The 72,089-nt window shown below is 42.0% G+C and overlaps 2 protein-coding genes and 1 long non-coding RNA gene across 3 annotated transcripts; all 3 read left to right on the top strand.

Annotated features, from left to right (window-relative positions):
- The first annotated feature begins 35,392 nt into the window (after positions 1 to 35,392).
- LOC110686557 lies at positions 35,393 to 36,871 on the top strand. The gene is made up of 2 exons (XM_021863173.1): positions 35,393 to 35,705; positions 36,279 to 36,871. The coding sequence occupies exon 2, from the start codon at positions 36,287 to 36,289 to the stop codon at positions 36,869 to 36,871; it is 585 nt and encodes a 194-aa protein (XP_021718865.1). The 5' UTR covers positions 35,393 to 35,705; positions 36,279 to 36,286.
- Positions 36,872 to 36,959: 88 nt separating this feature from the next.
- Positions 36,960 to 38,500, top strand: LOC110686556 (serine/threonine-protein phosphatase 7 long form homolog). Its single transcript, XM_021863172.1, has 3 exons — positions 36,960 to 37,861; positions 37,935 to 38,022; positions 38,113 to 38,500. The coding sequence occupies exons 1-3, from the start codon at positions 36,960 to 36,962 to the stop codon at positions 38,338 to 38,340; spliced, it is 1,218 nt and encodes a 405-aa protein (XP_021718864.1). The 3' UTR covers positions 38,341 to 38,500.
- On the top strand, positions 38,496 to 39,160 carry LOC110686568. The gene is made up of 2 exons (XR_002504243.1): positions 38,496 to 38,543; positions 38,625 to 39,160. It is a non-coding gene; the product is annotated as an uncharacterized LOC110686568 (long non-coding RNA).
- Positions 39,161 to 72,089: the final 32,929 nt, after the last annotated feature.

The raw sequence follows: 72,089 nt of genomic DNA, 5'->3' as shown, positions 1-72,089 counted from the left end.
CGCATGATGCGCAGCGTGCATTGGCCTCGCACCACACGCACGACCACGCATCATACAACAGTCTTGGTGCTTGGTGATGTTGGGCTGCTGTGCGTGGCCTAGCACTATGCTGGCGCCCAGGCCCTCGCATATAGTGCGATTCTTGGTGCTGCTATGCGAAGGCTAGCACACAAGCCAGCATACACATGGTGCGCCAATGCAAGCCAGACACCTATGCCAGCACATGGTGCCAGCGATGGTGCTGCCATGCCAGGCACCCACGCACGCTGCACCCAGTGCCTACGATGGTGCGCTTGGTGCGCTTATTGCCTGTGATGGGCAGGTAGGTGCCCCTGGTGCGCCTGGTGCCTGCGATGGCTTGCTAGGTGCGCCTGGTGCGCCTATTGCTTGCGGTAGGCTGCCAGGCCGCGCCTAGGCTGCGATAGTGCCTAGCAAACCATGGTGCGCCTAGCACACACATGGTGCACCTAGGCTTACGACGAGCTAGCCTAGCCTAGCTACGGCTACGCTCATACTTGTTGCCTGTGATTTTGCGACGCTCGGTCTCGACGCCCTAGGCTCGATTTCCGACGTGTGTATTCGTAAACCTCTGTCGACTCATTAAATCCTTTTGAATTAATTCGTCATCTCGGATCGGTGATTCGATTGGGTTCGACCCGAAGGGTTCAGTTAAGATCAAGCTGCAATATCAATTGTACCTCGATATTACTGATCGGAAGCGGCCTCCACCTAGGCATTCCGATCACTTGAACTTACTGAAGAATTAGCTCTGTAATAATTCTGAACCCTCTATCGGAAGAATACACTTGTTGGAAGGACACCATTCCTTTCAATCTCATTCTTGTCCTTCCGGACAAGTGTGCATACAGTGTATAGCTTATTTCCTATGTCACTTAATGTTTCTTCGTGAATTATAAGGTAAGATTCTTTGTCATCCTTATTACGTTTAGAAGTGTTTCTCGATCTCCAAGTTCTACTGTCAATAAGCAGATGATTTCTAAAATCCATCTGAGCACGACCATGCATTTTCACAGTCTCGCTCTTCGAGCGGCCTTTTAAACAACAAAACATTTTCCCTATTGTTAGTAGGGGGACAATCCCAGTCTTGTATTGTAAGTTCTTCTTACTAAGAGGACATAGTCTCCCGAGTGTTCCCGTTATGATCCCCAGTTATGGCAGACGTTTGGAAACATCAAAGAGTCTAGTACTCAAACAAGATAACTACACTGTACTCATGGTCGGAGGAAACAAGTTCCGATAGTCATAATGAGAAATGTACTTATGACAAAATTTAAATTTTTCTTAAAGTACTCTCATAGGTCTTATCCGGTACAGTTCCAAACTGTACCTGTGCAAATGATTTATGACCGTCACGTCCTCGCAGCACAAGAAACGGTGTTGTAAATCATACTACACGCTAATCTATTGCGGTCATCAATCGTCCATCTGGTAGAGGACCTCGATTAGGGACAATTTTCGATTTAATATTCAATGTTCACTTAACAGGTGTTTCTTTATGCATGACATGGTCTTGATACCCTGTTTTGAATATTTCCGTAAATCGAATGGACTCATTATTTAATTGTAAACCACAATTAAATAGTAATGGAGTGAATGATAAATTAATTACTCCATTAATAAATGGTTTTAATACAGTGTCTTACATTAAATCAACCCGTTTAATTAAAACACATGTAGAAGGAATTTTCGAAGCCAGTCTCCTACGAGCTTGATTCCCATTGCCTCAACGTGTTTTTTGTGCTTCACTTGAGGCAAAGGTTTAGTCATAGGATCGGCTACATTATCATCCGTGCCGATCTTACAAATTCTGATTTCACCTTCGGATTTCCATTCCCTTATCATGTGAAATCGCCTTTGCACGTGTTTGACCTTCTGGTGTTCTCTCGGCTCCTTGGCCTGAGCGATAGCTCCATTGTTATCACAATAGAGGTCTATCGGCCCCTTGATTGAGGGTACAACACCAAGTTCACTGATGAACTTCCGGATCCAAACAGCTTCCTTGGCTGCTTCTTAAGCAGCCAAGTACTCGACATACCATACATCTGGCCTTGTACATATCATGGCATACATGATCGATCCGATTAGCGAAGCATATGGGATCTGATTTATTATTTCTCGCTCAACAGGTGTATGTGGACACTGTTTCTTGCTGAGAGTTATGCCATGGGACATGGGTAAATGCCCTCTTTTGGCATTCTCCATGTTGAATCGAGCCAGTACCTTATCAATGTAAGTACTCTGGCTAAATCCAATCATCCTCTTAGATCTATCCATGTAGATCTTGATGCCCGATATGTACTGTGCCTCTCCTAAGTCCTTCATTGAAAAGCACTTTCCTAACCAGCCCTTTACGGACTCCAACAATTTTGTGTTGTTTCCAATGAGCAGTATGTCATCGACATACAGGACTAGGAATGCAATATCACTCGCACTGACCTTCTTGTATACACAAGACTCATCTGGATTCTTGATAAAACCAAATTTGCTAATAGCTTCATCAAATCGCAGATTCCAACTTCTGCTGGCTTGCTTTAGTCCATAAATGGACATCTTCAGCTTACAAACCTTTCCAGCGTTGCCTGGATCGACAAAACCTTCTGGATGTGTCATATACACAGTTTCTTCCAAAATTCCATTAAGGAAGGCGGTTTTGACATCCATTTGCCATATTTCGTAATCGTAATATGCAGTAATCGCTAGGATGATCCGGACGGATTTTAGCATTGCAACTGGTGAAAAAGTTTCATCATAGTCAATCCCGTGGACTTGTCTATAACCTTTTGCCACCAGTCTAGCTTTGTATAGTGATACATTTCCATCCTTGTCTGTGTTCACTTTGAAGATCCATTTGCAACTAATAGGTGTATAACCCTCGGGCAAATTCACCAAGTCCCAGACTTGATTTACAGACATGGAGTCCATCTCGGATTTCATGGCCTCTTGCCATTTTGCAGAGTCGGGGCTCGTCATAGCTTGCTTGTATGTCGCCGGCTCATCACCGTCCATGACTAGGATGTCCTGATCATCAGTTAAGACGATACCGAGGTATCTGTCTGGTTGAGATCTTTGCCGTTGCGACCTACGTAGGGTAATCGGTTGAGCATTTACATTGTCTGTTTGATTCTGACCAATCTTCTTAGATGCTTCCAAAGTATCTAGATTGTCAATTTTGTCAGGTTGACACTGTTGCTCGTCCTCTCGAACTTCTCCGAGTTCGATTTTCCTCCCACTTATCATTTTGGAAAGGTGGTCCTTCTCCAAAAAGACACCATCACGAGCAACAAATACTTTGTTCTCAGATTTATTGTAGAAGTAATACCCTTTGGTTTCTTTTGGATATCCCATAAAGAAACACTTATCCGATTTGGGGTGAAGTTTGTCCGAAATTAATCGCTTGACATATGCTTCGTATCCCCAAATCTTGAGAAAAGACAACCTAGGAGGTTTCTTAGTCCATAATTCATATGGAGTCTTTTCAACAGCTTTTGACGGAGCTCTATTCAGTGTTAGTGCCGCAGTTTGTAGCACATGTCCCCAGAAAGAGATAGGGAGTTCACTAAGACCCATCATTGATTGAACCATGTCTAACAAAGTTCGATTCCTCCGTTCGGACACTCCGTTCCATTGAGGAGTTCCGGGAGGTGTCAACTCTGAAAGAATGCCATTTTCTTTCAAGTGATCGTCGAATTCATGGCTCAAATATTCGCCACCTCGATCCAATTGAAGTGCTTTAATTTTCTTGCCAAGTTGATTTTCAACTTCTTTATGAAATTGTTTAAACTTCTCAAAGGATTCAGATTTATTCGACATTAAGTAGACATAGCCATATCCAATATAATCGTCGGTGAAAGTGATGAAATATCGGTAACCTTGTCTTTCGGGTGTGCTCATAGGTCCACATACATCCGTGTGTATAAGACCTAATAAGTCACTTGCTCTTTCTCCCAACTTGGAGAATGGTTGTTTTATCATCTTGCCTAATAAGCATCCTTCGCAATTTTCAAACGACTCTAAGTCGAATGAGTCAAGAACACCTTCTTGAAGAAGTTTCTTGATGCGTTTGATTCGACTCGATGGTCTTAGCTAGTGGTATCAACTTTTGTCTAATCTTATGTAAAAACATGTAATTTAATTTGAACATAAATTTTGTAAGACAAATTTGAAACAACTATTGTCAAAGTCTTACACTTGTAATTCCTAGGTGTCCAACACCATGATAATATGTTCAAAAGGCATGATGAAAAACTAGAAATAGTTTAATTACATGTCATAGACAAAATAGTGCATGCAAGCACGACTGAAAAACCATCTTCGTCGTTTTCTTGCTCTTGCACCAACACTTGATAAGCTTCTCACTTGGTTCCTGAAAAGGCAACGTTAAGTGAGTCATATTTGGTATTTAATACCTATGATAAGCTTATTTCACAAGTGTTAAGGAAGATACCTGAGGTAGTCGGAGTGATCCCCTCTTCCTTGACGAGCATGCATTCCCTCTTGTAGTGGCCTTGCATGCCACAATGGAAGCATCTCATCTTTTCCTTGACTTTCTTGAACTCCTTCTTCTTAGCTCTCAAGGGTCTTTTGGTCATTCCATAGGCGGTGGCTTGGCTAAGTAGTTGCACCACTTCCTTGAGGGAGTGTGTCTCCTTTCCCGCAGCGATGTGCACTCTAAGTGCATCATAGCCCGAGTGGAGTGAAGCAAGCAAGATATGCCCCGCCATCTCAGCTTCTATTGAGATTCCGAGAAGGTGCATGTGTTTGAAGAGCCTAGTCATACCAAGCACATGAGGTCGGAGGGGCATGTCGGGTCTCAATTTGACATTGTAGATCTTGATCCAAAGCTGTCGCCTTTCCTTAGCAAGGCATCCCACGTTTGGCGGTTTTATCCTCATGTTTGAGAGTGACCTAGTCAAGTCAAACACGAGTCCATCAAAATTGTCATTGTCACTCTTGGTGACTCTTACATTGACAACGTCCTCAAGTGCTTTAAGGAACATGTCCGGAAGGTAGGAGGAAAGAGTTTCATTCCAATCTTCCGGGATGGAATTTGCCATGAGTCGTGAGACCCTTTTGCAATTTGAAGACCATTCTTCATGAGCCTCGTCGGTCATGATTCCCTTGGCAAAGAAACTTGGAATGGGAGTATCAAGGGTATACTCCAAGGAACAATTTCGGAGAGTTCTCATGAGTTCCTCCTCCCATTCCTTGAAGTTGACCAAGTTTAAGGAAAAGGCCAACTTCTCGGGGAGTTCCGGGCACATATGGTTGTTGTTTGAGTTACTTGTAAACATGATTCTATAGTTGAAAGAATTTGAAGTGAAAAACCATTCATACATCAATAAGTTGAAATTTAAAACGTTCATGCATATATTCAAACTTATTGAGCATTTTATCCACGCATTTTAAAATATCCCTTATGGGCGAGAATAAAATGATTCCGAGATCCCAAAGATCACAAAATGGTTAAGCACGCTTTGGCTTGTCTTAATCATTTAATATCTTAAGGTAAGCAATCCAATTGCTAATAGCTCCAAGCTACTCTCGGTTTGATAAAATGTCGCATCTAATGCATTCTTGACATTTTATCTCTTTTGCCACGACATCTAAGGACTCCTTACTGATATCGTTGAGCTTAACCAAGAGAACTTGTATACCTAGTATACCTTACGTTCCTAGGGAAGTAGTGATGCCTCGCTTTGGCGTAATCCATCACGTACGCGCATTAGTTCGGTAAGTGTTGTTCTTGAAACGGCAAATTTTAGCTCAATATTATTAAGGGACCTAGGGTTTCTACGTTGGTTGATTTAAGTGAACTTAACTAATTTTCGCAACATAATAGAAATCCTAGACATGCATCTAGCAATCATATATAATAACAATATATATAAGGCATAAAATAGATGCATTTTGGCAACTAGCATGACCCCTTGAAATCTTCAATTTCCATGGGTCTTCATTTTGGCTCGTCTTCGTCGAAACGCCGTCTTGAGACATCTTTGCCAAAATGAAATAAAAGAAGCTAGCTAGAACGACTAAGATTAATCTAATAGTACAAAAATACTTAACGGTTCGCATACCGTATTTAGATTTACAAAAATACATAACGGAACGCAGTCCGTATTTTCTATCCTAGTCGGGCCCCACTAGTTGCCATTTTCAAAGAACCTGTTTTGAAATCAATCTTTTCCATTCACCCATTCACTGTTTGTGAATGGCCCATGCAATTTTACGAAATACATAATTAAACACGCAAAACTAGTAACTAACTTAGGTGGTTAATCCAATTAACGCGCCTAATTAAAACTAGTCAAAGTGGTTTAATCCATTATTTCTAAATGCAAAATGCTTATGCACTTAATAAGCTCCCACTAAAATCTGCATCCGTACTTAATTAATCCGAATAATTAAGTCGGCATAACCCATAATTTGTCAAAATTTTGCAAAATCGAAAATCGAGGTTTTAGCCTCGTTAAAATAATTACCAAAAATATTTTAAAGACGGGATAATGCAAAAATCATAGCTCAAACACTAAGCAAAACCACCCAAGAAAACCCTTGGTGGTTGCGCACCATGGCTGCTAGGCGTGGGTGAGGCTTGCTGTGCCTAGAAAGCACTACTGTAAGCGCCAGCTGCCTGCTAGCATGCTGCGCATGCTTGCTAGCATGGTGGTGCCTGCGAGCATCTGGCCTGCTGGGCAGGCGCCTCTTGATGCTCGTGGTGCGCTGGGCTGATGCTTGCTGCCCTGCTGCCCAGCAGCATCCCTCGCAAGCCAGCCCCAGCCACTGCCCACGCACATCAGCCATGCCTCCCCGCCACACAACAGCGCACAACAGCATCATGGCTCACCCTTGTGCGCACCACAGGCAGCCACATGTGGGCTGCTAGGCAGCCCGGCTAGCCTTAGTGGCACTTGGCTGTGTTGCCTTGATTGGTGTGCTATGACTCGGGATTTTAATCCCGATTTATGTGTGACATAAATTAATTCTAAATTACCTTTTAGAATCAATTTGAGGAACAATAAAATAAAATAAAATTAAGTCTAACTTAAATAAATTTATTTTATTGGTGCACAAGCCTAAATTTATCCAAAATTTCAATTTTGAACAAAAATTAGGTCAAACTTTATGCTTACAATAAAATGAGCTATGTCCAAAATTAATCTTGCCAATATGCAAATTAATAATGGATTTGACAAATGGGAGTTGGAAAAAAAAATTAACCATCCAATGATAAAATTTTCCAACTTGCATACTTGTGTAAAATACCAAGATTACATCTTCCAATATGAAGACTAATCAAACTTTACTCACAAGTAATTGAACTTGATGGATTTTAATCAACCAAACATGAAAAAATCAAAACTTTGTTCAACATGGAATTTAGGGTTAGAGTTCCAATCATTTAAACCTTTAAAGATTAGAACTTTAACATTATTTGGGAACTTAAAATACAAAATCACAAAATGTTTTCACACCTTTTTTCAATTTATTTGCAAAATTTGTGAAAAACAAGTTTATGTGATAAATTGGTATATCAATTGAAGCACTAATAAACACTCCATTATTATGCTTAAGGATATTTTAAAACCAGTAGATTAGTGATGCAAATGTGCATTTAATCTAACCTTGTAATGCTTGCATTAATCAAGGCTTAAAAAGAATTAAAATTTTCGTTGAAAAACGAAAAACCCCAGAAAAATTGGGTTTCTGGTTCGAATTTGGCTTCTGGACAACCCTGGTTCGAAAAGGTTGAAACAGTTCCAGAATGTCCCCATTCCACCCAAAAATCACTATTTTTGAGCCAAAATCTGGGTTCGACAGCCAAATCGAAAATAAAATCGAGTTTTAAAAAAATAATAAAACGAGCATCTAATCTAATTAAATGAACATGAACCAGAAAAATAAATTCTTATAAAACACCTTAATTAAACAATAATTGCAAAAATTAAAAGGAGCGTGGCTCCGATACCGCTGTAGGGTTTCGTAGTGACCCGACACTACACGGAAGGAAAAGCCCACCAAGACCCGCCCCTTAATTAAAGCAATTAACAAGCATAATAAACTTAACCAAACAAAATTAAGAACAAGAATTATACCTTTGACGCATGCTTCGCTCCCAAAGAGCTCTTACTTCAAAATCCCGAAAAGACGAGATCTCCGACGGATCGTACCCTCGACCCGACCCGAGCGTCCTATTTCTTGAAGGTTAGTCAAGACCCGAACAAAATAACTATGAGTTTTATGAATCAAAGGTTTAATCTTTCTTAGAGTTGCCTTTTTAATTCCACTCAAGGTTATATTCTCAAAATCCCAACCAAGTGGGTATTTATAGAGAATGGGGACTTGAAACCCCTTTTCATGATCAATGTGGGATCATGTGCAATTGCAATAATTTATTTAATTCCAAAATAAATAATTATGCAAAAGCAATCACAAGCCAACAAGTGGCAAAAGGAGAGAATGGGTTAGGTGAGGACCATATCCCATGGGGGGGACCATTGCCTTGCTCCCCAAGGGAAGCTTGGTGGCTTTGGTCCCTACCTCTCCTTAAATCGCCACTCACAAGGGGTGCTGGGCTGCTGCCAGCTAGCACGCCAGCTAGCATGTGCCTGCCCAGCAGCCTCGCATGCTTGGTGCTAGGCTGTGATAGGCGTTGGTGCTGGCCAGCAATAGGCTGCCTAGTACTCCCCAACACACGCACATGCCTCGCACTCCCAAAATGCATGCTGCTAGCGAGCCACGCATGCTAGGCCCCCTTAGCTTTGCACACCACGCACACACCTTCGAAGCACCTCTCGCACTAGCCACGCATGATGCGCAGCGTGCATTGCCCTCGCACCACACGCACGCCCACTCATCACACAGCAGTCTTGGTGCGTGGTGATGCTGGGCTGTTGTGCGTGGCCTAGCACTATGCTGGCGCCTAGGCCCTCGCATATAGTGCGATGCTTGGTGCAGCCATGCAAAGGCTAGCACACAAGCCAGCACACACATGGTGCGCCAATGCGAGGCATGCACCCATGCTAGCACATGGTGCCAGCGATGGTGCTGCCATGCCAGGCACCCACGCACACCTAGTGCCTGTGATGGTGCGCCTGGTGCCTGAGATGGGTTACTAGGTGCCCCTGGTGCGCCTGGTGCCTGCGATTGCTTGCTAGGTGCGCCTAGTGCGCCTATTGCTTGCGATAGGCTGCCAGGTGACAATCGCACTTTAGGGCGCGCTTTAGAGGATAATATTAGGATGATTTTGGATGTATTTGGGGCCGTTTTGGCCGATTATTACCTTGTTATGCTTATGTCCCCTATATTACGTGCTTCACGGGTTTTCGGTTTGTTTTTGATGTGTTTTCAAGTAATATCAACCGAGTTTAGTCGGATCCCGAGCCCTTGATGCGTAACCGAGCTAGCCTTGACCGAAGTCCGAGGAGTTAAGGAAGTTCAAGTGCCGTGCATTGATTAGATAGCACAGGCAGCACGGCCGTGTTGCCATAGGCACACCCGTGCTGGCCTATAAGAAAGCAGCCCCAGGCAAGGCAGCACGGCCGTGCAAGCCAATAGCACGGCCGTGTTAGTATCCACGCACCAGCACGGCCGTGCAGGCCATTAGCACGGTCGTGCCAGATGTTGCCCGTGCCCGTGTCTACTTCAATATGAGCCCCGTTCTAGAGAATATTCAGCACGGCCGTGTCATTTTTAGCACGGCCGTGCCAGGCAGCTGCACGGTCGTGCCAAATATAGCACGACCGTGCCAAATTGAAGAAGAAATCCGGTTTAGCTACTGACAAGCTTGCACGGCCGTGCCAAATATAGCACGGCCGTGCTGATCCAAGGTTGACTGCGTGCTTGACTTCTCCGAATTAGAAGACATATATAAGGCCCGACTTTAAGGGGCGTTTTTAGACAGTTTTAGAGATAGTTTTTGAGAGCTTTTGTAGAGAGGTAGAGAGCACTTCCGTAGTTGAGATTCCATAGATTTGATCTAGTTAATCATAGTTTTCCGGATTAATTCGAAGCAAGATTCGTTGGGATTCTTTGTATTATTCATTGACATCGGATATCAAAGTTCCAAACTTTGTCATTGATGCGTATCAATACAATTGGTATTATTCATTCTTGTTTATTAATCAAGCTTTATTATTCCTTAATTAGAACTCATGTTTATATCTATTATGCTTTTGGAATTCATTATTGCTTTTATTATGAATATGTGTGAGTAGTCTCCTAGCTAGGGTTTCGGGATGAAACCCGGCCTAGGTAATCTATGTAATTGAGGGTTGATTTTGATAAACGGATTGTGATTAAATTGATTATATGTGATTGCATGTTAATTCATTATAATAGGAGTAGCTAACCTAGAATCTTGAATTTGATTGCATGATATTCTTGATTTGAACAAGAGATTGTGAATTGAGTATTTCATTGTTGAATGTGGTTTGATTATGTATCGAGTAATGTTAAGTGCATGAGAAATCCAAGCTTAGTATTGCCCGTTGTCTTCCTATCGCACGATATTGATTAGACATATAGTCTTTGCATATCCCATTTGTCTCTATAATTCTTGTTGCGTAGTTACCGATGGTTTGGTGAATTCCCGTTCTCCCTAGTGTCTTAGTTTATTGATTTATTCCATCTTATTAGTAGTATTTTAGAACACCATTTTCCATTGATTTCGAACTAGCTTAGGTTTAAGATTGATTTGAAATTACTCTCGTTCCTCGTGGACCGAACCTTTATTTGCCATTGTACTTGGTTATAGGGTGTTCGTATAAGTATTGTTTGATTGAGAGTTAGATTGTAGCGACCGATTTAACGCTTGTCAAAATGGCGCCGTTGCCGGGGAACGGTGTTTGTTAATTGCTTTTTGATTTCTTGAGTCTAGTTCTTAAAACAAAAATAAAAATAGAGTTTTCTTTTTGGCTACACTTGTAGCCCTGCTATTTGTTTGGTTTGGTTAGTGTGTATGCGCAGGTCTAAACAGGGAGAGTTAATACCCTTCGATCCTAAAATCGAAAGGACTTTGAAAGGCAATCAAAAATCCCGATAGAAATCATCAAACTCTCAAGGAAAGGAAACCGGCCCAAGCACACAACCAGTTCCAATGACAGAAAATCAGCCACCACCACGACCTCTTAAGGAGTTGGGAACTCCCGGGGCATATAGAGCTTCTAGTGGGATTGCTCCACCCACCACTCAAGCCAATGACTTCGAGATCCGGCCGGCCATGATCACCCTTATCGAACGAAGGCAGTTTAGCGGTGCCAAGAATGAGAGCCCTTTGGCTCATCTGAACGAGTTTGAGAAGTACTGCAACACTATTAAAGTCAATGGGGTGACTCAGGAGTTCGTGAGATTAAAGCTTTTCCCATTTTCACTCATCGGGAGAGCTCTCGAATGGTTAGAGAAGGAGGTAAAACCAAATACTCTACACACTTGGGATGATGTCACCACAGTATTTTTGGGAAGATTCTATTCTCAAAAGAAGACGGCCGATGCTAGAGCCTTGATTCAAGGGTTTCGGCGAAGGAGTGGGGAGTCGATCTATGAAGCATGGGAAAGGTACAAGGAGTACCAGAGAGAGTGTCCGCATCACGGAATTCCAACATACCAGGTGCTGCAGATATTCTATGGAGGATTAAGCCTCAAGGGAAAACCAGTTTGGATGCGGGAGCAGGTGGCCCAATAATGAACAAAACTGAAGAGCAGGTCATAGATATTATCGAATATGTGGTACGAAACCACATGGATTGGTAAGACGGCGAGCGAGATGCTGTGAACAAGAGTGGAGGAGCAATCTATTCAGTGGACCACCTCAATGCCATTAGCAACCTGACATCATAAATTACGAACCTCAGGAAGGAGATGTCAGCGATTAAAGCCAAGATCGATTCCGTACCATTGCAAGATCTTCCCTCCCAATCTAAGGGGAGAGGTATGAATCTTAATCCTTCCATTTCTAATATGCCTGTAGGATGTAATTTCTGTGAAAACTGTGGGTCTTATGATCATTATACTAATGCCTGTAATTTTGATCCCTTATATGATCCTAATAATAATGATTGTAATAGATATAATAATGAACAGGTCAATTCTATGTCTTATGATAACGGACCTAGGAATGACAATAATAGATATATGCCACCTAATCAAAGAGGGAACAATTATAACCAGGGAGGTAATGATTTTGATTATCAAAACCAGTGGGGAAATAGGGGCCAAAGGGACCAAAATCCCCAAGGACCCTATAATCAACATGGTGGTTTTGGAAATCAAAACCAATACCAACAGGGTAATCAAATGAATCATAATTCCCAAGGGCAATTCAATCAAGGGGGAAACGGCATTAATAGCAGGGGAAACTGGAATAATAATAAGGGGTACTCTAATCAAAATCCCCAACAATCTAATGTGCCTGGTTCCCGAGCTAAAAATGATAATTATTATGCTCAAGGACCACCACAGAGATCTAACTTGGAGGAAATGATGGAGTCCCAGGCTAAAATGTTCAACACTTTTATGTCCACCACTGATAAAAAGTTTAATGAAGTGATGACTCACAATGAAATGTTGGAAACCCAAATTTCCCAGTTGGCCAGAGCAATAAAAGATGGAGTTGGTATTTCTAAACTCCCACCCTAGGGAATTGACCCTAAACACACAGTAAATGCTGTATCAACTAGAAGTGGAAAGTCTCTGATAGGGAACGAAAAAGTAAAAACTAATGAGAGTCAACCTGAGACTCCACCTATCATTGAAAAAGTAATCAAAGGTGAGGAAAAGAGGACCGAGGAAAAAGATAAAATTAATGAGGTCCCAGAGGAACAGGTGGGAGCACAAACCAATGAACCTGACCTATTACATAGACTCCCCTACCCCCAAAAACATGTGAGACATAAGCTAGATGCCCAATTCGGGAAGTTTTTGGAGACTTTGAGAGAAGTCCACCTTTCTACACCGTTCACTGATGCTATTAAGCAAATGCCTAACTATTCTAGGTTTTTAAAAGATATATTGAGTGGTAGAAGAAACTGTGAAGGGGTAGAAACTGTTAACCTCACTGAACACTGTAGTGCTATAATAATGAACAAAATGCCTCCTAAGTTAGGAGATCCGGGTAGTTTTCAATCCCTTGTGCTATAAACAAAATGAATATTGATAATGCTTTGTGTGATCTTGGAGCTAGTGTTAGTCTCATGACATATTCTGTTTATCAACGATTAAATATAGGAGAACTTCTTCCCACTAACATATCCCTTCAATTAGCCGATCGATCGATCAAATTTCCAAAGGGTAAGGTGGAAGATGTTCCCCTAAGGGTGGAGAAGTTTGTCATACCTGTTGACTTTGTGGTACTAGATATGGATGAGGATGTTCAGATACCTATAATTCTAGGACGTCCTTTCCTAGCTACTTCGGGTGCCCTTATTGATGTAAAGGGTGTCAAGATTTCATTGAAAGTAGGACAGGAGGTTTTAGATTTTGATTTCAATAAAACTATGAAATATCCTTGTTCTAATTCTGATAATTGCATGATAGTTGACACTGTTGATTCCATTGTCTCTGATATGCGTAAAGAATTATTCTATACTAATCATGATTTTGAGTTGAATGAGAATAAGGAAAACAGGGACATGGAGGAGCAATTTCTAGATGCATTAGATGTGTCCACTGCAAAGGAGGCTAATGAAGCACCAAAGGTAAAGCTTAAACCTCTTCCAACACATCAAGGAAGGGTTTCCCCTGTGTTTGTAGTACCCAAGAAAGGGGCGGTGACTATTGTCAAGAATAAGAATGGTGAGCTTATCTCCACTGCAATGGCAAGTATTGATTATGGGTAACCTGTAATTCTGATGCTGCGTCAAGCTAATGACGTTAAAGAAGCGCTTCCGGGAGGCAACCCGAGACCCAGTCAATGAGGTACTTTTCTCTTTCCCTTTTTGCCTTCTAGGTAGTCTCTCGATGCCTGACATTGAGGACAATGTCTATACTAGCTTGGGGGGGTGAATGGTTTCCTTGTTGATTTTCCCCTGTTTTTCTTCATATTCCTATAAAAAAAGAAAAAAACAAACGATTTTTTTTTTGTTTTGTTTTGGTTTGTTTTTATCTAACCTGTGCAGATATGAAGACTCATGGAGGTAGCATTTGGAGCTTCGCCGCATCTCATGTTGTCTTAGTGTGTTTTCAAGAAGCATCCGGTGAAATCTTTCCCTTTTTCCTTTAGTTTTTTTGTTTTTGTGTGCTTAGGATAGTTTAGTTTAGGAAGAAGTTGAATGGTTCGAGGATGTTTGATCGGTTCTAAAGAACCTGGGATCATTGATGTTGATATCAATTGATCACTTGTTTGTCGATTGGGATTATTATGTGATTTTCATGCCTCTTTATGAGCCATTTAGCTTGTTTAGATTACTTAGTTGTGTATATATGTGTGCAATATAGGAAAAGCTTCTGTTATGAGGATGTGTAGTCTATTTTATATGATTTGCCTCATAGTCTTTTCCTATATTTTTGGATCGTGATAAACTTGCCTATTTGCAAAAACTTTTGGAATAATGCCCATATTTGGATTTGAAATGTGAATGAATGTGTGTGGAATGTCTATTTCTATTTAAGCCAATAATGAATACACAATTTGAATCTATTGTTGATCATTGTAGACGAGTCTAGGCGAAGGTAGTTGGTTAGAACGTTTGTTATCATGTGAAACTGTAAGCCATTGAATTGTGGTAAGATGGAGTCGCTTCCCTTTGTGGATTTGATCCCCTTGATTGCTAGTTGCTTTGTTTTCAAATCCCGTGAGGTTTTATTGTTCTAGCCTTCATCATTCTTCTTGAGTGGCATATTTGGATCCTTGATTACGCATGTTTCGATCTTTGTGTTGACTTGTAGCTCCCGAGACCGACTTGACACTTTTAAAGGAGGAAGAGGGCACCTTTTTCATTTTTCTTATTCTTGTTCATTTTGTTTTGTTACAAATTAATTTTCTTTTTACATCATCTTACTTGCTAACCGTGTTGAGCCTTTAATTCCATTCTTGGTTACCCATGTTACAAACTCGATGGCCGATGTTTTACCAACCCTTAGTTGTGAAGCGTTTACCTCGCAAGGTTTGTTTGAGCTTATTGTGTATAAATCAAGAATAATGATCGATAGTTTGTTTCAGCAAGTTTGAAAGTGAGCTTAATTGTAAAGATGTAATATGAAAGTTTGTTTTTGAAAAAAAAAGAAGAAAAAAAAAATAAAAGGAAATCAAAATAAAAAAAAAAGAGAAAAAGAATTTAAAAAGAAAAAAAAGAAGAAGAGAAAAGCCGTCCGAATTGTGAAAAAGGCAAGGACACATAAATAAAGTTTTGAAGTTTGAAAAAGGTCATTTGAGTGTGTATTATATGGATAATTTGGGATGTGTAAGAATGTGAATCAATGAGATTGTGAAATGTGAATTACATCTTTTAAACTTTTGTTTTTGAGAATTTTGATTCTTGCGCTTCATTTAGGAATCAACCCCACATTTTAAATTGTTTTCACCTACCTTACCCATTGCCAATATATTACAACCCTTTAAGACCCTTAGACTTTAGAGGTGTTGGGTTTCAAACGGTGGAGGGAGATGCTTTTCAACCCTATGGAAAGATTATGCGTGATCGAGATGTCGGATACCTATTATTTCCTCAAAATATTACTTTTTCCGGTTCCTTCGAGGAATCATGAGGAGCCAATTAGGGTGGTGATTTGAAGCAAAAGGGGAGGACATGGTCGGTTTAGTTGGTTTTAGAGGGAAGCATGATTTCCTTGTTCTCTATGCTTGGTTTCGATCTTGTTTGCATTTTGATCAACGATACCTTGGATTGTGTGTCTCGTTGCCTGTTTGAGTGAGTTTTCATTCCGTGCATGGTTGTTCAAAGTAGGATCCATTGACTTCATTCCGTGCTTAATTTGATTTATATGCAATGGCATAGTTTATTTGATCTTGTGTGTGTTTCCCTTGGTTTTTGCTCGAGGACTAGCAAAAGGGTCGCTTGGGGGGTTTTGACAAGCGCACTTTAGGGCACACTTTAGAGCATAATATTAGGATGATTTTGGATGTATTTGAGGCCGTTTTGGCCGATTATTACCTTGTTATGCTTATGTCCCCTATATTACGTGCTTCACGGGTTTTCGGTTTGTTTTTGATCTGTTTTCAGATAATATCAACCGAGTTTAGTTGGATCCCGAGCCCTTGATGCGTAACCGAGCTAGCCTTGACCGAAGTCCGAGGAGTTAAGGAAGTTCAAGTGTCGTGCATTGATTACATAGCACAGGCAGCACAGCCGTATTGCCACAGGCACACCCGTGCTGGCCTATGAGCAAGCAGCCCCAGGCAAGGCAGCACGGCCGTGCAAGCCAATAGCATGGCCGTGTCAGTATCCACGCACCAGCACGGCCGTGCAGGCCATTAGCACGGCCGTGCAGGCCATTAGCACGGCCGTGCCAGATGTTACCCGTGCCCGTGTCAGCTTCAGTATGAGCCCCGTGCTAGAGCATATTCAGCACGGCCGTGCCAAATTGAAGAAGAAATCCGGTTTAGCTACTGACAAGCTAGCACGGCCGTGCTGATCCAGGGTTGACTGTGTGCTTGACTTCTCCGAATTAGAAGACGTATATAAGGCCCGACTTTAAGGGTTGTTTTTAGACAGTTTTAGAGATAGTTTTTGAGAGCTTTTGTAGAGAGGTAGAGAGCACTTCCGTAGTTGAGATTCCATAGATTTGATCTAGTTAATCATAGTTTTCCGGATTGATTTGAAGCAAGATTCGTTGGGATTCATTGTATTATTCATTGACATCGGATATCAAAGTTCCAAACTTTGTCATTGATTCGCATCAATACAATTGGTATTATTCATTCTTGTTTATTAATCAAGCTTTATTATTACTTAATCAGAATTCATGTTTATATCTATTATGCTTTTGGAATTCATTATTGCTTTGATTATGAATATATTTGAGTAGTCTCCTAGCTAGGGTTTCGGGATGAAACTCGGTCTAGGTAATCTATGTAATTGAGGGTTGATTTTGATAAACGGATTGTGATTAAATTGATTATATGCGATTGCATGTTAATTCATTATAATAGGAGTAGCTAACCTAGAATCTTGAATTTGATTGCATGATATTCTTGATTTGAACAAGAGATTGTGAATTGAGTATTTCATTGTTGAATGTGGTTTGATTATGTATCGAGTAATGTTAAGTGCATGAGAAATCCAAGCTTAGTATTGCCCGTTGTCTTCCTATCGCACGATATTGATTAGACATATAGTCTTTGCATATCCCATTTGTCTCTATAATTCTTTGTTGCGTAGTTACTGATGGTTTGGTGAATTCTCGATTCTCCCTAGTGTCTTAGTTTATTGTTTTATTCCATCTTATTAGTAGTATTTTAGAACACCATTTTCCATTGATTTCGAACTAGCTTAGGTTTAAGATTGATTTGCAATTACTCTCGTTCCTCGTGGACTGAACCTTTATTTTCCATTGTACTTGATTATAGGGTGTTCGTATAAGTATTGTTTGATTGAGAGTTAGATTGTAGCGACCGATTTAACCCTTGTCACCAGGCCGCGCCTAGGCTGTGATAGTGCCTAGCACACCATGGTGCGCCTAGCACACACATGGTGCACCTAGGCTTGCGACGAGCTAGCCTAGCCTAGCTACGGCTACGCTGAGACCTGTTGCTTGTGATTTTGCGACGCTCGGTCTCGACGCCCTAGGCTCGATTTCCGACGTCTGTATTCGTAAAACTCTGTCGACTCATTAAATCCATTTGGATTAATTCGTCATCTCGGATTGGTGATTCGATTGGGTTCGACCCGAAGGGTTCAGTTAAGATCAAGCTGTAATATCAATTGTACCTCGATATTACTGATCGGAAGCGGCCTCCACCTAGGCATTCCGATCACTTGAACTTACTGAATAATTAGCTCTATAATAATTCTGAACCCTCCATCGGAAGAATACACTTGTTGGAAGGACACCATTCCTTTCATGCCATGGTAGAGCCACATATTTCATGTAATTATGTTTTTTTTTTCATTTTGAATTTAAATGTAGGTTATTATTTTTTTTATTTGAAGAAATGATTTTTTCTAAATATGATTAATAATATAATTTTTATTTACGAATAGTAATAACTATTTAATTAATAATAATTATTAGTATAGCCCATCACACCTTCCTTGACTCTTGTTTAGGATATGGAGGCAGTTCTTCTTGGCGCAGTGTGTGGAGCTCGAAAGCACTCGTAAAGGAGGGTGTCTCGTGGAGGGTTGGGAACGGAAATAGCATTGACATATGGGATGATCCCTGGTTGATAGATGATAGCGGCAGATTTACCACGAGCCCGGTCACGGACAATGTATCTAAGGTGAGTGATTTGATTAATGTTGAGACGTTGTCATGGGATTTGGAACTTGTGTACTCAAATTTTAACGATCGGGATGCTCGATGTATTCTTGCAATACCTCTAAGTCTGAGGAAACCAAAGGATGATCTTAGGTGAGTTTTCTCAAAGGATGGGCTATACTCGGTTAAACTAGCTTATTTGATTGGCAAAGGGGGCAATATAGATGATTTTCATGCCGCTTAGGTAGAGATATGGAAGATGAACGTATGCCCAAAAGTAAGGAATTTTCTGTAGAGATTTTGCACTAAAACTCTGCTGGTTCGTGGGCTTCTAAAGCACAGGCACTTAATTGAGTTAGCAAGCTGCCCTTGGTGTGGTTGTGAGACGGGAATATGAAGACACGTCGTTTTTGAATGTGCAAGAGTGTAATGATTATGGGATGATGCAGATTGTGGTGTTTTGAGGAAGCCAAATGATTTTGATTCTGCCTGTGATCTGGCAGAATGCAGGAAAGCCCTTGCTTCCGAAATCAAGCAACGTGGCGGTTATCTTTGGGGAATTTAGATGGACCGTAACAAACAAGTGTTCCAGCAAAAAAGTTCCCCGGTATCGGTTCTGCTGAACAGAGTGTACAGATGGGCAGAGGAACATGACAGATACGCCACTGCTCTTTATGGTACCAAGACCCCTACCTCTCGTCCCTATACAAAGATGTGGCGCCCCTCCTCCTGGAGTAATTAAAATCAATTCTGATGCTTCAATCTCTAGCGATGGTTGGGTGGGATTGGGGGTGGTTGCTCACGATACTGAGGGAAAGGTGATTTTTGTGGGCTCAAAGAGGGTGAAGGCGTGGTGGCAGACCAAGGTAGATGAAGCTAAGGCTATGGTATGGGCTCTGAGGTTAGGGTAGGGATGGAAATTATAAATGGATATCCAAAAACTCGATATAAATTAAATGGGTTCAAATTTCTGATTTTTTTTTTTGGGTTTTCTTGCATTCTTTTTTTGTTCTGTTCTTACTCTTTTCTTTGAAATATTTTTACATGTATGATGAATTTCTGACATTTGATTAAGTATTTCGGATTATATGTTGTACATTTGAAGAAATTTGGTCAAATTTTGCTAAATTTGTCCTTGCCATTTGTTTGTCACCCAGTTTTGATTTTAATTATGTAAAATTCCTAGAATTGTTCTACATTATTTTGCTTTAACATTGATAATTTTGATATATTTGTTGAAAATATATAATATTACTCGTAAAAAACTATATTAACAAAAATAATTTTGATGTATATTCATAAAATAAGAAATTATGTTTATCACCCGTTAAGCATCTGATCCACCCATTTCACCTGCGGATGACGGATGGATCGGATGCGGTGATGGGTTTTGCGGGTGGCGGGTGGATCAGATAGAGCGGATGGAATTAGCGGGTGGATGGGAGTGAAGCTCCATCCGACTCAAATCTGATCCATTGTTATTCCTAGCTCGGGGTTAGATTTGGTTGCAACAAGGTAATTCTTGAAACGGACAATTAGGTTGTTGTGAACAAAATTTCAAGAGGTGCTTCACAGCTCATTGATCTTGATTATGTTCTCTTTGATGCAATTGCCTTGTGTACTTCATTTGAGATGCTGGTTTGGTCTCACGTGAAAAGAGAAGGCAATGAAGTGGCGCATAATTTAGCGAAGTTCATCATCCCTTTCAACTTAGAGCAAATTTGGCATAATGGTGTTCCACCTTCTATAGCTCCTTTTTTACTCATGGACTCTCTTATTATGAATGAGTAATCTTACACTTTCGTTCAATAAAATAAAATAAAATAATAAGTGTAATGTTAGTTATTTGTAAATCTTACACTTGCAACGCAATATATAATTTTTTTGTTCGGGCGTTGCGCAACACTAAGATCTCTATTTTTTCCTCTATCTCTAGTACCACAATTGCATCGCAAATACAACCATTTGTTATGGTTGTAGTCATGCACAATTTGAAACTTGAGTGTTATTGCAATGTCTTTCGCCCACCGTGACAATTCTTGGTACGTTGGAAATAATTGGTCGGTCAGAAAGTGTGGACAATAATTTACCCCATCGCCACCAAAATCTTCAATCGGATCCTATAAAAAAGAAAAAAATACAAAGTTAACAATTTTAATTTTTTTTTTTAATTTTTAATTTTAATTTTTTTTTACTTTTAAACTATTAAATACATGATATAACAAAAATTAAAATTAAAATTAACTTCAAATTAAATTAAATTAAATTCATTAGAAAAAAAATAAAATTAAAAGAATCATCGTAAATTTACTAATTAAATTAAAATGTATTTTGTTATTTTTAATTATTATTAAAACATAATTTAAAAATTTTAAACGGAAAAAACCGTAATGGTACATGACCGCCTGCAATATGAAACTATACCATGGTATAGGCGCTTGTAATAGGCAACAATATCATGGCATAGTCGCATGTAATACGCAACTATACCATGGTGCAGTTGCATATTACATGCAACTATACCATGATGCAGTTTCATATTACATGCATGTATACCATGATTTAGTTGCATATATATTACATGCGGTTATACCATGGTATAGTTGCGTATTACATGCGACCTGATACATCGGAATTTGAAAAAAAAGTTCGACATATACCTGACTCAACGGCGTCAAAGGTTCATCATTCCCACCAAGTTCCTATGATATGAACGCGGACTGTCGTCGGCTCATTTAAGTGGTCGGAAAGTACAATGCTGGTGGTCAATCGTCGTGAAATCTATAATGTTGGTGGTTAAGCTAGTTGTCAAGGTGGAGCCTTGTGGATGGTCAAGGTCAAGGTCAGTGGTGGTATGGGTGGTGGAGCTGATGGTATAGGTGGAATCATGGCATGGATAGTCAAGGTTAGTGTAGTGAGGTGAAGTTGACAATGATGTCAAGGTGGTAGGTCAAACTTAGTGGTGGTTGGATGAGTATGCCATTTTCAAATATAAAGGGGGCATGGAGGTCATTTAATACCATAGGTTGAGTAATTTTATTGTGGCAAATAGCAATTCCCTTGATTAATTATTCTTGTAAACACCGAGTCAAGCGTCGAGAGGTAAAAACACCGTGTTAGACTTGCGATAATAGGTAGAGTGAATCTAGTAAATTGTGAGAGCCTGCTAGAGGGATGATGTTCTATGGGAAGTATTGATTCGACAAAACTTATCGACCTGGATAGCGCAACCATATTCATGTTCATTTGATTCTTGTTTGAATCCTAATTTCTATTTATAGTGAACCTATGTCCTAGGCTTTTTATTATCCGATTACATTCATGTTTGATTGCTTTAGTTGTTTTAGATAATCAACACCATTCAACAAAGGCCCTTTACATATTCTAGATACTTTGAATTGGCAATTATAAAATAATTTTCTCCCTATGAAATCGACCATACTTTTCTATCTATCTTAGCTAGTGGATTTTAGGTTATCTTTTGATTAGGTAATATGTGATTAGTGACATTTATGTCTCTCTTATGGAGTAGATTCCGAGTCATTTTCATGCTTGTTTTGTCTTATTTTTCCCTTTTATTATCTTGTTTTCTCGTTAATAAAGTTTCTAGTTTATTTCGTAATTTTTGGCATGTTTTAGTTTATTTCGTAATTTTTGGCATGTTTTAGTTTAGTTTGTTTATTTAATTAGTTTTTAGTTTATTTTCTTATAATATTTTATTTTATTTACTTGTATAGTTTTACTTATTCTCAAGCTTTGGTTTTATTTCCTTATTTTATTTTATTTTAGTTTATTTTCATTTTATAATTTATTTAATTTCCCGACCCACTTCTTGGTTTTCTTATTGTGTAGGTACGAGTTTGAGGTTTCGGATCATGATTTATCACGCAAAGTAGGGTTCATAATCCTTTTTGTTAATGCTTTGCTGCTTCCCTTCTCTAATCCTACGCCCCACTATCTTTATCCTTCACCACTCCTTCCCCTGGTCCTCTCAATTACAATCTCAACACACCAGCCCCCTCACGACACCAACAACATTGTAGCAGCTCCCCTGCTCCTCCTACTGCCGCCAATAGCAGCAGCATCTCCTCCAACAACCCAATAATTCACCGCCTCACCTTAACCGCAAGCCACCTGCCTTACCACCAGTCGTCGCCCAACAATCCACACCAGCCCACACGCATTCACCCAGGAAAACCCACATCAATTAAAACCATTCACCAATCAACAAATCTAGTTCGCACCAGCGCCCAATCTCCAATTCCACCCTCCATTTCACCAGCCCCGTAAACCACAACCACCGACTCCAAACCACCAGCCGCTGCCGCAGCTCAGCCCGCATCCACCATTTACCTCACGCAAAATTCACTAACCGAAAGGCAACCTCCACAACCATTATTGCCACCAATCGCAAACCGCACCCAACACCTCCCATTCAACCATTGCAGCCTCAAAAGCAGAGCAAATCGCATGTCAATCGGGTCCGACCGAACTGCACAGAAGTTCGATTGAAAGCCAAAATACTCAGAAACGTTTGATGTTTTCGTTTTGTTAGAGGTTCGACCGAATACACCCATGGTCCGACCGAACTAACCCATAGTTCGGCTGAACCTACCCTCGGTTTGACCAAACCATTTCATGAGTTTCGCACGTGGTTGTTAATGAAGATCAAATGGTGGTGATTTGTTTATGCCGATTTTTGATGATGATCGGTGGTGATTCGACGATGAAGCTTGTGATTGGTTGTTGATGAGGTGTGATGCATGGGAATATTTACCCATTGAAGTAGCCAAAGAAACCAAAAAGAAGAGAAAAGGGGTCTGATTGGTTTAATTATTTTTCTTTTTCTTTTATTTTTATTCTTGTTTTCTTATTTCTTTTTTTTTTCTTTATTTTATTTCTCTTCTTTTATTTTCTATTTTCCTGGCTTAATATAAATACCCATATTGACATAATTAGAAGAAAGACTTAGTTTTACTCTCTTAATTAGTTTTACCGCTCTCTCTCTCTCTTAATTTTAGGGTTTTAGGGAGGATTAGTAACCATAGTTAGGGTTTTTAGAGAGAGAAAGTGAGGAATTTTCAATGAGAGATTGAAGATGATGAAGATGCAAGAGTGACAATTGTTTTGGAGGCTTCAAACATCAATCAATGAGAAATTCTTACCTTCTCTTCTCTACCTTTATTGCTTTATTTTAATTTTGCTTTATTGATTGCTTGCTAATCATGCATTTACTTGTTGATTTTTTGATTAGCTTGTTGATTGCCATGATTATGGAGTAGTCTCTTTTGCTAAGGTTTTGGGGATGGTATAATTGAAACTTGAGCTTGTTTTAGCTATAGGATTTGGTTTGATCATGATTAAAGTCTTTGTACGCTTGATGTTCTTCAATTTGCTTGCAAAATGCATGTTGTTTATGAATTGAAGGTGAATTGATGCTTAATGATGTGATAGCGGACCTAGCTAGATTCATTGTTATCGATTGTGCTTGATTGTACCTTTTAGTATACGGTTCTAGTGCGATAGCATAGAGGCTATGTTAGGAGAAACCTTTTGACCCCGATAGGTTGTTGGATTAGACTTTAATTCGACATTTAAATATAATTAGTTTGTGATCAATCCGATTCTATACCTATGCATGTTTGAGTGAAGCTTATTCCTACCTATCTCCTTAGTATTTTAGCTTTTTTCTTAGTTTAGTCTAGTCTTGTAGTGTTAGTTTTTGTTTCTTACCCAATGTCGGCCTACTTGGTTGTTGGTGATGTTGGTGGTGATTAGCCGTTCTCTGTGGATCGACCCTTGACTTGCCACTATACTTGAGTTTAGTGTTAGGTTTAGGTTTTATAAATTTTTGTTTGATTAAAGGTGTTCTAGAATTCAACGACCTGAAATACACTTTGTTAATATGACTTTAGCTTATCAAATTTTGGATTTATTGGCGGGGAGACTGTAGACATGTAAAAAATGTCTCCCCTAAACCAAACGCGATGATAAACAACCTTTGAGCACTATTATTGGTCGGTTTGAGTATTTAATCTTTAGAGCGCTTAAATCAAAATTCAATCAAATACATTTCATAAACAAACCCAATTCTTAGCCCATTTCCCCAAACCATAACTTATTTTACTCCTTTTCGTGTCCACATCACAAAATCGAGCTAAACTGATTTCTTGGACCTCTAATTATGATCCAAATTTTTTTTGGTTGGATAGGATTTTAAATAAGCTTTCCAACGATATATCATACGCTCAATTCCGATTTAAAACAAAGAAGACAAGAGCAAAACACAAAAACTCGGCCTAAAACCGACACCTTTGCACTTAAACGGCCATATCTTAAAATTTAAAAAAGATTTTGACCTGATTTAATTGGGTTGGAAAGTACTAGGATATCTTTCCAACGATATATTATATGCCTTATTCCGAGTTACGGATCAAAAGTTATCAAAGTTTTAAAAACGCATAAAACTGGAAAATATATCGCGCCACGATAGATATATCGTGCCATGACAATTTGTTTGTCCCGGTTTTATCTTTTAACGCGTTTTGACCTTTGGAAATGATAAAATTGTTTGCTGCGTTACGATACATATACAGTGCCACGACAGAAATGCCATGACACGACGCTTTATTCTGCTGCGGTGCCTCATTTTTAGGGTTCCAGAATGCATCCCTCACATTTCCACTATAAATATGAGGGTGGTTTCACAGTTTTAGGGAACCAAATAATTATCTCTTTCATTCTTATGCTCTAGCCTAAACACTTGTCTTCTCTACTCTCACAATTAAACCATTAAGTGAAAGGAATGATGTCCTTCCAACAAGTGTATTATTCCGATAGAGGGTTCGGAACTATTAGAAAGCTAATTCTTCAGTGAGGTCAAGTGATCGGAATGCCTAGGTGGAGGCCGCTTTCGATCAGTAATATTAATGTATAATTAATGTTACGGCTTAAACTTGACTGAACCCTTCGGGTTGCACCCCAATCGAATAACCGATCCGAGACGATGAATCAATCCGAAGGATTAGATGAGTCATTAGAGTATTACGAACAAAGACGTAGGATATCGAGCTTAGAGCGTCAAAACCAAGCTTCGCAAGTCAATTCCAATTTAGAATTTGACGAGACGTAGAACCCAGCAAGAGACAAGTACGAGACCAGCTGTAGCCTCGCATTGGCCTAGCCATGCGAGTCTTAGGCTACGCGAGGGCACCAACCGCATGCATGCTAGCGTGGTGGGCATCGCACCTAGCCACACACATAGCCGCAGCTAGGCTGCGCTTAGTGATTAGGGGATTTTTACCCCGCCACGTGAACCAATCAAAACCGTCCACGTGTCATCCACGTAGACCAACCAGATTCCACCATGTGTCACTCGGTGAAGAGTTCAAAGTGGACCAATTAGGGCATGACACGTGGAAGATAGAGATCTAACTAGGAATGGCTGCCTTCAAGGCCCAAACTCCTAGGCAACCCAATCAGTTCTAGGTTAGTAACCTAGGTCTGGGCACGTATTTCGAGACCCTATAAAAGGGAGATGTTCCCACCTAGGGAACACTCAAAAACATTCAGTGAGAGCATTAATTGCAGAATTAAACACACTTGAGAGTTTACACTCGAATATTTAGGCTGTTTGCTATAGCCGGATGATCATTCCTCTCCTAAGAGGAACCTGATTCTTTTACATTCCGCACTTTTTACGTCTGAACACGTTCTAATTTGATCGTCGGAAGCGGAACTCTTACCCAACCAGAGTCTCCGTTGTTTTGCAGGTACAGACGCATGGAATCCAGTCTTGAAATTGTAACTCTCCTGAAGGACACAAAAAACCCCAAAACATTTGGCGCCGTCTGTGGGGAGAGTACTTCTAAGATGGCTTCACAAGACCTGTACCGCCTCCTTATGAGAAATGGCCTATGGCCGACGCTTAGGTTTATACAGACCAAGACACTAATGACGACTTTGCAGTCGAAACATATGTGGCTGCCGACGGTTCACTCAGAACAAGACGCACTCGTCCCATAGAAAGAAGGGAACATGGCGATGTTCAAGCAGGTCCAAGTCAACCATCCGGACAGCCATCTGGGCAACCCCAGGCGGCCGAAGGCACAACCCCTATTACCCGAGACGAACTCATGAGATTCATGACAACTTTCAAGGGGGAGATAAAGGACCTCATCGAGAAAAAGTCGGCTGGCTCCAACAAGGAGCAGTTGGCCAAGAAGCCTTCCCATTCTAGGAGGAACAAGTCTATCAAGGACCGAGAACCCACTCCGCATCCTAAATCAAAGGAGGGAAGCGAGGATAACTTGAGACAGGGACGAGGAAGGTCATTCGGCACGTCCAGCTGGATGGCACAAAGAAGACTTATTTTGATGCCTGGATGTTAATCCAGTGAAAGAAGAGTCAACAGCTGTTTGAGTCAGCTTCAACGTCGAGTTATCTAGACAGCTTTCAGAATACATTAATAAGGTATTCACAATCAAACCGAGAGGGTCAGTCAGGCGGCCTATCCGTCCACTCTGGCCCTCAGATAATCCATTCGGCTCCATATGTGCCTCAGCAGCTATACATGTCGTATGGACAACCTTACATGCAGCCGACCCTCTTTGGGGTGCAGGCGGCACAAAACGTCCAACCTTTGGACTGGCAGCTCTGTTTGCTAAAACTTGGGGAACAACCTTCAGCGTTCTCCAAGGAAATAACCGAGGCGGCACAGCCGGCCAAAGTATTTATTCTGGTACCACTAACCCAGAAAATCACCTCATGGCCTACACCAATCTCATGTATTTACAAGGGTTGGATGATGCCGCTTGGTGTCTATGCATACCAGCCACATTTTTGGCAACTTGCCAACTGATTGCATGAACAGCTTCAATACGCTTGCATACTTGTTTGCATCCAAATTATCTATGAACATCCCTGCTAAGAAAACAAGTCTTAACTTGGGTGCCATTCAGCAGGGAGATAGAGAAGGGCTTTGGTCATATATCAGGTGGTTCAATCTGATGAGAATTCAGATTCAAGGGATGTCTGATGAAGTGGCCTATACAGACTTTTTCAAAGGTCCGAAAGACGTGTTGGCCTTTAAGTTAGACCTCGTCAGAGAGAGGATTGTTACCCTCCAAGAGGCACTGATGGAGGCGGACTCCTATATACAGGCGACCGAACTCTGTAACATCAGTAAGAAGTTTGACTCAAAGCGGTCTGACAAAAAAGAGAGTCGGCCATCACAGGTGGCTAAGAAAGAAGAAAATAAAAAGAGAAAAGAAGTCTGGGCGGCCGATAGCTCTTAGCAGTCGTCCTAAAAGAAAATGAAAGAATCTAGACCATACACCGCCAAGTATGAGTTTAGCAAAGATTGTTACTACATCCTCATGGAGATCAAAGACCGGGTGACCATTGAGAAGCCGACTGCTATGAAAGGCTCCGCTAAAAACTGGAACAAAAATAAATATTGTCATTTTCATGAGGACATTGGCCATGACACCAATGACTGCTATAGTCTCAAGCGGCTGTTGGACTGTCTGGCTGACAAAGGAGTGCTTAAGTCTTATATTCAGAGGTCTAAGGTTACTCTGCAAACTAACCATGGACAGTCGTCCAAAAAGAAGCCTGAATCTCCCAATAGTTCGGACACTGATGAAGAACTGATCTATACAATAGCAAGCGGTTTTGCTGTAGGCGGCCCAACCATCTGGAGTACCAAGGAATACATCAGACGGCTAGATGTCAGCTCAGTTGATGAGAGGCAAGCGTCCAAGGACACTTTCCCTGAAGTTATTATCTCTAAGAAGGATAGGGCAAGGTTAGGAGGCCGCATGATGACCCCATTGTCATTGAGTGCAAAGTGGCCAACCAAAAGGTAGGCTAAATCCTCATAGACACTGGCAGTTCCTCTGATCCCTTAGTTGGTTTTGGGGGTGGAGTGGTGCATCTGGTAGTTCGGATAGATTTACCCATCCGGCTAGAAGAAAAGGGAGAAGGACGCCATATAAATGTTATCTTTCTAATGTCAAGCCCACTCTGGATGTATCCGGCCAGGGTAACAAACCAAGGTCAAAGAAGTTGCGCCTACTCCCACAGTAAGCGGCAAAAAGAGAAAGGCCGACCAGTTTGTGGTCGTCAAAAAAGATAAAAAATAGCAATCACTGACCGGGGAACAGTCGGAGGAACTCCGTCCGCAACTGGCTGGTGAACACATTGATATTACTCTAGACGACACACGGTCAGAGCGAACTGTTAAGGTTGGGACGACTGATTTAGCAAATTTGGGTGCAGACTTGCACAATTTGTTAGATGAAGTCAAAGACATTTTTGCTTTTGAAGTAGAATTGATGTGTGAGTTTTATACCATGATTTATCCCAGTTTTACAATGTATATTTGCATGGTTTTGGGCTCTTTGGAGCCATTTCTTGCTATCAATCTCTTCTCTAGTGTATTCGATATATTTTTGTGAGTTTCATAGGAATACGGAGTTTCTTGGATGAATCGAACATGTATTGGATGTTTATAGAAGAGGTTAGTGCATGAAGATGAAGATTTCCCTCATGCCCTGTTGACCCTTGCTTGCCCGGTCAGACAGGGTAAAGAAGGACGAGTTAATTACGGAGTATGTGCTGTAGGTTCTAAGTGCCCAGTTGGACCGGGCACTGAAGAGTTACAATTTCAGCATCACAAGCAATTAATTTGGAGGCCGCCTTGCACGCCTGATCGGGTGTGGTCTGCCTGGTGGGACCGGGCATAAGGAGAAAGTAGAATAACGAAGAAGAGGCGATGTATCCCAGCCGCCCGATCGGGCACCCCTTGCCCGATTGGACCGGGCACTGCCTTGCGGAAGCCGTTTTGCTTAATTTCGAGATTTTATCTTTTTGAGGGTATAAATACCCATTGTATTCATCATTAGAAAACACTTAGTTAATTCCTTAAGCTTTATTTCTCTCTCTAAATCCCTAGTTACTTTTTTTCCAGCATTTTAATTACTCATTAGATTTAATTATTGTTCATCAACAATTTGAGTTATTTCAATTGAAGCATCATTGGTATTCATCTATTTCTCTTCTCTTTTAATTATTATTGTTTTTAATTATGTTTTCTCCATTGATTATTGTTTTAGGGGTTGCTAATATGTGTGAGTAGTTTTTATATTCCAAGATTTAGGGTAGCCCAATTGTGATTGATGCATGAATTGATTCTTTTAATTCTCTAATGACAATTGCAATTATTTATGCTAATTTGATTGTGATTATGCCAATACTAGATTAGAGATAATTAGTATTGTTATTATTCCATAATTTTAATCACAACGAGAGTTGGGTTCTAACGGATTTGAGTAGATCAATTTAGGGTTTGAGATTCATCACGAGAGTAGTTGAATTGTTAATCGGGAAGCGAAGTAAAGTGTTTAATGTCTCTAATTTGCATGATTCCATGAGAATAGGCTTGATTGTGGTTAGAGAACCATTGATGCTCGAGAGAGGTCCTTGGTATTGATTAGGGTTTGCTTTTCCCCATGTTGATTGGATTGTATGCTAGGGGTAGATAGATAATTGCATCGATCGTAATTGTGGTGATACTTGATCTTGGATGTTTTAGTTCATTGTTTTATCACATTCTTTAGATTTATTGAGTTCTTTATATATTAGTTCTTAGAATATTTCACCATTGATTTGATACTCGCTTAGTGATTATTTGAGTCTAATTAATTCGGTGAACCTTAGTCTTTTGGGATTCGATCCTTACTTGCCTGTCTACATAGTAGTGGTCTTGTTAGGTTTATTTTTGTTAGGTACGCGACACGCCTATCTAGAAGAGATGCCATGCATAAGTCCGAATCTTGCTATTCATATACTTGTTGTGGATCCCAAAAAGAAGCCGGTTAGGCAAAAGAAAAGGAACCATGGTGAAGAAAGATTCAGGGGGCATCCGTCGAGGTAAAAAAGCGGCAGGATGCTAGGTTCATTCGGCAATGTTACTTCCCAGATTGGGTTGCCAATGTTGTTCTTGTCAAGAAGCGGAATGGTACCTGGCGCATGTGTGTTGACTACACAGATTTAGAAAAGGCATGTCCCAAGGAAAATTATCCTCTACTAAAGATTGACAGTTTAGTCGATTCTACAGTCGGCCATGCCTTGATGAATTTCATGGACGCCTATTCAGGTTTCCATCAGAGACCCTTGTGGAAGAAAGATAAAGAGAAGACGAAGTTCGTCACTGATCAGGGGTTATTCTGCTATAATATGATGTCGTTTGGTTTGAAAAATGGCTTGCTCCTTTCCAACGAATGATTAATACAGTCTTTGTTAATCAAATTGGGAGGAATGTAGAGGCTTACATTGATGGCATGATAGTCAAATCTAAACTGAAAGCGGATCATCTTGCGGACCTTCGAGAAACATTCGTCACACTCAGGCGGCACAAGGTCATGCTTAATCCCAAAAAGTGTGTCTTTGGTGTTGAGTCTGGGATGTTTCTCTGATTTCTGATTGATCAAAGGGGGATAGAGGCAGTCATAGACATGTAGTCACTCTGCACTGTAAAAGAAGTTTAAAAGTTGACAGGTTGTTTGGCGGCATTGGGGAGATTACTCAGTCAGTCAGGCGACAAGTGCTCGATTTCTTCCAAGCCATAAAAAAGAAGACTATGTTTGAATGGGGGGCGGATGCCGAGGCGCCCTTTTAGATATTGAAAGAACACTTGCACTCTTTGTCAAGGCTTGTTAGCCCTTTGCCAAAGGAAGTGTTGTACATGTACTTAGCCGTCTCAAACTATGCGCTTAGTATTGTTCTCCTTGCTGAAAGAGGCGGCACCCAGATCCCGGTCTACTTCATCAGTCATGTTCTATGAAATGTATAACTACGGTACCCCATGGTTGAAAAGTTTAGACTTGCTCTCTTCAAGGCAATCAAAAAGTTAAAACCTTACTTCTTGGCGCATCCGGTTGTGGTCTACACAGACCAACCTATCAAGCGGCCTATGACAACCATGGAATCATCCGGCCGAATGATCAAATGGGTAATTGAAATTCAAAGCCTTGAACTCTCCTTCGAACCAAGGAAGTTAGTGAAGGGACATGCGTTTGCCGGCTTCATTGTCAAAATGACAAGGCCGACTGATCCTAAAAACCGTGATCAGGTTTGGAAGGTATATGTCGACGGGAGCTCTACCATGAACGGTTGTGGTGCAGGCGTCATATGTCAATCTCCTAAAGGGGATAAGTATGAATATGCACTACGACTCAAGTTCCAAGCCTCAAATAATGAGGCAGAATATGAAGCCTTACTAGCCGGCATCCGCATGTGCAAGGTGGCAGGGGCAAGAAAAGTTGACACCTGCTCTAATTCATAATTGATTGTTAGCCAATACCATGGTGACTATGAGGCCACCCATCCGGCCATGATCAAATATTTGCAGGCGATCAAGGAAGAAGCTGGGTCACTTGATGAATTACATCTAAGTCAAGTGCTCAGGTCAGAGAAAAATGAGGCGGATGCTCTCTCTAAGCTGGCATCATTTGCCTCCTATGATACACCTAGGTCAGTCTTTTGGGAAGTTATGGAAAAAAGATGTAATGAAGAAGATCCCATTGGAGTACTGGACCGAAGCTCAACCTGGATGGATGACAACCGGGCTTACTTAACAGACGACACTTTGCCAGATACTTATCTAGAGATAGTCACAATGAAAAAGCACGCGGAAAACTTTGAAATTCATAATGTAGAACTTTTCAAGAAGGGCTATCTTTAACCTTTGTTGAAATGTGTCACTCTAGAAAGGAGACAAGAGGTTCTAGAAGACTTGCATTCAGCCTTTGGCGCCTCCCACATAGGTAGCAGGACCCTTGCAAAAAGAACCAGGCGGCAAGGTTACTTTTGGCCTACCCTCGAAGCAGACGCCATGGAAATGGTGAAAAAATGCGACAGGTGTCAAAGTTTTGGCAAACTTATCCACCGTCCGGCCACTAATCTGATGGCCATCCATCGCCCAAAACCATTCGCCAAATCGGGCATGGACATACTAGGACCATATACACCTGCTATAGGTGGACGGAGGTATATTCTAGTTGCTGTTGACTACTTCACTAAATAGGTAGAGAGGTAGAGGCGGTCAAAGGCATCAAAGTAAAAGATGTTATCTCCTTCATCTGGAGAAATGTTATCACTCGGTTTTGGGTGCCCATATCTATGGTCTTTGACAATGGACATCAGTTTAAAACGCCTACTTCAAGAATTAGTTGGGAGACCAAGGGATCTTTCATTGTTTTGCATTAGTCGGCCGTCCCAAAGCAAACGACCAGGTTGAAGCCTTCAATAAATTAATTTCAGATGGCATTAAGAAGAAATTCGGAAGAGCTGGCGGCCTATGGGCGAATGAGTTGCCACATGTTCTATGGGCCACCAGAACGACTGAAAAAGGGGCGACTGGAGAAACCCCATTTATCTTGGTTTATGGTGCAGAAACTGTCTTACCTATTGAGCATTATGAGCCGACTCTTCGAGTCATGCTATATGACGAAGAGACAAATTGGGAGGCCATGCATCTAGCATTGGACTCACTCCTATAACGCAGGGACAATGCTGTCTTGTGCCATGAGATCTATTGTCTAAGAATGACGAGATCCTACAACAAAAGAGTACACAAGCGACCCTTGAAAGTGGGGGACTTTGTGTTACGAAAAATGGAGGCAACTAGTAGGGCCAATGAGCAGGGAAAGTTGACTCCCAATTGAGAAGGCCCTTATCGGATCTATGAAGAAAAAAAAGGCAGCACCTACCGCCTGGAAACACTAGATGACAGGCAGCTAGCCAGAACTTGGAATGTAGACAACTTAAAAAAGTACTACTTCTAAGACTTGTAATTTTTTGTACTTAAAAGTATTAATGAAAATTTGCATTTTTATGTACCGTCGACAAAATGTTTAGGCGGCGTTATTAACATGTTAAAAGTCTGCTCCAACATGAGTAGATGTAAGCTAAGTCTAGAAACTTAGCAGCTATACGTTGTTCCTTTTAAACCTGTTGAGGCCAATGACCAGATGTAAGGCTAATGGCCGAATAATATAAAAATACGTCTGTTCCTAAATGAGCAGGCGTCCGGCGACATCCATCCAGGTGAATTCATCGCAGAGAGCATCTCCCATGTGGGTGGCACATTGCTCTATAAACTAAAAAACAAACGGCCCTACCGATTGTCAAGTTCACAGCCGTTTAAGTTGATCAAAAGAGACTAGGATAAAAAAGACTACCGACTGTTCTAAAAAAAAGCGGCAATCTATAATGTCTAGGTCAAATACCGACTGTTGTTGCTCAGGTATTGGCTTACGATCAGTTGCGAGTCGGAACAAGCGGTTATCTTTCTTACCCCGGCCGCCTTGCACATGCGGATGCCAGCCAAAAGGGCTTCATATTCCGCCTCATTGTTCGAGGCTTGGAACTTAAACCGTAGGGCGTACTCGTACTTGTCCCATTCAGGGGATTGATATATAACGCCTGCTCCACACCCGTTCATTGTAGAGCTCCCATCTACATAGACTTTCCAGACTTGCTCAAAGTTCTCTTGATTAGTCAGCCTGGTTAGTTCTAATATGAAGTCAGCAAATGCTTGCCCCTTCACTGCTTTCCTTGGCTCAAAAGTGATCTCTAGACTTTGGATCTTGATGGCCCATTTGATTATCCGGCCTGACGACTTCATGGTTGTCAGTGGTCGCTTAATTGGCTGGTCAGTGTAAACCATAACCGGATGTGCCTGAAAATAAGGCTTCAATTTTTTAACTGCCATGAAGAGGGCAAGGCCAAACTTCTCCACCATAGGGTACTGTAACTCAGCATTCTTTAGGACATGACAGATGAAGTAGACAGGGAGGTGGCAGCCGTCCCTTTTAGCAAGGAGGACGACACTAAGGGCATGGTTAGAGACTGCTAAATACATGAATAACACTTCCTTGGGTAGGGGGCTTACCAACCTTGGAAAAGAGTGAAAATGTTGTTTCAATTTCTAGAAGGCCGCCTCTGCATTCGGCCCCCATTTAAACATGGTCTTCTTCTTGATAGCTTGAAAAAAATAAAGACACCTGTCGCCCGACCGGCTGAGGAATCTCCCCAATGCCGCCAAGCACCCCGTAAGCCTTTGAACTTCTCCGACAGTGCGGGGCGACTGCATATCTATGACCGCCTGTACCTTCTCGGGGTTAGCCTCTATCCCGCTTTGATTGATTAGAAATCCGAGGAACTTCCAAGACTCAACACCAAAAAAACATTTCTTTGGATTGAGCATGACCTGGTGCTGCCTGAGTGTGGTGAATGTTTCTCGGAGGTCAGCTAGGTGGTCCGTCCGGAGTTTAGAATTTACAATCATATCATCTATGTACGCCTCTACATTCCCTCCAATCTGGTTGAAGAAGACCGTATTTATCATTCTTTGGAAGGTTGCAGGCGCATTCTTTAGGCCGAACGACATGACAGTATAGCAAAATAACCCCTGATCTATGACAAAGGTCGTCTTCACTAGTAGAAAAAACTAAATGGGAAGTGGTTCAACCCCCCTAATTGGAAGCGGTTTTGAAATGCTTCCTTTTGGGGGGCTTGCCATTTTATAATTAAATTGGAAGCGGTTTTGGCCCAAACTGCTTCCAATTCCCATTTTTCACATGAAAAAAATGGAGAATTGGAAGCGGTTTTGGCGCCAAACCGCTTCCAATTCTCCATTTTTTTATTATTAATATTATAATATCATAAGTGACCTTTCACAATAATTTTAGTATTATTAATTAATAATAATTTTAATATTACAAACAATAATACAATGATATATATAAGAGCTCTTTCCCAAATTAAAGTCAAGAAGAACCGCAATTCCCAAATTGCAGCCAAAGTTTTAAGAATTCCCAAAGTACCGTCCACGTCACCGGTTCAGGGGGAAGAAATTTTAAATCCGGTCTACAGCAAAACCGCTACCTGAAGTAGCGGTTTATTAGTAAAAACCGCTACTTCAGGTAGCGGTTTCTTTTTAATAAACCGCTACTTCAAGTAGCGGTTTTTGTTTAATAAACCGCTACTTCAAGTAGCGGTTTTCTAGCAGGTATAATTTCCTGATTTCACTTTCCTCTTTCATTTTCGTCTTCTCACCAAAATCCCATCCAGGCCTTCCACCAAAATCACACCTCCTTCAACGGAAGCCGGCGCAGCCAAGGAATCCACCGACGCCGCCGGAGCATTCCTCAGCAACGAAGGCCGCCGCTGTTGACGCCGAGGGTTCGACTTTAGTGGTCGGCTTCGCTAATTTCAGAAGAAACGTGCTGATCTTCTTGTTTGTGGTAAGTGCCCTAATTATTTTTTGTATTCAGTTATTGGGTTTGTTGTTGTTATTGAGTTTGTTGTTGTTATTGAGTTTCGTAATCGTATGTATGTGTTGTTGTTGTTGGTTTTGGTTGTGTTGTTGTTGTTAGTGTTCTTGTTTATTGTTGTTGTTATTGAGTTTCGGTTTTGGTTGTGTTGTTGTTGTTAGTGTTCTTGTTTATTGTTGTTGTTATTGAGTTTCAGAATTGTATGTATGTTTGTGGTTGGTTTTGGTTGTTGTTGTTGATTTACTTACCTTACATATAACCCTTTTAGAATTATTAATGGTTTCGATCACATTACTCAGTTTAGGTTGCTATAATTGCTGATTTTGAAAGTGAAAATAGAGCTTCTATACACAAAGTACATGAGCTCAAAGTACATGTAGTCATGACTTATGCCCATGTTGAGCTTCAAGAGGTATTAAGACCTTCATAGCTCAGTTTAGGTTGCTATAATTGTGTAGTTTGCTTGCTTGATGTTAGGACATTGCCACACTGTTAATGAATTTTTGCAATCTAATATCTTTGATTAATAATGGTCTTTTCTAGAATGAAACATGGAGGTTCCGAACTACCCTCTATATTGCTATTGGGGTGGAGAAATTGTCCACAAAGATAGCGATATAACGTATAGGGGTGGGAATCAAAAATTTGTGTTTGTACATTCTGCGATGACATATTCACAAGTTCTGAACAAGCTATATGAAGAATTGAGTGTTGATCCTAGAGGTGTGGAGTTGAAGGTGGTTATGCGTTATCCTATGTCTGGGGCATATGTTGCAATTCCGTTAAATGACGACAACGCTGTTAGAGCTATGTGGATTGTTGTGACTCAGAGTTCTTCTGTTGCAATGCAATTGTTCATTGAACAAGTTCCAAAGGAGCCAGTTGTGCAAACTAACACTGGTTCCTTTCCGGGGATGGATTTTTTTGGTAGTGTGGATCAACCGTTTTCCACTGGTGTTCAAAGTGTGGGCATAGGGTCATTCACAAGAATGCTTGTTGATCCACATTATGTCAATGACCATCTCTCACAGTTTATGTCTCCGGCCTCATCGCCTAATGTTGGAACCTCGACAAGCACACAACCACAAGGCATTCGTGATTCTCTTGACCCAAACAATGTTGATGTATCTGGGTAACATGATTAATTATATATTCTTGTTTAATATTTATGTTTTTTCTCGAACGCTTAACATTAATTCAATTTTTTGTTATCGTGTAGGTCCCATGGAGCCGGTGATTCGTCCAGGCCTAGTTGATGCATCTGTTCTACGCTTGCAGACTTCCCATAGGAGCCACGATGTTTGGAGTGGCGTAGCTGATAGAGTTCTCTCAGTTAGGGAGCATATGGTCAGCGTGGGACGTGAGTGGAGGGTAGATGGCGGAGTACTAGAGTACGTTAGGCTTGCTGGGTTTTACGGTGTAGATAGGATTTTGGGAGGAGGGTTTTTGCTTGATCGATCTCTTCTTACGGCGTTGGTTGAGAGGTGGAGGCAGGAGACACATACTTTCCACCTAGTGGTAGGTGAGGCCACCATTACTTTACAGGATGTCTCCGTCCTGTTAGGTCTGAGAGTGCACGGCCCTCCTGTCATTGGACCTCCATTTGAGGGATGGCATGACCTAGTTGAGGAGTTGCTGGGAGTTCGACCTGGCCCTGATGATAACGGTAAGCCGTTTCTGGAGGGATCTACTTTGGAGTTGACGTGGCTCAGACGTCACTTCTCACAGATGCCAGAGGGAGCTGATGACTTGACAGTTCAGCGCCATAGCCGTGCTTACATTCTCACTCTCATGGGATCTATTCTGTTCGCCGACAAGAGTGGCGATGCTGTGTCACTCTACTACTTGCCGTTCCTTCGAGACTGGGAGACAGCTTCGACCTACAGCTGGGGGAGTGCGACTCTTGGTTTTTTGTATCGGCAGCTATGTCGAGCATGTCAGCGAGATTCAAGACAGATTGGAGGCCCGCTCATCCTACTACAGTTGTGGTCGTGGGAGCATATTACAATTGGCCGACCATACATTAGGAGGCCTCGAGATCCGCCACAGGAGGACCCTGAGGCTGAGGATGAGGATGACATTTTGGGGACTCAGCATCAGCGAGGTGTTGACCCTTTGGCGTGCAGGTACAATGTTTGCTTCAAGTTCATGTTCTTACAATTCTATCTTTCAAGAATTATTATTAACATGTCTTTACAGGTGGTTACGTGTCCATCTATCGTGTGCGCATACTGCTTCTGGACTACCATACTACAGAGATGCGTTTGACCATCAGCGCGAGGACCAGGTACAATCGGTGTTTCTTTTTTTTTTGTGCATTGTATTTCTTCCATTATGTTAGTCATATACATGTTGACATACTTGTTTTGGGAATTAGATGATTTGGCAGCCATATACTGAGGCGGTGATGGATCGACTTCCGGAGATTTGTCGCTCAGACATGCACATTTGGCGTTCACGGGCACCTCTGATATGCTTTGACGTCGTTGAGTTCCACCTCCCAGACCGAGTCCTTCGTCAGTTCGGGTTAGACCAGCCGATCCCACAGGATGTAGACACGGACGTTGCTCTACACAGGAAGGATCGAAGGGGACAGCGTAATTGAGAGATTCGGCATTCGGACCATGTACACGAGTGGAGTCGACGAGAGGCATTAGTCGTCCAGGGATACCCGTTCACTGGGACTTCTTCCCCGGCCATGACAGAGTACATGGCTTGGTACCGTCGCATCACGAGACTGGTCATTACTCCACCTTCGCAAGAGCGCCCCCGAGTCATTACCAGCCAGCTACCTCTGACCTCCTGCTTGTATGAACTTCACTTCATTTCAATCTAGTTCTTACGTTTTTGATTTCATTTTACTAACATTAAAACTACACTTAAATGTAGGCACATGCATTTGCTGATTTGCACGTCCAGCTATCGGGAGCTACTGAGACCATCTCCCACTTGCCACCAGAGACGGCTATACCATTTGCCATACAGACGATGCAGGGTTTTACATCATTTTGTGGCCAAACCTTGTCTAGGGTGGGGCAGTCACACCTTATTCAGCAGCCTCGACCGTCCACGTCTTCATCTTCTACTGTGCACACTATGCCGATCAGACCACCACCTCATCGTGGAGGCCATTCAGCACGTGCCTTCCGTCCACCGACTCCTTCTCAGCATACTATCATGACATCTCCTCCACTAGTGCATCGCCAGTATCAGAGAAACCGACGGCGTAGCAACACTACATCTGGGGTTGGAGTTGGCCTGGATGACATTCCAGAGGAGACAGCTGCATCATCTTCATCGTCACCTCATGGGAAGAAGCAACGCCCGAGCTAAGTGTATATTTTGGAACTAAACTAATTTTTTTGTAAATGCTTAGAATTGGATTTTGTTATATTTAATCAATTGAAAAATATTCGACTTTGCAATTTCGACTTCCTTAGATCTTCATAAACTTGTTATTTATGGTGGTTGTGTTGAAAATATGTTATATATCTCATGTTTTACAGGTACACAACTTGCAGGTTTTTTTTTGAGTGATTATGCAAGTTTGAAAAAAAAACCAGTCCAGGGTAAACCGCTACTTGAAGTAGCGGTTTTTCAAAGTAAACCGCTACTTGAAGTAGCGGTTTTCCAAAAGAAACCGCTACATAAAATAGCGGTTTTTTGTAAACAAACCGCTACTTCAAGTAGCGGTTTTAAACTAAGAAATCGCTACTTGAAGTGGCGGTTTATTGCAAAGAAACCGCTACTTCAAGTAGCGGTTTACCCTGGACCGGAAAAAAAAAAAACCGGTTTTTTAACCAGTGCTTACGTGGACGGTAGAATGGGAAAATAAAAAGATTTGGCAGCAATTTGGGAATTGCGGTTCTTCTTGACTTTAATTTGGGAAAGAGCTCTATATATAACAGGAAATAATTATATATATTAAAATTAACATCATTAATATATTTCATGAACAATAAAATTTAATTACACCAAAATATTAAGCACACTTTGTAAGAATGGCAAACGTCCATGTTATCCAAGGGCAAAAAAAAAAAAAAAAAAAAAAAACAAAAAAAAAAATACAAGAAGCCCAGGCAAGTTGCACAGCCAAGCCAGGCGGTTGCACAGCAGCCCAAGCAGGCTGCACAGCCAAGCCAGGCAGTTGCACAGCAGCCCAAGCAGGCTGCACAACAGCCAGCCTAGGTAGGCTTCACAGTAGCCCAGGCAGGCACAACCAGCCCAGTGGCCCTTGTTCTTGGTCGTGGTTCCTCTGGGTTATGAGGTTTTGGAGTTCCTCAAATAACTAAGCTTGGGTTGTGTTGTTCACCGTCATTTGTGCGTCTTTCTGTTGACAGAATAGCTCGAAAAAACCTTCGATTTTAAGCTTCAAAAACAAAGCTGCTGTGATGGAACCACCTTGATGACCCCTTGTGTTAACCATATCAGCAACTCCTGATTTCATTGAGTTAGATTATTCGGGTTGGGTAAGATATACATCACATAGAACTAAATTAAAGAGCATATAATCAACACAAACACAACTTGCATAGTTACGTTACATTACAAAATTCATGAAAATTAATGCATGATTATCAATCCTTAATATACATATTACAATAACAAGCAAATGCAACCGAAACACTCAGGTGATCCAAAGTAAATCAATAAGGAAGATGATACAACTAACGAAAAGCAGCACAGTTAAATTACCTTGCTAGTTAGAATGATAACACCAATTGAACTATCATCCCTTGCATCATCAAACGCTCGAATTAGCTCCTTGATTGTTTCTGGCCTAAAAGCATTCCTTCTTTCTAGCCTATTTATTGTAATCTAACACTAATAACATGTATTCTAGGACCAATCACTCAACTATCAAATTACACTAGTTAAATAGGATTGTGCCAAATAATGTTACTGATGTACATGTTATCATAATTTTTTTTTGGCTAGGATTTTGACTGATAATGTGCAAACTACAACATTTTTTAGTAGAGCAAACAATCTCTAATCCTTCTTAGAGTTATTAAGAGAAACTTGACCCGAACTCAACTCGAACAGACCCATTTACCCAAACATCTGCTTGGCATGTGCAGGCTTCCAAGGCTGCTGCTGCCTGCCTAGGCTGCTACAGTGGCCTGGGCAGCCTACCTTGGCTGCTGCAGTGGCCTGAGCAGCCTGCCTAGGCTGGTGAAGTGGCCTGGGAAGCCTGCCTTGGCTGCTGCAGTGACTTGGGCATAAAAATTGTTCAAATTTGATTTAACTTTATTCCGGGATAGGCATAGCAGTGGCTCATCTGGGCAATACCTAATTTGCACGTGTAAGTAGAAAAATTACAAACTTTTTGACTGTGAAGAGAAACTGAAAAGATTTAAGAGACCTTAGCATCACCAATCATCAACATTTCAAAACTATCAAAGTTTTTCCTTCCCTTAACACGTTTTCTTCTTTCTTTCAAAGCTAAAATTTGAAATTTGATATCCAAACAGGAAATTCAAACAAAAAACTAACGCGCTTTCTAGATAGATAAAATTTTTAGTTGAATCAATAGATTTCAAAGATCACATCAAACATTTTTTATCAGCCCCATTTTCAGCCACAAGGTCAAGTATATTAATAGCACATAGACTAAAGGAGAAAGCTAACACCCCCAAGCTAATAGAGATCAGGCTACTAGCTATATTGCCTAAATATTAGGCCAAAAGACAAAGACAAAGTTTAATATATTACAAGGCTGATCAAAATATTGTGCACGGCTTTTGTTTTAAATATACCTTAATATTAGGCCAAATTAGAAAATAACACCTGTAAAAAGACCCGATTTTGGTTATAACACCTTAACATTTCGAAATTTTATTATAACACCTACAAAAATCCCAAAATTTTGGTTTCACCACCCACTAACGGATTTTTGGATGGAAACCGTTAGTGGGACCCACTAGGGACACGTGTCAGCTGTGTATTGGCTTAAAAAAAAGCAAAAATAAAAAAAAAACCCTAACCCAGCCAGCCCCACCATCGGCACCACCTACCCAGCCGCCGGCATCACCTGCCCTCGCATAATCCGGCGATACCAGGCCCAGCCCAGCCCTGAAGTTGAGCAGCGAAAAACCTTCCGGATTAACGCTTGCAATTGACGGTTTCCTGAGTAGTGAAATCGCCGGAACTTCACCGACGAAACTCACCGGATTCTGCAGGATTTCAGCCCGTTTCTTGAGCCACGAAATCTTCCGAACAACAACCTGCGAATTGACGGAGAACCACCTGCTAACCTGCTGAATTTCGCAGCGATTTTAGCCGGTTTTTGCGAAGCAACACCACCGGAATTTGGCTAAGACAACTTCTCGTTTGACGCCTGAAATTGATGGAGAACCACTTGCGAAATTTCGATTGGTGCTTGTAGCGGTTGTTGACGGTGGTTTGGTTGTGGGTCTGAAAGAGGCGAAGGGGCTAGGTGGTTTTCGTGGAGGGTTGTGGTGGGTTGGGGTGATTTTTCGGGGAGAAGGAAGGGGGAAGGGGATTTACGGGGGGGCTGATGTTGGTGGGGGTGACGGCCGGTGGTTTCGCCGGAGAAGGAATGGAATCCAACGACAGTGGGGGGTCTCTGGCGGTGTAGTGACGGTCGGCGGTGGTGGGGCTGGTGGCTGGGTTAGAGTTTAGGGGTTTTTTTTTTTTTAATTTTAATTTTTATTAATTTTTATTTTTAAGCCAATAAACAACTGACACGTGTCCCTAGTGGGTCCCACTAACGATTTCCATCCAAAAATCCGTTAGTGGGTGGTGAAACCAAAATTTTGGGATTTTTGTAGGTGTTATAATAAAATTTCGAAATGTTAAGGTGTTATAACCAAAATCGGGTCTTTTTGCAGGTGTTATTTTCTAATTTGGCCTTAATATTATTAGTATTAAAGTTCAAACATGGTGATTATTTATGTCATTTAGATATTGCCTCACAAGCCTGATTAGGGATAAGGCAGCGAAAACTAGATACCCCAAACCTGTTAACAAGCTAGCTGAATTCTCAATTCTTATTGTACATACTATTGTTTGCTAATTAAAGAGTTTCAGAATCAATTTGTGCAGAAAATTGGAGATTGTTTTTCTCCACTAGCTATATAGCACGCATCATCATCACCTTCAATTGTCATTTTAAATTATATTTATAAAGGATAGCTCAACATCCCCAAACTTCTTAATTATTCAGGCACTTAGTTGTGAGCCTAAAACCCCAAACTCTAACACTAGATAGGGCCAAAGCCTAGACCTTAACTAAAACGTAATCAGAAAAATTCTATCTAAAACAATTATGTTGCATAGAAGACATAAATTTACACATAAACAGCAACTTTGGTTCAAGAATTTCTAAAATAGGAGTAGCACAACAATAAGATACCAGGGAAAACACCAGATATAGCAACACATAATTGTTTAATTTACTCATAATTCTAAAATAAACCACCAGAGTTACATGGCATATGTATCAAATAAAATAAACGAAACACAGTTACACAACTCCATCACTGACCCTACTCTGCTCCTCACACACAACAGCCTGTAATTTCAATTTAAGCAACAAGGCAACCTCCACACCAACACACAATCACACCACACATCACAGCAGCTCCAATTCACAAGCAAGTGCGTTGTAACCTCCTTAACCATATAAATTTACATCCAAAATTATTGATAGAATCACATTAGATACTACTATACTCACATAACCATTACAAACAAAATAAGGCACCAAATCCGCACAACAGAAACAAAATTCGCACACTTCAATATAAAAACCTAAAAATTAAACAGAAACAAGAATTAAACATAAAGGATTACCTCCTTTCAGTTGAGCCTCGATGATTCGTATTAAGGAGTACCTCACCCTTTAATCTCAATCCTCTACAAAGCACCACAAAAATAATCAAAAATTGAAAGTTAAACATCAAGTTACAGAATATGAAAAGGGAAGCAAGATTAATTGTGAAATATCACAAAAACTGAACGAAAAAGGAGATAAATTGCATAAATTGAATGAAAATTGTTTCAAAAAGCCGTAGCCATCGATGGCGCGCAACTAACCTAACAACACCTAAGTGAAGCTAAGGCAATGGTGTTGTTGTTGTGGTGGGGTTAAGTGAAGCTAACAGCAGCAATGGTGGTTGTGATGGAGTGACGGTGTGAGAGTGAAAGAGGAAGCGAAGGAGGTAGTCAGGGAGCGCAATTGTGAGAAATGAAGGAGGGGAAATGAGGGAGTTTAAATCCCGGTTTTTTTTTAAGATAGAGAAGCGGTTTGAACCGCTTCTAATTACTTTTTAGAAGCGGTTCAAACCAAACCGCTTCCAATTCTCCTCTTGTTTATTTTTTTCCCGGGTTTTTGTATGGAATTAGAAGCGGATTCCAATAACCGCTTCCAATTAGTGGCTTCCCATTACCTATTTTCTACTAGTGCTTCTCTTGATCTTTCTTCCACAAGAGTATTTGATGGAAGCCTGAATAGGCATCCATGAAGCTCATCAAGGCATGGCCGGCTGTAGAATCGATTAGATGGTTGATCTTTAGGAGCGGGTAACTGGCTTTGGGACATGCCTTGTTCAAGTCTGTGTAGTTTATACACATGCGCCAGGTCCCATTCGACTTTTTGACAAGTACTACATTCGCTACCCAGTCTGGGAAGTAACATTATCAAATGAATCCTGCGTCCAGCAATTTCTTAACCTCGACAGCTGCCGCCTAGCTTCATTCTTCACCATGGTTCCTCGTTTTTTGCCTGACCAACTTCTTTTTGGGATCCACAGCAAGCTTATGTACGGCCACGTCTAGGCTTATGCGTGACATCTCATGAACTTCAAATGCAAATACATCTTTGAATTCCCTTAGCAGTTGGTGTAGTTCAACACTAAGTTTGGCAAAAGGAGTCGTCCCAACCTTAATAATTCTCTAAGGGTGATAGTTGTCTAGGACGATGTCTACATGTTCACCAGCCGACTGAGGGCGGAATTCATCTGACCGCTCCTCGGCCAATGTTTGCTATTGTTTTTCTTTTCTCCCGGCCTCCAAATGGGTGGCCTTTCTTTTCTTGCCAGCTGCTATTGGGGCAGGCCCGACCCCCTTGACTTGATCAAGGTTTATAGTCTCTCCACTGGGGTCGGATGCTACCATAGTAGGCTTGATATCAGAGAGATAACATTCCCTGGACATCTTCTGGTCTCCCCTTGAGAAGCATGAGAGATGGAATGATAACAGCTTTTCAATTATTCAGGGTGGGTCGCCCTAAGATCTTATTGTAGGCTGAAAGTTCTTCGACCACCAAGAATCGCACCACCATGAGACGGCCCTCCCCTTTCTCACCAAGGTGGATAGGCAGATCCACCCGTCCAACTAGGTGTACGACTCCTCCTCCAAATCCCACTAAGGGATGGGAGACCGGGTGTATGCTGTTGGGCTTGTACTTGAGCTTTGCCAAGCACTTGTTGCTGATGAGATCAGATGAACTCCCGGTATCTGTGAGAATCCGGCCAACTCTCTGGTTGGCCACCTTGCATTCAATTACAATGGGGTTGTCATGCGGCCCCCTAATTCCCCCGAAGTCTTCCTCAATGATAACAACTTCTGGAAATAAACTTTTGGAGGTCTGTCCCTGGTCAACGAAGTTAAAATCTTGACGCCTGATGTTGTCCTTGTTGTCCCGGATAATTAGGCCTCCTCCTGCAAAGACGCCTGCTATTGTATAGATTAGCGCTTTGTTAGTATCGGAGCTTTCAACAGGTGTCGCCCTCTTCCGGTCTGCCTGTTTTCGCTTGGGGTGTTGGGTACCCTTTGATTATTTGACATAGGATTTGAGGTCTCCTTTGTCTGCCAGGCGGTACAAGAGGCCCTTGAGACTAATGCACTCATTGGTGTCATGACCAATGTCCTCATGGTAATAGCAATATTTATCTTTGTTCAAATTGTTGACAGAACTCTTCATGGCGGCCGACTTCTCAATTGAGAGTCGGTCCTTGATTTCTTTGAGGATAGCTATCCTTGTTAAATTCATACTTGGGGGAGTATGGTTTAAACTCCTTCTTCTTTTTCTAGGACGGCTGTTCAGAGGAGTCGGTCGCCTAGATTTCTTTTCTCTTTTTCTCTTCTTTATTGGCCGACTACTTCGGCCGGCTCTCTTTTTTGTCGGACTTTTTATGGTCCGACTGTTTTCCAACATTACAGAGGTCAGTCGCCTGAATGTAGGCGTCCGCCTCCATCATTACTTCTTGGAGGGTGGTCACCCTCTTTCTGACGAGGTCGAATTTGAAGTTCGACCCGTCCTTCAGACCTTTGAAAAAGTCTTTTTAAGCTACTTCATCAGGTATTCCTTGTATCTGAATTCTCATCAGATTGAACCTCTTGATGTAAGAGCATAGTCCCTCCTTTTCTCCTTGTTGTATGGCCCCCAGATCAAGGGTGGTCTTCTTAGCAGGAATTTTCATTGCGAAGTTTGATGTGAACAAGTAGGCGAGGGTCTTGAAATTGTTAATACACCCGGCCGGCAAGTTGCTAAACCATTGTTGGGCGACGCCTTTCAATTTGGCCGGGAAACACTTACACCATGTGGCGTCGTCAAACCCTTGGAGGTACATAAGGTTGGTGTACGACATCATGTGATCTTCTTGGTTGGTAGTGCCATCATATGCCCCTAACAACACATTTTTTACTTTGGCCGGCTGGGCGGCCTCTATTATTTCCTTAGAGAAGGCGGAGGGCTGTTCTCCAAGTTTGAGCAACCTAAGTTGCCAGTCTAAAGGCTGGACATTCCTTGCCGCATGTCCTCCAAAAGAGTAGGCTGCATGAAATATTGGGACTGCGGAACGTATGGTTGAGGAGGCACATACGGGGCCGCATGATGTTTCTGGGAATCAGAACGAGAGGAGGCTCCGGCCGTCTAGCTCTCATAATTTGATTTTGAATACCTTATGGAGGTATTATGTAGACTGTCTTGAAAATCAGATTTAGAGGCTAACTCTGACAGTCGGTCATTCTTCTTTTGCTCAAGCAACATTTGAGCATCAGAGTATGTTCTCTTTGACCCGTCCGGCTGAATATGACGGATGGGCTATCTCTTCCCCGGTGAGGGGAAGCGGTACTTAGTTTGGTCGATCACTGGCGCCTCCCTCTCCCTAGGCTTAGGGTAAAGAGTCGCCTCCCGATCCTTTACAAGCTTCTTCCTCCCAGATTGGGAGGGTCTTCCGGCCGATTGTTCCTTCGGTGGAACGGTCGCCCTTTTGTTGATAAGCTCCTGGATCTCCCCCTTGAAACTATTCATGAAGGTTATGAGTTCGTTTCTAGTGATGGGGGCAAATCCCTCGGCCGCCTGTTTATGATCAAGCGGCGGGCCGGCTGGTTTACTAGATCCAGCCAAGCAGTCCTCCTGTTCCCTCCTTTCGGTGGGACGGGTGCGTCAAGATTTTAAGGTCCCGTCAGAGGCCGTATGAGTCTCGACTTTAATTTCATTGTCAGTATCCTTGTCCGTCTGAACCAGGGGGTCGTCCATGGGACGCTTCTCACTTAGAATCGGTACAGACTGTAATTCCACTTGAAAGTACTCTCCCCACAGACGGAGCCAAAATGTTTCGGGGTTTTTTTATGTCCTGCGGGAGAGTTACAATTCCGGGACTGGATCCATGCGCCTGTACCTGCAAAACAACGGAGACTCCGGGTGGTGGGAGCTCCGCCTCCGACGATCAAGTTAGTGTGTGGAGTAAAAAGTGCGGAAAGTAAAGAGGGTGTTCTGGTTCCTCGGAAAGGAGGAGTGATCAGGGAGTACAAATAATGCTAAGTCTAGTCTAGCGATTAGTATGCACGTGTGTTTAGGCTTCTCTTGGTGAGAGTAATTAATTTTGTCTGTTTAATGAAGGCTAATTACTGTATTTATAGCCTCAAAGTACGTGCCCAATACTAGGTTAAATGGTAAACCTAGGACTGATTGGGCTTGCCTCAGGATTCAGGCCTCGGTGGCCGTTCTCCAGGTTGGCAATTAAGGTGCCAAGTGGCGTGGCATGGTTGGTCCATGTTGGACATCTTAAATATGACACGTGGCAGCCCGTGATTGGTCCACGTGGCAAGTGCTGATTGGTCCACGTGGCGCGGGAAAAATCCCCTAAACTGAAAGAATTTGAAATGACAACCTATTCATAAAACCAATAAGTCTGAAATTTAAAGCATACATGCAAATTTTCAATCTTATTGACCGTTTTATCCATACATTAAAATTTTGTCCCTTTTTGGCGAGAATAAAACGATTCCAAGGTCCCAAAAATCAAAAAGTGATTAAGCATGCTTTGGCTTGTCTTAACACTTAATATTTTAGGGTAAGCAATCCAATTGCTAATAGATCTAAGCTACTCTTGGTTTTATAAAACGTCGCATCTAATGCTTTCTTGACATTATATCTCCATCGCCACGACATCTAAGGACTCCTTACTGATATCGTTGATGAGCTTAACCAACATCAACTTGTATACCTAGTATACCTTACGTTCCTAGGGAGATAGTGATGCCTTGCTTTGGCTTAGCCAATCACTATTTACATTTTTTCAATATGTGTTATCTTGGAATGGAAAATTTGGCTCAATTTTATAGGGACCTAGGGTTTCTATGCTGGTTGATTTAAGTGAACTTAATTAATCATCGCAACATTCGAAATCCTAAACATGAATCTAACATATCATTCATGACATGAGTATAATCATATATAGAAAACATAAGTAAAAGATGCATTTGGCAACTAGCATGACCCCTTGAGTCTTCAAGTCTTCAAGGGTTTTCGTTGCATCCTCTTAGCTTGTCTTCTTAGAAACGCCGTCTTCGAGACATCTCCACCAATTATGCAACTACAATTAATTATGACTAGGACTAATCTAAATATTAAGGTACAAAAATACGCAACGGTACGCAGACCGTATTTACATTTACAAAAGTACATAACAGATCGCAGTCCGTATTTACTATCCTAATCAGGCACCACTAGTTGCCATTTTCATAAAACCTATGATAGAATAATCATTCCATTCATCCATTAACTATATATGAATGGCCGATGCATTTTACAGCGTAAAACAAGTAACAATGCATAACACGCACAAACTAGTAACTAACTTAGGTCGTTAATCCAATTAACGCGCCTAATTAAAACTAGTCAAAGGTGTCAATCGATTATATGATTTCAACGCAATAAATTTAGGTCAAGTAATTAACGAAGCTCCCACTAAACTCCGCATCAAACTTAAATAAAATTAATCTAATTAATTTAATTAAGCCGGTTTACACAAATTTTGCCAATATTATTTTGCAAGTTCCGGAAAAACCGAGGCCTAGCCTCGTTAAAATAATTAAATAAAATAATTATACGGAAAAATTGCAAAATTTTATAGGCCTTCGATGCTTGAGTGTCTAGCACCAAGCCACGAGGCTCGGTTTGCTAGGCCTGTGGCCTGGCTCCCTCGTGTGGTTGCTTACCCTCACACATCCACTTGCTGCGCCAGCACGTGCATGTGGCTGACAGCATCGCACCAACTGCGTTATTCTGGCTAAACCAGCTTGCTTGCGCGCACACAAATGAGGGCCTCAAAGGCCGGCTCATGTGCGAGGTGCGTGCTGCCTAGCAGCCGCAAGCCGCAGCCCATGCAATAACACTACTCTCGCACCAAGCAGCACACCATGGCTGCTCACACACATGCACTAGCACCGCATCAACGATGCACCACCCCGCATCCTCGGCTGCCACGGCCGAGAGAGATGCTTGGGGTTTCGTGCCTCGTTTTGCGCACTTGTGCCTCGGGATTTTATCCCGATTTTTTTGTGACATAAATAATTAATTCTAAATTAATTTTAGAACCAACATCTAAGCAAAATGAAAATAAAATAAGTCCAACTTAAATATATTAAATTTTTTTGGAGCATAAACAAAAATTAATTCAAGAACCATTCTTTAAATTATTTTGGCTCAACTTGATGCTACAAAAATTGATGGCTATTCTCACAATTAATTTAACTAAACATAAATTAATAATGAGATTTGACAAAACAAAAGGAGTTCGAAAAATAACCACAATCATCCAATTAAAAATTTTCAACACTAACTTGTGTAAACATGAAAAATTACATCTTCCAATATGAAGATTAATTAAATTTCAATCACAAGTTTTGAACTTTTAAGACTTTAATCAACATAAAAATGATTAAATCTAAAAATTAGTTCAACATGGAATTTAGAAAGTAATAATGTTCCAACCAAATAAACAATTATAGATTGGATCTTTAACATTTTTAGGGACTTCAAAATTACAAATTCAGCACAAACATTAACACTTGAAGCAATTAATTTGCAATAGTGTGAAATTGCAAGTTTATGTTAAAAATGAACTCTAAGCACCAAATATGACTTCAAAAACATGCTTAATAAGGGTTATTATTGCAGTAGATTAATGATGTAACCTTACACATAATCTAACATTAACATGCCATAATTAATCAAGGTTTAAAGATTTAAAATTTTTCGTCAAAAACAAAAAAGACCTCGAAAAGCATGTTTCTTGGTGGATTTTGGCTTCTAGACAACCCTATTAGAGTGTCAAAACTGATTTAGAACATCAATTCCAACAAAAATTCACTACTTTTGGGTCGAAATATGGGTTCTTGAGTTAAAATTAGCTTAAAATACGAGATTAAAACTAATTAAAACGAGCTTTTAATCTAATTAGAAAGGAAAACTAGAATTTTTAAATCCATTTAAATTGCCTTAAATAATTATTAGTTACAATAATTAAATGAGCGCGGCTCTGATACTGCTGTTGGGTTTTGTAATGTCCAACACTACGCGAAATGAAACCCTCCCAAAATCCGCACACAAATAAAAGTAACTAAACATGCATATTGATTAATTAACAATCACATAATTAATTAACAAGGAGAGAGAAAAAAGAAAAGGCGATCTTAACCTTGATGTGTGATTTTCTCTTTCTAAGAGCTCGTACTTGAAAGCTTAAAGCATCGCAAATGCGCAAGCCTTCAACAACTCTCACCCTCGAGACCCGACCCGAACGGTCCTTACCCCGAAGCTTAGTCGGGGCTAGACCAAAAGAACTAAAATTATTAGAACCAAGATATTCTCTTTTTTGAAATCCCTTAAAGTTCACAACTCAAGTGTCCCTGCCCAATGCCAATTGATTGGTATTGTGGGAGCCCTTGAATTCATTTTATTCAATTTAATTTAATTCAAAAATCAAAATGAAATGCAAGTGAATCAACAAACGACAAGTGTCAAGTGGTGAGAAAGGGGTTAGGTGAGGACCACAAGGGGGGACCACCCCTCCCTTGCTCCCCAAGCAAACCCTCACACAAGCTCCACACGCACATGCTCCCACACGCCAAGCTGGCACACGCACATGCTGGCGGGCAACCTACCTTGGCTACCAAGGCAATCTTGCTGGCACCATGGTTGGGCCTGCCAGCCAGCCCGCATATGCCTACGCACAGCTAGCAAGCCACACACGCTATGTAGACTGCTGCTGCTGCTGCTTTGCTTATGCTAAGCAGTGCATAGCTGCTGCTACGCTTGCTGTTGAGTGTGAGGCCCAGCACGCTAGCACGCATGGCGCGCCAGCTGCTAACTTGCGTGCAACTAGGTGCACAAGCCCCGTAAGCATGCTCGGCCAACAAGACTAGCACGCACATGCATGCTTGGCTTGCGGCACAGCCATGCGATGTGGTTGGTGCCCTATGTTAGCCTAGCCTTCGCATGGCTAGGCCAACGAGAAGCTTAAACTTGTCGTTTGCTTGATTTCTCGTCTCGTCAAATTCTAAATTCGACTTACGACGCTCGTGTTCGACGCTCTATGCTCGATATTCGACGTCTTTGTTTGTAATACTCTAATGACTCATGAAATCCGTCAGATTAATTCATCGTTTCGGTTCGGTTACTCGATTGGGTGTGACCTGAAGGGTTCAGTCAAGATTAAGCTGTAATATTAATTATGCATTAATATTACTGATCGGAAGCGACCTCTAGCTAGGCATTTTGATCACTTGACCTCACTGAATAATTAGCTTTCTAATCATTCCGAATCGTCTATCGGTTAATACACTTGTTCGAAGGACACCATTCCTTTCACTTCATGCCCGAGCTGCTCTGCTTCTCCTTTTTATGCCTTCTTTCTTTTTCTTATAAATAGCTCGGGGCTTCCCTTTGAAATCTAACTAGAGACTTCACTTTATTTTCTCTCTCATAATTAGGCTTAGGTTGAGAGATTCTCTCTCTAGATTAGGCTAGCTTAGGAGTAGGTTTAGAGAGAGAAAGTGAGAGATTACATTGGCGATTCGAGAGATTTAAGATTCAAGATTAACAATTGTATTGAACATCTTCCCAATTATCAATGAGCATTTCTTACTCTCTCAGCTCCTCTTTATTTCTTTCTTTAATTTCATGAATTTTTGATTCTTAATTAGATTAGTTGATTTTCATGTTGATTAATTATTGATTTCATTCACTTGCTTCTTTGATTAGATGATGATTTTTAGTGAGTAGTTGCTTGCTAGGGTTTTGGTAAAACTTGTACGATTGATTGATTGTGATTAAAGGTGATCATTTACGGGCTTAGGCGGGAAACGGGCTAGACTTATAGCTCTAATTTTGTCAAACGAGCTTAATTTAGCAAACCCAAGCCCTTTTATGCGAGTTTGGCAATTTTTCCATACCCGCCCTAATAAATGGGCGGGGCTTGTCCGCGGGCTAATGGGCTTAAATTTTTGTCCTTTTTTTTTATTATTTTTAGGACTTTGTTTTAATTATATTAATTTTTTATTATTTATTCATGTTACCGTTATTTTGATCAAGTTATCTTCAAAATGTTTTGATCACAAATGATAAAGAAATTGAAAATAAAAATTGAAATCGTGACATATGTTAGTGAAAATAATGAAAGAACTTATATAATAAGTCTCCAATGATAAAATATAGAAAAAAAATAGTTATTGTAGCTAATAAAAACTTAGAGTCAAATTTACTTTCTTTGTATTTTTTTCTATAATATATGTATATAATCTAACTAAATAACAGAATTTATTAAATTATTTTTAATTAAATGGGCCAAACGGGCTAGCCCGCGATACAAATTGTCTTGTCCATGTGCGCCCAATTATGTTAGCTAGTGGGGCTTAGCCCGTCGAAATATTTAATATTTTAAAAAAATTGTTGTCCAAGCCCAACTATTTTGCGGGTCGGGTAGAACGGACTTAGCAGGCCATCTCGTCCATGAAACAGCTCTAATTGTGATTAATTTGGGAATTACGTTGATTGATTGTTGAGATTAAATTGATTAATGGAAGTTCGCATGTCCTTAGTTTGATTAGGCCTGGAGAACTATGCTAGATTATATTATAATTCCTAATGACATGACCACTCGACTTATGATTTGCAATCGTTTATTGGTTTAAATTGTGACTCTCCTAGTTTGTTATTCATAGTGTACCCTAGCTTAACGATTGGGTGATAAATCTTTATTCCGATTAATAGCTCTTGCCATTAATATTGAACAACCTGAAAGAGGTGAGGGCACTAACAGAGGGAGAGGGAGAGGGACAGGGAAAGGGAGAGGGACATAGATAGGGAAAGGGAGAGGGAGAGGTGCTTCTATAGGAAGAGGTGAGAGAGGTTTTGGGAGAGGCATGGGGATAGGGAGAGGAAGAGGGAAAGCATGGAGAACTGGTTCAACATTTCCCCCACTCCTTGGCAACTAATGCAACCTAATCATCCTCACACTAGTCTTTCCCCTATCACTAAGTACTAAGTGCAACGTGAGATCATTACTCAAGACACACAACCCTAACCATCTACCCAGTCAATCTTACCACCCTTAAAGAACATTGGAGAGTTTGGTGCAGGAGCTAGTTTAGGGCAAAATGAATCTTTTAAGTCTTTTAGGGTGTCAGCTTTTTTCCAAAGAAGAATATTTGAAACCACTGCTAAAAGCAATGGCATTGTGATTAGTTAAAGTACAAGTGGTGGAGGTGAGAGTGATGTGAGCAATGTTCATGTTGGTAGTGAAATTAGTTTAGGGGATGATTTTGTTGACAATACTATGGTTGTGTATGATGCTGGAGTGGATGGTTATGAAGAGGATGAAGGATACAATCCAGGTGAGAGTTATGATGAAGAGATGGGTGAAGATACTAAAGATGAGACTCTAGAATCAGAACATGAGATTGATAAGGATTAATATGGGCCTATGATTGAAGATTCATATGACCCATTTGAGGGACCACATTTTAAGTGTGAGAATGAAGAATACTGTTTTGGGGTTTTTTGATGTCCTGCAGGAGAGTTACAATTCCAAGACTGGGATCCTTATGCCTGTACCTGCAAAACAACGGAGACTCCTTATGGTGGAAGCTCCGCCTCCAAAGGTCAAGTTAGTACTTGTTTGAGGAGTAATAAGTGCGGAAAAGTTTATGTGGGAGATCTGGACTCTCAAGGTGAAGAGTGATCAATGTGTTTTGGCTTCCCTAGGTGAGAGTAATTAATTGCTGAATCCTCTTCTAATGAGGATTAATGAGTGTATTTATATGCCTTAGGAAGCGTGCCAGTCCTAGGTTTAGGTCAACGTAGGGCTGATTGGGCTTCTTCCGAAAACTGGGCCTAGGTGGCCGTTTTTCCCATTTGGCATAGGGGAGGCCACGTGACGTGGCACAACTTGTCCAAGGTGGACTAATCAGCACTTGACACGTGGCAGGATTTTACTGGTCCATGTGGCGGACACATGGTAGGGCCTGAATGGTCCACTTGTCAAATGATGACTGGTTGGGGAAAATCCCCTAATTATTTTCCCCTCACAAGTGGCACGTGACTGGTCACATGTCACCTGTGACAGGTGTCGGCCTGTAACAGGCAACGACTTACTACAAGTGTTGCCCTATGATTGGCCGAGCGTTTTTCCCGCTCATTTTTTGAATTTGGAAGCGACTCTTCAACTTCCACAAATTCTCTATATAAGGGCCTTGACCGAAAGTCTTTTGTTCACAATTTACATTTTCTGAAAGAGGAACACTCGGACCCTTGCACTTGAGATCTGACACTTTGCAACTTTTGACCTGCCGATTATTTCTGACAAGCCGACTACTTTCATTGGAAGACTGCTTTTTCCTTCTATCCAGCACTCATATTACTCAGATAACCGTCTACTCTCTTGTGTTTTCTTTACTTTCTTTTCTACGAAATATGGTACCTTAAAAGCAGTCGGCACGACCTAGGTTAGTGATTAGTCGGTCATCGGGGACGGCTGAAACTAGGACTAGGATTGCCGCTTGCCCCTTTCTTGACCAATCTTTGCCCTTTGTACATAGCCCGACTATCTCTGTGTCTGTGTAGATCACAATGGCCCGAACTAATAGGACGGCCATATACACCAGCTCGGATGGTTCCTCTTTCTATGTACTAGTGAGCGAGACATCAGACAAGACGCCTGATGCTGAAGGTACCCAAAGCGGCTCTGTTGCCGTGAGCTTTGAGGAGGGGGCTAAGGTGGCCCCTTCCCACTTTACTGTTGACCTGGCCAATCAGCAGTCGGCCCCTGAAGAAGAAGAGGGGTCGGCCCCCTCAGGCAGAGAGGAGGAGTCGGACTCTTCTGATAGGGAGTTTGACTCTAGCTCTTCAAGCCGCCTCTCTCTAAACTCAGAAGAAAGGCATTCTCGTTTGCATGAGGTGAGACTTTCTCATGTGGCTGATAAGGGGGACGACTGGTTAGAACCATCCGCCTCCCATAGAGAGTTGAATACTCCATACTACCGTCATGTCCCAAAGGGCCGAATCAAGGCCATGAAAGAACGAATAAACTATTTTCTATCGGACCATGTGATGGGTCCTGATTTTCAATTATTTGTGCCGGATGCTGAAGATGAAGTCGTGTGGCCCGCGGGGGCTAGCTACGGGGACGCCTGTTTTGGCTGCTACGAGGCGGCAATTAAGGCTAGTCTTTGATTTCCCTGGCATCCGGCCGTTCAACAAATCCTCGATGGATACGAGGTGGGGATATGGTAGTAGCCCCGAATTCCTGGTTCAACATCCTTAGCTATGTAGCGGGATGTGAAATGCATGGGGTGGAGCCGATTTTGAGGCGTTCACCCATATGAATTATCTTAGCCGAACCCCCAAAGCAAGCGGTACCGGCTGGTACCAAATAACAAGCCACAAGGGCTATTTGATGACGAGGGGGAAGGAAAATAAATGGAATGATTGGAGAAACACCTTCCTCATAATTGCCAGTCCTGACAAGCTGCTGAACAACCGCTACAATAGGTGGAATAAGGATCCGCCTCTTCTAGCAGGCGGCCGTAGCATGCCGCTTGTCCCTCACCGGGCTAGGGAGGAGATCCTTAACCGAGGACTTTTTAAAGTAGAGATAAGGGCAAACTCTACTACTGGGGTACGAGAGCAGGTGCCCTTAAACTATGTCCCCAAATTTCAATGGCTCTATGATGAGTATTTTTTTGCCGCTTTTGGCCTTAGCAGTCGGACCTCCAGAGGTAGCCGGCCTCTTGAGCATCTATATACATCTTTTGTTTCTTGCCTTCAAATTTTTTCTAACTCTTTATGGTGCTTATTTTCAGTTGAAGCTATGGACCACATCTCTGCGTCCAAGAAGGCGGCCGCCTTATTGCGGACCTCAATCATGCACCAGAAGCGGACCTCCACTGATTCCGCCAAGGAGGGGCACCAAGTGAGTTCTGCGCCTTCAAACCTTGTCTTGAAAGCCTTCTTTTATTAGTATTGACCATTCATATTTTTCGCAGGCGGGCACGTCTAAACCTTCTTCTTCTCAGCAGCTGGATGCGAAGGTTCGCAAGCTGGCTATTGGGAGCTCGCTTGGCTCCTTCAAGAAACAGGCGGCTGATAAGTAGCCGCAGATCCAACAAAATGTGGGTAAACAAATTCAAGTCCTTAGGGACACTCGGCCACCAAGAGGTATAATCCGGCTCTGCTAGACTTAACTTTTTTCTTCATTGCTTTCTTCATGTTTTGATGTTTCTCTTTTTGGGATGCAGGCGGCCCTCAAGAACCAGACTTGGTCCAAATGGCCAAGTCTATGATTAAGGCCATCCCACTAGAGGAGAGGGATGCGGTCAAGGGAGTCGACACCCTTAACCTAGACGACATCATGGGTCTCCTCTCCGAGGTAGACTTAGAGGTTTTATAAAATGTTGACTTTGCCTGCCGCCTGCTATTTTCAAATCTGACGCCTATTTTCCCTTTTTCAGACTCTGCTACGAGTACACGGCCTTCGTAGGACAATCAGCACCAAGAACAAAGAGGTAAAGGCTGCTAAAGCTATGACTGCCTCTAACGTTGATAAGGCAATGTTTCAAATTGCCAAAAATGAAATTTTAACAACTGATATTCTTTATTATCAGGCGCAGGCCACTTCGTTTGTCCGCACCGAGTTGGAGGCGGCCAAAAAGAAGAACAATGAGCCGGAGGCGACTGCCAAAGCTCTACAAGAGGAGCTGAAGCCGCTTAAGCATATTGGGCACCAATTTGAGTTCTTGTAGAAATCCTTGGAGAGTGTCAAGGATCGCCTACAAAAGCAGGAAGCGGCCATCACTGAATAGCTCAAAGCTAAGGCCGAGTCTAAAAAAATGGCTTTAGCTGAAGCCATGATGGAGGACTCGGCTCAAATCATGAAGATGACCTAGAGAGCCCTCTTCCCAAAAGCCAGCTATGCCGCCTGGGATAAAAAGTTCAACGCTTGTACTGAAAAGTACAATCGAAGGATCATGTAGCAGGTGGTTGAAGAGGATGAGATGGCCGATTCCAGCTCTGAGGAGGAAGAAGAGGTGGTGGCCCTGTAGTTGATTGAGGTGGATGCGCATAAAGCTCCTGCCCCTGAAGACAAGACAACGAAAGAGGATGCTTCGAAGAATCAAGCGTCCATCGTTGAGCTTGATCAGGCGGCAGTTAACACCGAAGCCCCTCCCAATGCTTAAAGCCTTCATTTTTTCAAACTTTTCTCTGGCCTGCGTGCCGTTTGTTCTTGTATCTCTTTACCCGGACAAGGGGCCGGGGTTTATGAATATTTTGCCGGTCTCTATGGCCGGCTGTTTATATATGAATGTGGCGACCATCTTTCAGTCGTCTTTGCTCTCTGAATATTGTTTATGCTTTATTTTTGCCAAGTGTAGAGGATCCTTGATATAAGCTTGCATACCATACCGACGGTTTCGGCTAAAATGCTTTAAAATTTGTAACTTATCGTAAGCCAAAGATTACGAACAGGCACTGGGTACCGACTGCCTATGCCCCTGGACGACTGGTTGTCTTGGCTCCAGATTGGCGATCAATCGAACATTTGCCCAGTCGGATCCCCAACGTATTTTGGGAAACACGTTAGGTTTGTTTAACTTTTTCAAGTTAGAAAGGAACAAGCCGCTTATAACCAGCCCGCCTGTTTGTTTAAATAGGAATAGTTCTTGAGTCCCTGTTTGCCAAAAAACAATCGACCTACGAACTAGATTTTCAAACATGTTTGGTTTGGAAAGAAATCATCTTAGTAGGGGTCGTGGTACGAGAGCTTTTGTTTTCCTTTGGACCGGCGGACTCGACATACCTTTTTAGATCCTTACTAAGTATGAGAGAGTGACTTATGAGTAATCTTTGAGATTACTCATTCGTCAGCTTCTGAGTTTGAGTAGTAGAGGTACCAGGCGGCGGAGGCCGGCTGATCCCCTTGATTCGCCAATTTTTGTTGGCTATTTACTCAAGAGGTACCGGTTGTACTTATCCCAAGTAATACAAATGGCCATCCGACGCTGATGTTAACTGCTAACACTTGTTTGGTTTAGTGTTAGAGTTATCCTTGTCTCAAAAACGCCTACGTGGTTTCCCTTGGGGACAGTCGTCTAGGTGTCGTGTAATTAGTTTATAGAGCAATGTTCCACCCAAAAAGGAGCTGCTCTCTGCGACGAATTACATCCGGAGGTATGCCGCCGGACGCCTGCTATGATGTTGGGACAGGTCGTATTAGTTTAAAGATTGGATTAGTTGGCTAGGCGCCTGGTCTGATCATTCGGCCATAGGCCTTAGGTAGTTCATGGAAAACTAAGTATAGGAGAGTAGCCGACTGTATAGCTACAGGCGGCGTGCCCCTCTTAATTAAATGCATATTTGAGTAAAATGGAGAGTAACCGACTGTTTTACCAATTGGCATGCCCCTCAATTGATGAGAAAATGGAGACTAGCCGGCTGCTAATGGAGTAGGCGGCATGCCTCTCTGTGTACAATATAGATGAAGCAAAATAGCAAACTTTATTAGTAGCTCTCGGCTATTTACATCATTCAAAAATAATACTTCTTTAAATTATCTACATTCCAGGTTCGAGGCAAGGGTTGGCCGTCTAGTGTTTCCAGGCGGTAGGTGTCGTCCATGACCTCTTCATAGATTCGGTAGGGTCCTTTCCAATTAGGAGTTAAATTGCCTGACTCATTAGCCCTACCAGCTGCTTCCATCTTTCTTAGTACAAAGTCCCCCACTTTGAGTGGACGCCTGTGCACTCTTTTGTTATATGACCTTGTCCTTCTCAGGCGGTAGATTTCATGGTGCAGGGCTGTATTGCCTCTTCGTTCTGGGAGTGAATCCAATGCCAGGCGCATGGATTCCCAATTCACCTATTCGTCATACAACATTATCCGAAGAGTCGGCTCGTAGTGTTCAATTGGTAGAACAACTTCTGCCCCAGAAGTTAGGAGGAATGGAGTTTCTCTAGTCGCCCCTTTTTCAGTCGTTCTAATGGCCCAGAGAACATGTGGTAGTTCATCTGCCCATAGGTCGTTTGCTTGTGGTCGGCCGACTGATGCAAAGCAGTGTGAGATGCCTTGGTCTCCAAGGTAATTTTTGAGAACAGGCGTCTAAAATTGGGGACCATTATCAAAAACCATAAACATGGGCACCCCAAACCGAGTGATGACATTTTTTCCATATGAATGAGATCACATCCTTTGTCTTGATCCCCTTAACAGCCTCTACCTCTACCCACTTGGTGAAGTAGTCGACTGCAACAAGTATGTACTTCCTGCCGCCTGTAGCAGGCATATAGGGACCTAGGATATCCATCCCCCATTTAGAAAATGGTAGTGGGCTATGGGTGGCTGGAGATAAGTAGCTGGACGGTGGATTAACTTGTCAAACCTTTGGCACTTGTCACATTTTTTCACCATCTCCATGGCGTCTGCTTCTAGAGTAGGCCAAAAGTAACCTTGCTGCCTTCCCGTTGAGCAAGCGACGTGTCGCCTACGTGTGAGGTACAATACCCTGAATATAGATCTTCTAGGACCTCTCGTCCTCTTTCCGGGGTCACACACTTTAAGAGGGGCTGAAGGTAACCCTTCTGAAAGAGCTCTCCCTTGCAGATTTTTAAGTTGGACGCCCGTTTTTTCAGCAGGGCTGCCTGGGATTGATCATCCAGCAAGGTGCCGTCTGTTAAATATGCCTTGATTGGGTCCATCCAGGTTGAACTTCGGTCTAGAATTCCAATAGGATCTTCTTCAATACATCTCTTTTCCATAACTTCCCAGAAGACGGTTCTTGGAGTGTCACAAGAGGCCGAGGATGCCAACTTTGAGAAAGCATCTGCCTGGTTGTTCTCGGACCTGGGTACTTGAGTTAAATGAAACTCCTCAAGTGACCCAGCTGCTTGTTGTACCGCCTGTAAATATTTAATCATGGCCGGATGGGTTGCTTCGTATTCGCCGTTGTACTAACTTACTATCAACTATGAGTCGGAGTAGGCGTCTCGTTGTTCGAGTAAAGCTTCATATTCCGCCTCGTTGTTTGAGGCTTGGAAGTTAAAACGTAGAGCATACTCGTACCTTTCGCCTTCTGGCGACTAACATATGACGCCTGCCCCACAACCATTCGAAGTGGAGCTCCCGTCCACATAGACCTTCCAGACTTGGTCTGGAATTTGAGAATCAGAGGGCCGAGTCATCTATACAATAAAATCAGCAAATGCTTGCCCCTTTAATGCTTTTCTTGGCTCAAATGTGATTTCAAGGCTCTGAATTTCTATCGCCCATTTGATCATTCGTCTTGACGAATCCATGGTTGTCAGTGGCTTCTTGATTGGCTGATCTGTGTATTCGACGACTAAATGTGCCAAGAAGTAGGGCTTCGATTTTCTAACTGCCATGAAGAGGGCAAGGCCAAAATTTTCCACTAGGGGATACCTCAACTCGGCATTCTTCAACACATGACTGACAAAATAGACCAGGAGCTGACAGCCGTCTCTTTCAGCAAGGAGGACGACACTTAGAGCATGGTCAGACACTGCTAGATACATGTAGAGCACTTCTTTGGGCAAGGGACTGACCAGCCTTGGTAATGAGTGCAAATGGTCTTTCAGTTTTTGGAAGGCCGCCTCAGCATCTAGCCCCCATTCGAACATAGCTCTTTTCTTGATTGCCTGAAAGAAGTAAAGGCATTTATCGCCTGCTCGCCCGAGAAATCTTCCCAAGGCCACCAGGCAACCTTTTAACTTTTGAACCTCTCGGACTGTGCGGGGCGACTGCATGTCTATGACCGCCTGCACTTTCTTGGGGTTTGCCTCTATACCTCTCTAAATGATGAGAAATCTGAGAAAATTACCAGACTCAACCCCAAAGACACATTTCTTGAAATTGAGCATGACACGGTGCCGCCTGAGTGTGGTGAAGGTTTCTCAGAGGTCGGCCAGATGGTCCGTCTGAAGCTTGGATTTCACAATCATATCATCTATGTATGCCTCGACATTCCTTCCAATTTGGTCAAAGAAGACCGTGTTTATCATTATTTGGAAGGTGGTCGGGGCGTTCTTCAAACCAAACGGCATGATCGTGTAGCAATACAACCCTTGATCAGTGATGTAGGCCGTGTTCTCCTGATCCTTCTTCCATAAGGGGATCTGATGAAAGCCAGAGTAGGAATCCATGAAGCTCATTAAGGCGTGGCCGACTGTTGAGTCAACCAGACTATCAATCTTAGGCAATGGATAGATATCTTTGGGGCACGCCTTTTTCAAATCAGTGTAGTCCACACACATTTGCCAGGTACCATTCGGCTTCTTTACTAGTACAACGTTTGCAACCCAGTCAGGGAAATAACATTGCCAAATGAACCCTGCATCAAGTAATTTTTTAACCTCGGCGGCAGCCGCCAGGCTTCTTTCTTCACCATGGTTCCGTTTCTTTTGCCTAACCGGCTTTTTTTTCAGATCCACGGCTAACTTATGCACTGCCAAGTCTGGACTGATACCTGGCATCTCATGTACCTCAAATGCAAAAATCTCCTTAAATTCTTTCAAGAGTTGGTGAAAATTATAACCAAGTGCCGCAAGAAAAGTCGTCCCAACCTTAACTGTTCGGTCTGGGCGTGAGTCGTCCAGGGGGACGTCCACATGCTCACCAGTCGGCTGAGGGCGGAACTCGTTTGACCGGTCCTCGTCTAGTGATTTCTATCGCTTTTCTTTTCTCTCGGCCCCCAGTTGGGCAACCTTTCTTTTCTTGCCGGCTACTGCAGGCGCATTCTCCTTGATCTGTTCAAGGTCATTGTTCTCTCCACTTGGGCCAGTAGCCGCTGCAGTGGGTTTAATATCGAAGAGATAACTCTCTCGTGCCATCTTCTGATCTCCCCTTAGGGAGCCGACTGTCCTATCATCCTTCTCAAACTTGAGTAGCATGAGAGATGGAATGATGACAGCTTTGGAATTGTTCAGGGTGGGTCGCCCTAGGATCATGTTGTAGGCTGAGAGCTCTTCCACAACTAAGCACCGGACCACCATGTGACGGCCCTCCCCTTTCTCACCAACGCGAATGGGTATATCCACCCGCCCCACTGGGTGTACGGCACTTCCTCCAAACCCTACTAAAGGGTGAGATACCGGATGTATGCAGTAAGGTTTGTACTTGAGCTTTGCTAAGAACTTGTTGCTGATGAGATCAGAGGAACTTCCGGTATCTATGAGGATCTGGCCAACTCTTTGGTTGGCCACTTTACATTCAATGACAATGGGGTCGTCACGCGGCCCCCTAACACCTCCCAGGTCTTCCTCTGTGATGACAATTTCTGGGAATGTACTCTTGGTGGTCCGTCCTTGATTGACGGAGTTAACATCCAACCGCTTGATGTTATCTTTGTTGCCCCTGATTGTGGGGCCACCTCCTGCGAAGCCGCCTGCTATGGTATAGACGAAGGCGTCATCAGTATCAGAACTGTCAGCCGACCGGTGATTTTTCTTGGCCGACTGCTTCTGTTTGGGGGGAACATTCCCCTTGGGCTTCTTGACGTAGGAGTCAAGATCGCCTTTTTTTGCCAGGCGGTCCAGGTAGCGCATGAGGCTAACACATTCATTGGTTTCATGACCAATGTCTTCGTGAAAATGACAGAATTTGTTTTGGTTCCAATTACTCGCAGAACCTTTCATGGGGGCCGGCTTCTCAATTAAGATTCGGCCCTTGATTTCTTTAAGGATAGCTTGGCTATCCTTATTGAACACATACTTGGGAGAGTATGGTTTATATTCTTTCTTCTTTTTCTGGGACGGCTGTTCAAAGGAGTCGGCCGCCCAGATTTCTTTTCTCTTTTCTCATCTTTATTTTCTGACTGCTTTGGGGGTCGGCTCTCTTTTTTGTCGGACCTCTTGTGGTCCGACTGTTTTCCAATGCTGCAGAGGTCGGTCGCCTGAATGTAGGCGTCTGCCTCCATCATTGCTTCTTGGAGGGTGGTCACCCTCTTTCTGACAAGGTCAAATTTGAAGATTGACCCGTTCTTTAATCCTCTAAAAAAATCGTTATAGGCTACCTCATCCGACAGCCCCTGTATTTGGATCCTTATCAAGTTAAACCGCCTGATGTAGGAACGCAATCCCTCCTTCTCTCCCTGCTTTATAGTCCCTAAGTCAAGGGTCGTTTGCTTAGCAGGGATGTTAATCGCAAAATTTGAGGTCAACAAGTAAGCGAGGGTCTTGAAACTGTTTACACACACGGCTGGCAGGTTGCCGAACCATTGTTGGGCAACGCCTTTCAAGGTGGCTGGGAAGCACTTACACCATGTGGGATCATCCAACCCTTGAAGGTACATAAGGTTGGTGAACACCGTCAAATGATCTTCTGGGTTTGTAGTGCCATCATAGGCTCCTACCAACACATTCTTCACTTTGTCCGGCTGGGCGACCTCAACTATTTCCTTGGAGAAGGCGGCCGACTGTTCTCCAAGTCTAAGTAACCTAAGTTGCCAGTCCAAAGGCTGGACGTTTCTTGTCGTTTTTCCTCCAAATAGAGTAGGCTGCATGAAATATTGAGGTTGTGGCACGTATGGCTGGGGTGACACATGCGGAGCCGCTTGGTTTTTTGGGAGCCGGAATGGTGGGAGGTACCCCCTGTCTGGCTCTCATAGTTCAAATTCGAATACCTCAAGGAAGTATGGTTTAAACGTTCTTGAAAATCAGACATAGAGGTCGACTCTGATAGTCGATCATTCTTCTTCTGCTCTAGCAACATTCGAGCATTGGAATATGTTTTCTTCGACCCATCCGGTTGAATATGACGGATGGGCTTTCTCTTTCCTGGTGAGGGAAAACGATACTTCGTTAGGTCGATCACCGGCGGCTACCTTGCCCTAGGCTTGGGGTAAGGGGTCGCCTAACGATCTTTCACAAGCTTCTTCCTCCTAGACTGGGAGAGTCTTCTGGCCGACTGCTCCTTGGATGGAGCAGGCGTCTTCTTATTGATGAGATCTTGGATCTCCCCTTTGAAGCTATTCATGAAGGTCATGAGTTCACCTCTAGTTGATGATCAAGCGGCTGGCCGGCAGGTTTGCTAGATTCGGCCAGGCAATCCTATCGTTCCTTCCTTTCGGAGGAACGAGTCCGACGAGCTCTTAAGGTCCCGTATGGGGCCGTGTGAGTCTCGACCTCGACCTCACAGTCAGTATCCTGGTCACTATAGACCTGAGGGTAGTCCATAGGACGCTTCTCACTTTGATGCCATCTCGAAAGTACTCTCCCCACAGACGGCGCCAAGATATTTTGGGGTTTTTTAAATTCCTGCGGGAGAGTTACAATTCCGGGACTGGGATCCTTGCGTCTGTACCTGCAAAACAATGAAGACTCCTTGTGGTGGGAGCTCCGCCTCCAACGGTCAAGTTAGTACTTGTTTGAGGAGTAATAAGTGCAAAAAAGTAAATGTGGGAGATCTGGACTCTCAAGGTGAAGAGTGATCAATGTGTTTTTGCTCCCTAGGTTAGAGTAATTAATTGTTGAATCCTCTTCTAATGAGGATTAATGAGTGTATTTTTATGCCTTGGGAAGCGTGCTATTCCTAGGTTTAGGTCAACGTAGGGCTGATTGGGCTTCTTCCGGAAACTGGGCCTAGGTGGCCGTTTTGCCCATTTGGCATAGGAGCCCACATGGCGTGGCACAACTGGTCCAAGGTGGACTGATCGGCACTTGACACGTGGCAGGCTCCAACTGGTTCATGTGGCGGACACATTGCAGGGCCTGAATGGTCCATTTGTCAGATGATGACTGGCTGGGGAAAATCCCCTAATCAAATACAACTATCTAACTAAGCTGTATAATAATGGAGAAGTGTACAAAGATGAAGTGTTTGGGAAATTGTGTTGAAGGAATGACAACTGTTTAATGACAAGCAACATCTTACGGATGTTGTAAGAGACTATTACATACATTATGGGTTTGTTGTAGTGGTAGACTATGCTAGCAACCTAATGTATCATGTTAGATTCTCAGATATTCGTTGTAGCTAGAGATTGCATGCATCTGTACTTCCAGATGCTATAACTTAGGCGATTAAAAGCATATAGAACTCAAAACACACATGTCAACGAGTTGAAACCAAAAATAATATGGTAAATGTAAAATGGGCTCAGAGAGTGTTACTAGATGAAATCAGGGCAAATAATGACATTCTTGGTAAGACTCTCAATGAGCTTTTGTGGTAGAGATATGGAGTACAAATTACTTGAAGTACTTTATACGTGGTGAGAACTAAGGCTTTGGAAGAAATTCATGGTGGCCATGATGTTTCATACCATGCTATGTAGCCGGTTAAAAAAATGTTTATTTTAGCCGATCGTAGGATCGGTTTTAACAATTTAATATAAATTTGTCGACCATGTAATCGGTTTTGAAAATTTTTAAATTTTTCAATTTGAATTTGTGCATGAATTTAGCTATATCTTTTCAAGCTCTCGAATTTTTCCATAATTTAGCTAAGTTATTAGATGCATGCGGTAGTTAGTTAGTGTAGACACCTAATTGTGTCTCCGCAAAAACCAAACCCAATGATGAGTACTTTTCACGTCTTTTATTAACGAGTTTGGTAAAAATTTGAATAGTCTCGCAAAGTTTCAATAAGCCTTGAATATATTCCTAACCTTTCGTAAGATCTTTTAATAAAAAATCATTCATTTCGTGTCCTTCAAAATCATTTATTTTATATCCAACTATTTAAAACGTCCAGAACAAATTATTTTAGTCAATATACTCAATCTAACCATTGCTTATTTATATAGGGCTTGAGAAGTGCTTTCCATCTATATATTATAAGCCGAAATCCCACTTAAAACAAATAAGTTATGGCTAAAACACTAAACTATATCTAAAACTGGCACTGTTACACTATTTCGATCGTATCTCAAATTCTACAAAAGATATCAATTTGATTCCAATTGTGTTCGAAAGTAGACTTTTAGAGCTTTCCATAAATAATTTTCTTTATCTTATTTTGATTTCTGGACTAAAAGTTATGATAAAAACAAAAATCTTAAAATCGCAAGCCCATCACACCGACTCTGATCATTTATGATCGTCTAGACTCTATTTTTCCCTTATAAATAGAGGTCCTTTTCCTCAACCATTTCAGATCATGGACAATATCCATCAACAACCATCATAATCCTGAGCTAGAACCATCAATCATAAGCCACAATTAGCTATAACCATCTAGCTCCAATCACCATCTTTATAAAATATCTATATTCTTAGCCTTAGCCTAAACACATCCTTGATATTCTCCTAAATTACTCACAATACCTAGGGATGTCAGTGGGGTGGGTCAAGTAGGAGACCTGCCTCATCCCCGCCCCATTGGGACAGGGATGGGTCTCGATTTAGCGAGTGGTGGGGTGAGGACGGAGATAAAAACCATACCCGCCATGGGTGATGGGGCGACGATGGATTTTAGGTTGTACTTGCTCTGTCCCTGCCCTGCCCCGCCCCACCCCACTTCATACTCGCTCTCCCCACCCCCACCTTCGTACCCGCCCCATACCCATTAAAAAATGAAATTATATATTTTAATAATTTTATAAAATAAAGTAAGTAAAATGAATTAGTAAAAATATAATACTTTGTAATGGACTTATATTATAAGAAAAAAAAATGTGTAATTGTAACCATGATTTTTAGTTATTATAATCAGTATTATGTAGTATTAGTGTATTTGGAAGGAGAGGATATGGCAGGTCTTAGGTGGGAATTAGGTGGGGGTAGATATCCAAGTGGGGGTGGGGCAGGGATGGTTTGAAGTTGTTCCCGTCGGGGCGGGGAGAGGGATGAAGTTTGGACCCACCACGAGGATGGGGATGGGGTTGAGAATGTTGGGCGGGAATGAGGATGGAAAGGCCCACATCCGACCCGCCCCACCCCATTGACATCCCTAACAATACCTCCTTCGCGTGATTTGAATACTACAACCCATACTCAACGTTGCCTTCGACCTCAATGTGAAAGGTTGATAGCTTGTCAAAGGACTCACCACTCGAATGGAGAGGGCTGAAGACTCTTACAAATGTTTTCCACCTGAGCCAATCAAGCGCATCCAAGAGAGCCTATGTCAAATCTCCAATGACTACAAGTACCTCCATATGAACACCAAGGGAATCTCACTAGCTAACGAACTTGTTCCGCACAAGTTCTCTGCCAATGACATCCCTAAGTTCAAAGCTATTTACAATCCTTACATTCACTTAAAAGATTTTGAAACAATCATGGAAATCAAGGGATTGGTAAAAATATCTTTCCCTTGCTTTTCTCTCTCTCATTGGAACAAGTATGCCAACAATGGTTCTTTTCTATAGATTCTAAGAAAATTGCTACTTGGGACAGTATTACACATGTTTTCATTGTTAGATACAAATGTAATATTTAAGTAGAAACTGATCGTAGAGAGCTTGAAATCCTTAAGCAAATGGAAATGTGGGCTTCACCGCATTACAATAGGTGGAAGGAAACTTCTGCCAAAATGATTAAAGTTCGAAGTGAAAAAGAATCTGTCAGAATGTTCATTAGAAATCTCCAAGAAAAGTATCAAAAGCACTTGAAATACCGAACTTTGAAACCTTCAAGACCGTTTAGGACATAGGCATTGATGTTGAAGATGACCTTATGAAATCGACCATCCTTCTTCTTCCAAAAACACCTACTCCATTAATAATGTTAGCACCTACGATCTTAATGATGTCATAGCCATAAACAATCAAGGACCAAGAAGGTAACAAAAGAATGAGTTCACACCTATTGGGATGAGCTATGACACCGCCTATGATCGTCTCCATGCTAAGGGGCTCATCACTCCCATTGGATCTATTCAAGAATCGGTGACTGAAAATAGATCACCCAATTGGAATCCTAACGCCCATTGCAAGTACCATCAAGGTAGGGTCATACTACCGAGAGTTGTTGGAAATTAAAGGAGGGCATCCAATATTTTATTGATAATAACAAGCTTCCCGTTCCCCCTGCCGACAAGAAGATCGAGTAATAATGAGACGAGGAACAAGGCACCTTGATTTTCAAGATTTTCATGATTTTTCTTTCTTTTTTTTCCCATTCCTCTAACAAGTCTACCATAGGCACCCTCGATCATATACTTCATGATGATTTAATAAAATGAGCATTTATTTCCTTGCATATGATCATTCCATTGCATTACATTTTAAAAAAAAAATTAAAAAATTCACGTTGAATTAAGCACAAGGTATACCAATGATTTAAGGCACCCCATGTAGCCACCTCATATCACCTTTTCCCTTTCAAAATATACAATCTCTTTTGATAAACCAATTTGAGCCTCGTCTTACGATTGACCTTTCTTTTTTTTACCCACATCTACCTAACCTTGGGATAGGGTGGTGTGCAACTTATGAAATTTTCAAAGCTATGTACATAGCTTGAGTGATTTTCACTAAAGTATCAAAATTTTGAAAATTTCAAAAGTTAAAAAACAATTAAAGTGTGCAAAAGGGCAAGTGTTTTAATGTCTTTAATATGAACATGTCTCTAATTACGTTTCTTATCGAGTGCTAGACACCGTGCCTGAGAAACATGAATTCCAATTGAGTGATAGACTACATGATCGGGATTGCCCACACTTACCGAGTATCTAAATAAGATTTAAAAATACAAATCTTAAATGCCAAAAAAAAAAAAAAAGGAAAGAAAACAAATTCAAAAGTGAGAAATCTCAAGCATATAAATACCAAGGTTGCACACTTTGGGGGCTTATTTTGGGTCTTGAGTCTTTATCCCCTTCTTCATAAAACATTTAGCGTAACCCCGTTACAACCTTTAAAAGACCTCCTTGAGGTATACACACACTTGTGCAAGGTTCGGCTAGAGCTATGTTCGGCCTGAATCCTAACAGATACGTAGGCAACCTCACATTGGGGTGGGGCCGTAATAAAAATGCATTCACTCATATTCACATCATGATCAAATCACGGGATCACTAATGCTCATCCCTATCCATTTAGAGCTAGACTTAGGGGCTTGATCCCTACATCATTAGCCTACCTAACCTAAGAGTCACCATCATTTAGCTTTTCTCAAAAAAAATTTCCATACCCTTAGCCTTTGCAGCCTAACATTAGTGTCACTCTCATACACATCACGAATACGTAGCCAAATAATCCATCCATTAGGAACCCCTTGTCAAGAAATCTTGATACAACTTTGAAGCATGCCTTGTCATCTTAGAATCACTCAATGTCATAATCATTGTCGCATCATAAAGTATGAGGTGCTTAGCCTCAGCGCCTAGGTTACTCTAACACTTTTAATATTGGATTAATCAGTTGTGAAAGTCTAGGATGCTACAATTCTTGCACCTTGAGACACGACATTAATTCATACATTAATACATTAAGCTAATTCGACATGCATGATTAACCGATTCATTAATTTCATCTTTTTCCTTTCATGTCATTTCACCACTTCATCACATCCAATCAAATTGAGTATATTGAGTCACGTAATGAGTCAAATACACCTAATCTTGGGTCAACCTTAATTAAAAATGAGCAAAGTCCTATAGTCCAACACATAGATGTAGGTAAACTAAATCTCTAGCAGACGAGGAACCTTTACTGAAGATTTGATGAAGAATTATGCAAGAACGAAGCGAGAAAGCGCGGGAAACAACAACAAAATGAAAGAGTTTATAAGCTCTGATCCAATACAGCACGGCAACATCGAACGTGGCGCGAAAAAATTAACACGTCCTGAAAAAGCTGTCCCCGCGTGATGAAATATGACGTAGTCAGAAAACGATCTGTCGGATGATGATCATCTCACTCGAGCCTCGTGATGAGAAACTAATTTTTCCTAGAGCCTCGTGATGAGCAATTGATAAACAAATTATTCTTAAGCAGTTTACTAAAGATATTCATTTGATTGATGATCGGGCCGATTAAGATCACCTTTGATTAGAGATTGGCCCAATTACGATCACATTTGATTGATGATCATCCTGATGACGATCACATCTTAATTGCATAGTGATTGAACATATTTGAGCAGTGATTGGCCCGATTACGATCACATTTGAGAAGTGATCGGCCCCATTACGATTGCAATTACAAAAGATGGTTCGATAAGCCTCTCCAAGCGAGATATAACCATTAGAGGAAGATTTCTACAGAAATCAATTTGAATTCAATAAGAGTAAGGTTTTACGATTAGGTTTTCCAAAGCGTGAAGACGAGAAATTTTAAAGATAGCTCTAAGAGAAATGGTCTTCGATATCACTCCTTGAAAATGCGAAGGTTGTCACACAATTAGATGACGGCTCAAAGCGAAGTCGTCTTCAATCGCGCTCCCTTAGAATATGGAGGTTGTCACCCAATTTGAGAAGCTTGCTTGAAGCGTAGCGGTCTTCGACAGCGCTCCCTGAGAATGTGGAGGTTGTCACCCCAAATTTGAGAAGATGTCTCGAAGCGTAATGGTCTTTGACGTTGCTGCCTGAGAATGCGGAAGTTATCACCCCAACATGAGAAGATGGTTTGAAGCGTAATGGTCTTCGATAGTGCTCCCTGAGAATGAAGAGGTTGTCAAACAAAACAAACTTTGATTTGCTGTTACCTAGAGACGCGTGCTTAGCAAACTCAGCTACCTTTTTTTTTTCCTCTTAACTCCTCTATTTGTAGAACTAAAACTTTCTACAAGTATCCGAAAAGAATGGTGTCCTTCCAACAAGTGTATTATTCCGATAGAGGGTTCAAAATTATTACAAAGCTAATTCTTCAGTAAGTTCAAGTGATCGGAATGCCTAGGTGGAGGCCGCTTCCGATCAGTAATATCGAGGTACAATTGATATTACAGCTTGATCTTAACTGAACCCTTCGGGTCGAACCCAATCGAATCACCGATCCGAGATGACGAATTAATCCAAAAGGATTTAATGAGTCGACAGAGTTTTACGAATACCGACGTCGGAAATCGAGCCTAGGGCGTCGAGACCGAGCGTCGCAAAATCACAAGCAACAAGTATGGGCGTAGTCGTAGCTAGTCTAGGCTTGCCCGTCGCAAGCCTAGGTGCACCATGTGTGTGCAAGGCGCACCATGGTGTACTAGGCACTATCGCAGCCTAGGCGCGGCCTGGCAGCCTATCACAAGCAATAGGCGCACCAGGCGCACCTAGCAAGCCATCGCAGGCACCAGGCGCACCACGGGCACCTAGTAACCCATCGCAAGCACCAGGTGCACCAGGCGCACCATCGTAGGCACTAGGTGCTGCGTGCGTGGGTGCCTGGCATGGAAGCACCATCCCTGGCACCATGTGCTAGCATGGGTGCCTGCCTCGCATTAGCGCACCATGTGTGTGCTGGCTTGTGTGCTAGCCTTCGCATGGCAGCACCAAGCATCGCACTATATGCGAGGGCTGGGCGCCAGCATAGTGCTAGGCCACGCACAGCAGGCCAGCAGCCCAGCATCACCACGCACCAAGACTGCTGTGTGATGCGTGGGCTTGCGTGTAATGCGAGGCCAATGCACGCTGCGCATCATGCGTGGCTAGTGCGAGAG

Source organism: Chenopodium quinoa, unplaced genomic scaffold, assembly GCF_001683475.1.
Source record: "Chenopodium quinoa cultivar QQ74 unplaced genomic scaffold, ASM168347v1, whole genome shotgun sequence".
Lineage (NCBI taxonomy): Eukaryota > Viridiplantae > Streptophyta > Magnoliopsida > Caryophyllales > Amaranthaceae > Chenopodium > Chenopodium quinoa.
Note: the sequence above shows the minus strand (reverse complement) of the source record. Positions and strands in the feature narration are given on the sequence as shown.

Coding starts and splice junctions, on each gene's coding strand:
- LOC110686557 (XM_021863173.1), top strand. CDS start 36,287: ATGGAGGTTCCGAACTACCCTCTATATTGCTATTGGGGTGGAGAAATT.
- LOC110686556 (XM_021863172.1), top strand. CDS start 36,960: ATGGAGCCGGTGATTCGTCCAGGCCTAGTTGATGCATCTGTTCTACGC. Junction 37,862..37,934: donor GTTGACCCTTTGGCGTGCAG/GTACAATGTTTG, acceptor ATGTCTTTACAG/GTGGTTACGTGTCCATCTAT. Junction 38,023..38,112: donor ACCATCAGCGCGAGGACCAG/GTACAATCGGTG, acceptor TTTGGGAATTAG/ATGATTTGGCAGCCATATAC.